The sequence below is a fragment of the Equus quagga genome, chromosome 11, assembly GCF_021613505.1.
Source record: "Equus quagga isolate Etosha38 chromosome 11, UCLA_HA_Equagga_1.0, whole genome shotgun sequence".
Classification (NCBI taxonomy): domain Eukaryota; kingdom Metazoa; phylum Chordata; class Mammalia; order Perissodactyla; family Equidae; genus Equus; species Equus quagga.
In genome coordinates, this window is record NC_060277.1 from 18,471,228 (window position 1) to 18,541,546 (window position 70,319).

At 36.3% G+C, this 70,319-nt stretch overlaps 2 protein-coding genes across 5 annotated transcripts in view; one reads left to right on the forward strand and one right to left on the reverse strand.

Moving 5' to 3' along the window:
- ZUP1 (zinc finger containing ubiquitin peptidase 1) overlaps positions 1–27,258 on the forward strand; it is a 28,226-nt gene extending 968 nt beyond the window's left edge. Inside the window, exons 2-10 of one of the 3 annotated variants that reach the window (XM_046675193.1) lie at positions 547–1,122; positions 9,714–9,824; positions 11,565–11,686; positions 13,412–13,580; positions 18,154–18,342; positions 18,641–18,806; positions 22,501–22,652; positions 23,722–23,942; positions 27,007–27,258. In XM_046675193.1, the coding sequence (XP_046531149.1) occupies positions 561–1,122; positions 9,714–9,824; positions 11,565–11,686; positions 13,412–13,580; positions 18,154–18,342; positions 18,641–18,806; positions 22,501–22,652; positions 23,722–23,942; positions 27,007–27,054 (1,740 nt within the window). In that variant the 5' untranslated portion in view covers positions 547–560 and the 3' untranslated portion in view covers positions 27,055–27,258. Of the gene's footprint in view, positions 1–546; positions 1,123–9,713; positions 9,825–11,564; positions 11,687–13,411; positions 13,581–18,153; positions 18,343–18,640; positions 18,807–22,112; positions 22,270–22,500; positions 22,653–23,721; positions 23,943–27,006 lie in introns of those variants that run through there. The other 2 variants (XM_046675194.1, XM_046675195.1) reach the window with 2 other exon arrangements.
- A 1,697-nt stretch (positions 27,259–28,955) lies between these two features.
- RSPH4A (radial spoke head component 4A) lies at positions 28,956–42,215 on the reverse strand. 2 transcript variants are annotated; one of them, XM_046676453.1, is made up of 6 exons: positions 41,303–42,215; positions 38,102–38,336; positions 33,644–34,276; positions 32,386–32,536; positions 31,752–31,869; positions 28,956–30,226 (listed from the first exon to the last, which is right to left on the reverse strand). In XM_046676453.1, exons 1-6 carry the CDS (start codon positions 41,977–41,979, stop codon positions 29,989–29,991), a joined length of 2,052 nt encoding a protein of 683 aa, XP_046532409.1. In that variant the 5' UTR covers positions 41,980–42,215; the 3' UTR covers positions 28,956–29,988. The 2 variants fall into 2 exon arrangements, with proteins under 2 accessions (XP_046532409.1, XP_046532408.1); XM_046676452.1 differs by having other exon boundaries at positions 33,644–34,384.
- Between the last annotated feature and the right edge of the window lie 28,104 nt (positions 42,216–70,319).

A 70,319-nucleotide genomic window follows, 5' to 3' on the forward strand; every position in this document is an offset into this window, starting at 1 on the left:
CGTTTTCTGGCTGTGGTGACATATCGGAGCCAGGGCTTCTGCTATATAGAATGATAGTAATGGTACTTAAGTTAGTTTGGTATATGTAAAGCTCTTTAACTGGTAACTGCTATTATTAAGATGTGTTTATTTACCCTCCCCATTCTTACCAACTTGAAAGTTCTGTACTTAGATACATCAGTTGATAAAGTTTTCTTTGTTTTCTCTTACCTGACTTACCTTACTTGGGCAATTTTGTAAATGTTATTTTATCTCTACTTCAAACCAGACACACTTTTTGAAATATTTTAAAAATTAGTTATTTTATTTTGCATTATTATTGCCTTTGTTTTGTTGAAACTATAAACTTGAAATATGGTAGTGAATGGTTGAGATTTCTAAATAGATTTGTATAATTGAGGAACAGTAAGTGCATTGAAAATATTTTCATCTAAATAATCCTGTTTTAAATAATAAGTATAATTGTTCTAAATCATTTTATAAAATGCGTTTTTTTATTCAACTCTTACTTTCCAACTTAAAATAAAATACTGTGTTTTTTTCTAGCTACCTGATGTACCATGCTTTCTTGTGATATTTGTGGTGAAACAGTAACCTCAGAACCAGACATGAAGACTCACCTCCTAATTGTTCACATGGAAAATGAAGTTATATGTCCATTTTGCAAGTTGTCAGGTGTGAATTATGATGAAATGTGTTTTCATATTGAAACTGCTCATTGTGAGCAAAATGAACTAGAAAGAAACTTTGAGAGGATCAATGCAATACAGTATGGAACTTCAGATAACAGGAAGGACAACACCCTACAGTGTAGAACGGAAGTTAATTCAGGTATTCTTTCAGCTTGTGCATCTAATCATCCGAAAATTTCAGCTCAAAGCCTGCCAAAGGATGGTACTTTAAAACATAAAGATTTTTATTCAGAGAACTTAACTGAATCTAGAAAATTCCTGAAAAGTAAGGAAGAACAGTGTGACCTATCCAAAATAAAAGGATCAATTTATGAAACAATGTATAGTCCTCCCGAATGTCCATTCTGTGGAAAAATAGAAGATTGTAGTCAAGATATGGAAGCTCACGTGAAAACAAAGCATGCCAATCTTTTAGACACTCCGTTAGAAGGTAAAGTGTTCATTTTGTATAAGTAACAGTAGTCTCAGTTTAGTATGTGTTCTTCTCAAAGTTGGTTTGTAAATCAGGTTACTAAAGTGTGTTTTTAAGTTCAGTTTATATCTATAATGTTGTTCATTTGCCATTATTATAATATGAAAATACAATAATGGAAAAGAATTTTGATGCAGATAATAAACGTTTCAGCTACATTCAGAGTAAGTTTAGAACCTTTCTGCAGAGAAATACACTCAGAGTCCAGTTTCAGTGGCATGTTCTTTTGTTTACCACCAGCCCAGTGGCACCTGGATTGTCTTGTACTCTGATTTTGTTAGTGAGTTCTGTGTTATTGAAGTCACACTCTGATTTCTGTTCTTTTTTTTTTTTTTGGAGTATTTTTTGTGTATGTGTGAGGAAGATTGGCCCTGAGCTAACATCTGTTGCCAATCTTTCTCTTTTTTTTCCTCCCTAAAGCCCCGGTATGTAGTTGTATATCCTAGTTGTAAGTCATTCCAACTCTTCTATGTGGGATGCTGCCATAGCATGGCTTGATGAGCAGTGGGTAGGTCTGCACCCAGGATTCAAACCGGTGAACCCCAGGCTGCTGAAGCAGAGTGCGAGAACTTAAATACTCAGTCACGGAGCTGGCCCCTGATTTCTCTTAAGTTCGTTAAAGTTAGTTTTATGGCCTAAGAAAAGATGTATGGTCTATCTTGGTATATGTTCATAGACACTTGGAAAAAAAGTGTATTCTCTTATCATTAGGTGGAGTGTTCTATATTTCCCAATTAGATTGCGTTTGAGTGTGTTCAGATCTTCTGTGTCCTTGCTGATTTCCTGTCTAGAAGTTCTACCAGTTTTTGAAAGGAGATTGTTGAAGTCCCCAATTGTAACTGTATATTTGTCTGTTTTTTCCTTCAGCTCTGTCGTGTTTTGTTTTGTGTATTTTGAGGCTCTGTTGTTGGTGCATACACATTTAGAATCATGTGTCTTGTTCTTACTGTTGAGTTTTAAGGTAATTTGTATATTTTGGGTACAAGTACTTTATTAAATATGTGTTTTGCAAGTGTTTTCTCCCTGTCTGGGGCTTGTCTTTTCCTTCTCTTAACAGTGTCTTTGCAGATCAGAAGTTTTTACTTTGTTGTTGTTGTTGTGTTACTTGAGGAAGATTGGTCTTGAGCTAACATCTGTTGCCAATCTTCCTCTTTTTTTTTTGCTTGCAGAAGATTTGCCCTGTGCTAACATCTGTGCCAGTCTTCTCTATTTTGTATGTGGGCTGCTGCCACAGCATGGCCACCATTGAGTGGTGTAGGTCCATGTCTGGGGAACTGAGCCTGGACCACCAAAGTGGGGCGGGCTGAACTTAACCAATGGGCCACAGAAGTTTTTACTTTTAATTAAGTGCAAATTATTTGATTTCTTCTTTCATGGATTGTGTTTTTGGTGTTATATCTAAAAACTCATTGCCAGATTCAAGGTCACTTTTCCTATGTTATCTTCTAAAAGTTGTATAGTTTCAAAGTTTACATTCAAGTCTGATTCATTTGAGTTAATGTTTCTAAAACGTGTAAGGAGAGTGTCTAAATTCTTTTTTTTTAAATTAATAAATGTTATTTTTTAGAGCAGTTTCAAGTTCACATCAAAATTAAGCAGAAAGTACAGAGAATACCCCCGTCTCTATATACATACAACCTCCTCCACTATGGGCATCCTATACCAAGGGATGCGTTTGTTACTATCAGTGAATCTACATTGGCACATCATTATCACCCAAAGTCCATAGTTTACATTAGGGTTCACTCTTGGTGTTGTGTATTCTACAGGTTTTGACAAATGGATAACGACATGTACCCACCATTGTAGTATCATACAGAATAGTTTCACTGTACTAAAAATCCTCTGTGCTGCAGCTATGCATCCCTTCCTCCCCTCAACCCCTGGCAACCACTATCTTTTTACTGTCCCCATAGTTTGCCTTTTCCAGAATGTCGTATAGTTGGAATTATAGAGTATATAGCTTTTACAGATTGGTTTGTTTCACTTAGTAATATGCATTTAAGTTTCCTCCATGTCTTTTTATGGCTTGCTAGCTTATTTCTTTTTAGTGCTGAGTAATACTCCACTGTCTTGATGTACCACAGTTTATCCATTCACCTACTTGATTGCTTCCAAGTTTTGACAGTTATGAGTAGAACTGCTATAAACATCTGTGTGCAGGTTTTTGTGTGGACGGAAGTTTTCAGTTCATTTGAGTAAATACCAAATTACCAGATCACTACCAGATCATATGGTAGCGGTGTGTTTAGTTTTATAATAAACTGCCAAACTCATCCAAATTAGCTGTACCATTTTGCATTCACACCAGCAATGAATGAAAGTTCCTGTTGCTCCACATCCTTGCCAGCAGTTGATGTTCCAGATTTTGGCCATTCTAATATGAGTATAGTGGTCTCTCATTTTAATCTGCAATTCCCTAGTAACTTAGGATGAACATCTTTTCATATACTTACCACCTTTACATCTTCTTTGGTGAGGTGTCTGTGAAGGTGTATAGCCCATATTTTAGTCAGGTTTTTGGTTTCTTACTGTTGATTTTTAAGTGTTCTTTGTATATGTTGGATAATCAATCTTTGTCACATGTGTCTTTTGCAAATATTTTCTCCCATTTTGTGGCTTCTCTTCTTATTCTGTTGACATTGTCTTTTGCAGAGCAGAAATTTTTTATTTTAATGAAGTTCACTTTATCAATCATTTCATACATTAATCATGCCTTTGGTGTTGTATCTTAAAACTCATTGCCATACCAAGGTCATCTAAGTTTTCTCCTATGCTATCTTTTAGGAACTTTATAAATTTGCAATTGTCCATCTAGGTCTGTGATCCATTTTCAAGTTAATTTTTGTGGAGGATGTAAGATCTGTTTCTAGATTCATTTTCTTTTCATGTTGATGTCTAGATGTTCCAGCACCGTTTGTTGAAAGACCGTCTTTGCTCCATTGTACTACCTTTACTTCTTTGTCGAAAGTCAGTTGACTATATTTATATCAGTCCATTTCTGGGCTCTCTATTCTGTTCCACCGATCCATTTAGCTCCTCTTTTTCCAGTACCACACTGCCTTGATGCCGTAGCTTTATAGTAAGTCTTGAAGTTAGATAGTGTCAGTCTTCCAACTTTGTTCTTTAATATTGTGTTGGCTATTGTGGATCTTTTGCTTCTCCATATAAACTTTAGAGTCACTTTGTTGATATCCACAAAATAGCTTGCTGGGGTTTTGGTTGGCATTGCCTTGGGTCTATAGATCAAGTTGGAAAGAACTAACATCTTGACAATATAGACACTTCCTACCCTGAACAAGAAATCTGTATTTATTTAGTTGTTCTTTGATTTCCTTCGTTAGAATTTTGTATTTTTTTCTCATGTTTTCTCATCATTAAGTATGATGTTAGCTGTAGGTTTTTGCAGATATTCTTTATCAAGTTGAGGAAGTTCCCCACCATTTCTAGTTTGCTGAAAGTTTTTATCATGAATATGTGTTGGGTTTTGTCAAGTGCTTTTTCTGCATCCATTGATGTGACCATGTGATTTTTCTTTTTTAGCCTGTTGATGTGATGAATTACATTTGTGACTTTTGAATGTTGGATTAGTCTTGCATACTTGGGATAAATCCCACTTGATCATTGTGTATAATTCTTTTTATGCATTATTGGATTCAATTTGCTGACATTTTATTGAGGATTTTGCATCTCTGTTAATGATAGAGATTGATCTGTAGTTTTCTTTTCTTGATTATCTTTGTCTGGTTTTGGTATTAAGATAATGCTGGCCTCATAGCATGAGTTAAGAAATCTCGTTGCTGCTATTTTCTGGAAGAGACTGTAGGAATTGGTATGATTTCCTCCTTAAATATTTGGTAGAATTCACCAGTTAACCCATCTGGACCTGGTGCCCAGGAATGTTATTAATTATTACTTCAATTTCTCTAATATATAACTTTATTCAGATTGTCTCTTTCTTGTGAGTTTTGCCTGATTGTGGCTTTCAAGAAATTAGTCCATTTCATCTAGGTTATTAAATGTGTGGGCATAGTTGTTGAAAATATTCCTTTATAATACTTTTAATGTTCATGGGACATGTAGTGATGCCCCTCTTTTATTTCTGGTATTAGTAATTTGTGTTCTCTCTTTTTCATAGCTTGGCTAGAGGCTTATTGATTTTATTGATCTTTTTATAGAAACAGCTTTTGTTCTCATTGGTATTCTCTATTGATTTTCTCTTTTTAATTTCATTGATATCTGCTCTGATTTTTATTATTTCTTTTATTCTGCTTACCTTGGATTCAATTGCTTCTTTTTGTAGTTTCCTGAAGTGGAAGCTTAGATGATTGATTTTGGATTTTGCTTCTTTTCCGATATATGCATTCAATGTTATCAGTTTCCTTCTAAGCAGTGCTTTTGCTGCATTGCACAAATTTTCAGTTGTATTTTAATTTTCATTTAGTTCAAAATATTTTTAATTTCCCTTGAGATTTCTTCTTTGATGCATTGTTATTTAGATGTGTGTTGTTTAATCTGCAAGTGTTTTGTAATTTTCCAGCTATCTTTTTGTTAATTGATTTCTAGTTTAATTCCATTGTGGTCTGAGAGCAGACATTGTATGATTTCTATTCTTTAAATTTCTTAAGGCTTTATGGCCTAGAATGTGTTTTATGGCCCAGAATGTGGTCTGTCTTGGTGAGTGTTTTATGTGAGCTTGAGCAGGATGTGTATTCTGTTGTTGGATGAAGTTGTGTAGAGGGGTTAACTATATCTGCCTGCTGGATCTTTCCACTTCTAATAGAGGAGTGTTACAAATCCTCTGTGTAATAGCTGATTCTTCTGTTTCTTTGCCATTCTGTCAGTTTTTACATCACATATTTTTACACTCTGTTGTTAAGCACTTACACGTTAAGGATTGATATGTCTTCTTGGAGTATTGAAGCCTTTATCATTATGTAATGCCACAATTTATCCCTGATAACATTCCTTATTCTGAAATCTACTCTCTCTGAAATTAATATAGCTATTCCTGCTTTTTTTTGATTAGTGTCATCATGGTGTATCTTTCTCCATCCCTTTCCTTTTTATCTATGTATGTATTTATATTTAAAGTAGGTATCTTCTAGATAACATATAAGTCAGTCTTGTTTTTTGATCCACTCTGACAATCTCTGTCTTTTAATTGGTGCATTTAGACTGTTGACATTTAAAGTGATTATTCCTGTAGTTGGATTAATAGCTACTATAGTTGTTACTGTTTTCTATTTGTTGCCCTTGTTCTATATTCCTTTTTTTTGTCTACCACTCTTTTTCTGCCTTTTATGGTTTTAATTGAGCATTTTATATGATTCCATTTTCTTCTGTTGGGAAAGACAGTTTGTGCATGCAGTCTTTAGACCCTACTTGGCCACATAAGAATAGGCCTTGGGCCTAGAACACTTCCTTTTCAAGATAGAAGGAGTTCTCATAGCCTGTGCTGGACTCATCCCTTTGTGTGGAAATGTCTTTCCCTGTTTCAGACAATGATGTGCACCTGCCCTACCTTACTGCTATATGTGTCTGTCTCCTGTGGGAAGGGGATGAAGTCCTTCATTCTGTGGCACAAGAGGGATGTGTGGAGACCAGTTGCTCTGCATTGGCTTCTGGGAGGGACCCACTGGGCATGGCAGACCAATGTTTAGTACTGAAGTTGATCTTGTTTTGTCTCTTCTCTATGTGTTTTTCTATCTTTATTATGAGTAAAGCATTGTTACATCCAGTGCTTGACTGCATTAGGTCTTCCTTGGCAATTCTGATACCAGGATGCAGTGTTTGTATTTCTACTCCAGATAATAGGTAACAGATGCCACTTGCTCAACACTCTCCTTTCTTAACATATCAATTATACTTCTATGCTTACTTTTTTTAATGGTTGACCTAGAGTTTGCAGTCTATGGTAACAATTAATCCAAGTCTCCTTTCAAATAACTTTATACTACAGCATGGGTTCTGCAAGTACCCTATCATAACAAAATATTCCTAATTCCTCCCCCTTCCCTTGTATCATTGCTGTCATTCATTTCACAGAAACATAACCATATATACACACATACATAATTGAGTACATTGTTGCTATGTTTATTTTGAATAAATTTATCTGTTACATCAGTTAAGAATAAATAAAAGTTTTTAATTTACCTTCCCTCATTTCTTCTCTGTTGCTCTTCTTTTATGTATATCCATGTTTCTGGCCTATATCATTTTCCTTCTCTCTAAAGAACTTCTTTTAACATCTCTTGTGAGGCAACAGATTCCCTTAATTTTTGTTTGTCTGAGAAATTCTTTATTTCTCCTTTACTTTTGAGGGGTAATTTTGAAGGGTACAGAATTCTAGGTTTGGTGGGGTCTTTTTCCTCTGGCCATTTTAACTATTTCACTCCTCTTACTGCTTACCTGGTTTCTAAGGAGAAGTCGGATGTAATTCTTTGTTCTTCTATAGGTAAGGTGTTTTTTTCCTTTGGCTTCTTTCAAGGCATTTTTATCTTTGATTTTCTGAAGTTCGAATATGATATGCCTAGGTATAGTTTTTTTTGACATTTATCCCTGGTGTTTTCTGAGCTTCCTAGAGCTGTGATTTGATGTCTGACATTAATTTTGGGACATTCTCAGTCATTGTTGCTTCAGGTATTACTTCATTATCTCTTTTTCTTCTCATGGTATTCCCATTATGTGTATGTTATACCTTTTGTAGTTCTCCCACAGTTTTTGGATATTTTGTTCATTTTTTTTTTTTCCCGGTGTTTTTCTCTTTATTCTTTAGTTTGAGAAGTATCTCTTGTCATACCCTTAAGCTGGGAGATTCTTTCCTCAGCCATATCCAACAAGCTAATGAGCACTAACTTCTGTTAGTGTTTTTTATCTCTAGCATTTCTATTTTTTTTATGATGTCACTTCTGTTAACTTTTGAAGGTTTGCAGCACTTAAAGTATTTTTGCTTATAAGTATGAAAGTTAAAAATCGTTTTTTTCATAAAATATAAGATCAACCAATTTCACCATCAAATAAAAGTAAAAACGGGATTTCTTTTTAAACTTAGTCCAAAGTGGCATTTAGGACCTTAGTTGTAGGCTGTTGTGCTGACACCATGACAAACCAAAGTATAGGGTTGGGTCTGGTGTTCTTTTCGGTATCTGATGCTCATGGATTAAGTTCTAGAAATGGTACAATTATAAGGCAGGGATTCCTCGACAGGTTTGCTCCTTGGGTTGAGTGCTCCAGGTTAAGGCACATTTTGAGGGACCCATGTCAACTACCTATTAGTCATCAAGGTCAAGAAATTTATTGTCTCCCCCTTGGTATTCCGTTCCCTGGAAATCGACTTAGTACTGAAAGACACCTCCAATTCCACCAAATCCTTTCACAAACTGGGATCCTTCTTGTGACTTATCCATGGCAGTTTCCAGTATAGCTCCAAATTTTTTATAATTGTTGGCAAACCATTTCAGCAGGGGTGTTTCTGAATCAGCTCATGTTCCTGTCTTGTCAGTGAAATGAGATTTATCCTTCTCTTGTTCTGCAGTTAGAGAATTTTTTCCTCTACTGTGCCTTGGCAATGAAGAACACATCTCAGTATGTTCAGATTTTCATCAACTATTGGAATCTCTATAGCTCCCATTTCCAAAGCCATTAGTGTATCTTCAGCTCCAAAACAGTACTTGTCTGTGTCCTAGCTGATTTCATCAAAGTATCATTGAGTTAATTTCTTCTTTTGAATGAATTTCATCTTAGAGAGGAAGCAGTAGGTAACTCAATAGCTTAGTTTTCAGTTTCACCACCACAGGATGTGTCAACTAAGTTTAAAACTTTTGATTTCAACCTCTGGTCAAACATATCAGATTGACTTAGTTCAGTTTTAAAGTCAGCTGATCCAGCTAAAATGAAACCAGTCTTACTTACTTTGCAGAAATAAACAGCTGCACAGAAGTCTCAGCTACTTTCTGAACATGGTTCTTTCACTTCCAAACCAGGCCTTACATGTATGACTTGCTCAGTACTTCACTCTGCACGTCTGGGTCCCTCTGCTGTGCCCAGTATGACCCAGGTCTTGGGCTTGCAGAGGTACTGCTGCTTCTGTCCTGGGCAAGCTACACCTATCTGCCTGCAGTGCCGGTTGATGGATGCAGCTCTTTGATCTGCTCCCAACTACACAGTATGATCCCAATTCCCAGCTTAATGCTGAATGCTTGAATTCTGTACCTAGTTTGGAGGGTGCTGAGAGTTTAGCTCCTAAAGTCCATGTCTAGACTGGCCCCTACTTACCATTGTCGTTTTCCTTTCTACTTTTCTTGTTTCGACTACAGATCTGAATATTTATTATTAATATTTTCTTTTATTGTAGTGGTAAGAGAGGTTTGTGTTTATGCTCAGTCTTCCGTCTTGACCCTATAAGTAGAAAAATAGCTTTAACTCCAACTACAAAAGAGCTTTTATTTATTTAATAGGGTTGGTGGATAGTAGGCAGTCTTTGACTTGGTATGAAATCTAATAGTTTTAAAGATAAAATCAATTGAATTATGTCTCTAATACAGACTGTGATCAACCACTGTATGACTGCCCTATGTGTGGGCTCATCTGTACAAATTACCATATTCTCCAAGAACATGTTGACTTGCATTTGGAAGAAAGTAACTTCGGACAAGGTACGTTTATATGTTTAAAAATAAGAATATTATGATTTAATTTCCACTTCCTAGGACACATGTCTAATTTTTACATCAATGACATAGAGAAAACAAAGCATATTGGTTAAAAATAAATCTGTTCCTTTAAAGAATTCTAATCTAGCTTCAACTTTGGTTTTAGAAGTTGTTTCACAGCAAAGTAATAAAGGATGAACTGTCGTGACCTACAGCTGAACGAGGGGTATACATCCAGGGTTTTGTCCCAGAGCACTGTTATTTAGAAGACAATGAAATATTGGTCAATTTAAAAAATCTGTTTGGTTTATAAGTTGAGGCTATTCTTTCAGCAGCAAGGAGTAACTGAATTTAGCATCTGGTCAGCAAAAATTGTTGATGAATAGGAAGCTGCCATATGGCACATATAATTTTAAAAAAGAATGTGAACTATGTGACTTAAAAGATGTTCAAGTGCATTTCCAGCTGCTTGCCCAGCGTCTTATATTACAACTTACTAGTTTTATAAGTGACTGTACAAAAGTTTTCCTCTGTCCCCTATCTTTTTAAAATAGTGGCATTGGTTAAGTAATCATTGTGGTGCCTTAGAAGTGGAAGGATCCTGTATGAGTTTCACAATCCCACTGAAACAAAATATAAAATAGACCCTAAGAGAAACCAGTTGTATTCTACTGGATTTCAGTTTCTTAAGGTACATAGGTATCACCTGTTAATGCAAGGGACTTTAATGTCTGGTATTAGTGATGCTAGTACCAGTCACTGATCTCTGTGGACAGCATTGCCCAATCACTCAGCCTAGTCCCAAGATGAGAATTCCTGGAGCAAAGATGGAGTAGTCCTCTACTCTGGTGGTTCTCTACTAACTACTGTGGAAGAATAACCCTCTGAAGCTGAATGTCAGATAATTCTTACTTTGTTTTTGATAAGCTTTGTGTGGGTACATAAATTATTCTGTAAGCCTATGGTGGGTAATGAGAGAAAGATATGGTCTGAGTAAATCACTGTAGATAGGCTCAGAAGTATGTGAAAAATCAGTTGTGGATTGCATATCTGCAACAAAGGAAGTGGGGACCAAATGGGGAGATGCAATAGAGGCTGAGAGATTTGTAAGGAAAGAAAGAATGTTCAAATACATAATTAAACCATCAAATTGGGAGATTAAGAGACAAGATGCTGACCAGGAGCCACTGACTAATGGATCTGCAGGACGCTGGGTAGAGAGGAAACAGGCCAAGATGTTGCAAAGTTGCACTGTTTGTTTGGGGCCAGACTGTAATTAAGTTATGATCTAATACCTGTACTTTGCAGACATATAATCTTATGCTCTTTATTATTTCCTTTCCCCCCCTTGGATTTCTTTGAGAAACCAATCTGCCTTATTTGTGTTAATAAGGAACACCAATGAAGGGTGCTATTTAATTTCTCTAAGTTCTGGTTTCCTCAGTAGATAATAATACCTAACTTACTAAGGTTGTTATGGAGGATCAAACGACATAATTAGTGAAAAGTGCTTGTCACAGCCTAAACACTCAGTGAATATTAGTGATTTAGGTGGAGGTTACACCCTTACAGAAGCAGTTCGAGTTCTGCTAGATTCGTACTCAGTGTTTCCATGACATCATAGTCATGAATAAATGACAAAATAATAGCATTTGCTCCATTTAGAAAATATGTATTAACATGAAATAAGTAAGCTTTTGTTTTAATAGTTATTTTGTTCTAAAGATTAAAAATATCTAACAGGCATGGATAGAATCCAGTGTTCTAGAGATCTAGAATTGGCTCACCAGCTTCAACAAGAAGAAGACAGAAAGAGAAGATCTGAAGAATCAAGACAAGAAATGGAAGAATTTCAGAAGCTGCGGGTACAAAGATGAATAACAATTATAGTATTTTGGTTTAGTAGCATTCTTATTTTTCATTGGTGTTGTCAAGACTTCAGCCTATTTTTGTCCTTGTTATTATACAAAATTTTTTTTACATATATATTTTATAGTTCATAAGAGCCACCATTTATAAGTACTTATTCCAGTCATGTCCTGGGGTAAGCACTTCCTATATAGCATCCTCAAAATCTTCACAACTCCATGAAGAAGCTATTTTAGACTTTTATTTTTTTACAGATGAAGAAATGGAGACAAAGAATGCATAAGTAGCTTACTTACTCAGAATCAGGCAGTGTTATATGGTAAAGCCTAGATTCAAACCTGTGTTATGTTGATGGGGCAAATTAGGAAACCGAGACTCAGAATTTGTGTTTGTATAGATACTGAAAAGAGAAACTTAGAATTATTGTCTCCTGTCTGAGTCTTAAATTCTTTTAATGATTGCAATTCATGCATTTAGAAAGAAACATTTTTAATGGAAAATGCTTTTTGATGATATTTGAGACTTCATTTATGTTAAGTAGGTGATGGTATCTGTTGAACTAAATTGGCAGTATCTATTATATTTTTAATGCCTTTATATATTTTTGTGTGTGTGAGGAAGATTGGCCCTGAGCTAACATCTATTGCCAATCTTCCTCTTTTTGCTTGAGGAAGATTGTCCTTGAGCTAACATCTATGCCAGTCTTCCTCTATTTTTATATGTAAGATGCCACCACAACATGGCTGGATGAGTCGTGTGTAGGTCTGCCCTGCGATCTGAACCTGTGAACCCTGGACCACTGAAGCGGAGTACATGAACTTAACCACTACGCCACCAGGCTGGCCCCAATGCATTTATATTTTTAATGGATTTTTCTACTTTTTCAGTCCTAATTTGCTGTGGACTATGATGTCATCTGTGCTGATAATGCTCATAGAGTTTTCAAATGTTCTTTTTCCATGTATTAATAGGATAATATGTGAATAAAAAGAGTTTATAATTGAATAGGTTTGAAAGTGTTCATACATGTGGCTGTGTGTGAGAATATCTAATTCTCTCTTTGGAATATCTAATTCAGGCTATTTTTGCAAAATATTTTCCCACCAGTATTCAGAGGAGAAAAGAAAGTTGGCTTTTCTTAAATCTTTTTTGCCTTATGTAATTTTGAACATTATCAATACAAAAAGTTTTCAGTATTTAAGGGAGTTTGTTGTATAACTTTGGAAGTTAGTTGTTTAGATCTCAGAAACTTTTTCCATAAAGTCTGTTTTATACATATTATTTGAGATTCTTTGTCCAGTGTGCAAAACCATAGTTCGTTTACTGTGTAGAGTGATCGCCCAAATGAATTATGAATTAAGTAGGCCTTTATAGGCTAACCCAGGAACCAAGTAACAAGTACTGACAAGTTTTCTTGAAAAAATCAGCAGTATGTTCAGAGTTCATCTGCTTAAGTACGTTTAGTAGGAGGACAGGATTCTCTACTTTCCCTTCGACAAGGAAAGCAAGTCTTTTGGTGGTGGTTTATAGAAAAGGCTATTATTAACTCAAAGTTTTTTTGCATGTGATTTATTTTTCATGAAAGTCTTTAAGTTGACTTGTATAAAAGTCTGTAATTCATAATGTTTCAAAATACATTTCCAAATAAATAAAATTGTGGTTAAGTTTCCATCATTGAGGTAAAGGGACATAAAAATTGTCATTTTTTTTATGTTCAATAGAGACAGTATGGTTTAGATAATTCTGGAGGGTACAAACAACAGCAACTACGAAATATGGAGATAGAAGTAAATAGAGGAAGAATGCATCCATCTGAATTTCATAGAAGAAAAGCTGATATGATGGAATCACTAGCTATTGGTATTGATGATGGAAAGACAAAAACTTCTGGTGAGTACATCAGAATCATGTTTTTGATGTCCATACATCACTGAAGTCGTAATCAGAATTATTTGAATTTTGCTTAATTTTCATGATCCACGGTTTATGTAGTTTTAGGTGAGACTGTATGTTCTAATAATTTTGAAAAATGTGTTTTTTTGAAACTTCTAAATCTCAATTTTTACAGTAAACAATTCACTTAAAAATTCACTTTTATATTGTGTTAATTTCCTTGAGATTTTAAAATGAACCTTTTAGAAAAGATGGGCACCCGAGCTAACATCTGTTCCCAACCTTCTTTTTTCTTCTTCTTCTCCCTAAAGCTCCCCAGTATATAGTTATATATTCTAGTTGTAGGTCCTTCTGGTTGTGCTATGTGGGATGCCACCTCAGCATGGCTTGATGAATGATACCATGTCTGTGCCCAGAATCTGAACTGGCAAAACCCTGGGCCACCAAAGTGAAATGAGCAAACTTAACCACTTGGCCATAGGGCTGGCCCCCTAGAAAAGTTTTTGTTGAGGGCTTATCATGTTCTAGACCAATGCTGTCAAACAGAAATATAAGTGATCCACATATATCATTTTAAATTTCTGATAGTCACATTAGCAAAAGTAAAACAGACCAGATGAAATTACTTTTAATATTTTAAACTCCGTGTGTCCATAACATTATTATTTCAACATGTAATCAATATTAAAACTAAATAATAATGAGATATTTTGCAATCTGTACATTCTTCAAAATCCAGTGTGTATTTTATACTTTACAGAACATCTCAATTGGGCGAGCCACATTTCAAGTGCTTAATAGCCACGTGTAGATAGTGGCTACCATATTGTTCGGTATAGTTTTAGACACTAAGACTTTTATACATAGTGTATCATTTAATTCTCAAAACAAACATTCTCTTGTGTACGGTTACATTTTTTCTGGATAAGGTAATTGTGACTTAGAGATGTTTAATTACTTTCCCAAGGTAAGGTTACATAGCTAGTTATTGGCCTAGCTAGTACTCACAATCAATCAGATGTGCCTTGCTCCAAAGAATACGTTTTTTCCTGTTTGTATATTTTTAAAAAATATATCTGTTCGTGTAGTAAAAAAAAAATTGTATGGAAACACCTTTGTTCTTACCCCCCAGCTTTTATGAATCTTAATGTTTTAAAGCTGTAAAACCTTTTATATGTATTTTAAATGGTTTTTTTTTTTAAAGATTTTATTTTTTTTTTCCTTTTTCTCCCCAAAGCCCCCCAGTACAAAGTTGTATATTTCTCGTTGTGGGTTCTTCTAGTTGTGGCATGTGGGACGCTGCCTCAGCGTGGTTTGATGAACAGTGCCATGTCCGCACCCAGGATTCGAACCAACAAAACCCTGGGCCGCCTGCAGCGGAGCGCGCGAACTTAACCACTCGGCCACGGGGCCAGCCCCTTTTTATATGTATTTTAAACCACGTGTATACCCCTTTCTGATTCTATTTCCTCCTCTTCACAAAGGGAACCATTATCCTGAATTTGGTATTTATCAGTCTTATATATGTTTTAATACTTTTGCCAAAAGTAATATATAATATTCTTTGTGTTTAAACTACATGTAAATTGGTATATACTATATATTCTCTAATTTGATTTGCTCAAATATGTTGATTCTTATAGCTGTAGTTCATTCATGTTGATTGCTGTATGTTGTTCCTTGTATGAATTGTGTACGTTATTTATTTGTTTTCATGTTTACAGACATTTAGGTTGTTTCTAGTTTTTTACTTTCACAAATTATGAACAGATCTCCTTCAAGAGTTTCTCTACTATTACATTCAGAACTGGAAATACTAGGTTAAAGAGCATTTGCCTCTTTAACTTTGTTAAGGTTTTTGCGGAATTGTTTTCCAAAATGGCCGTCATCTACATTTGCATCACTGTATTCTCACTCACACTTTGTGTGGTGACACTTTTTAATTTTTGCCATTTATTAGGGCATGATATAATATATATCTTAATTTACATTTCCCTGGCTACTCCTGAGTTAGTTTCTTGGAATCTATTCCCTTTCTTCATTCTCTGTTGGATATTTGTCTTTTTCTTATTGATTTGGGAGTCCTTTAAGTATTCAGGATACTAATTTTTTGTTGATTATATGAGATGCAAATATAGTTTCTTCAAGTCTATAATTTACTTTTAAATTTTGTATATGATATCTTTAATTAGAGTTTTAAGTTTGAATATAATCAAATTTCTTAATCTTTCCCTTTATTTGTAGCCTGTCTTGTTTAAGAAACTCCCCCATCTTTGAGATGATTAACATATTCCTTTATATTTTCTTTCAATGTTTATGTTTGCTTTTCGTTTTTTGACTTTTAATCCACTTGGAATTTATTTGTGCACATGTGTGTGTGAGAAAGAAAGGGAGAGAAAGATAAAGAAGGCATGGATCTATTTTTCCCCCTTAATTATAACAATGCTTCTTAAGTTCTTATTGCTTATTTATCTCAGTACCATTTAGTGAATCTATGCTTTTCTCATTTATTTGTAATACCATATGTTATATATTTTTATATATCCGTGGGTCTGTTTCTGAAGGCTGCCTTTATAATTCTTTTATGGTCTCCACATAAAACGGTTTCTATGTTGGGTAGGACATGTCAGCAGATGTGTACTATAATTTATTCAGTATACAGGAAGAAAGTAGAATGTCTATTTTTTTTAATTTATGTCATCCTTTAATTTCTATTTGTGCATATATTTTAGAGTTACTATAGAATACAGTAGTGTATATATAATTTAAAATAAATATATCTTAAAGAACTCTACCCTATAATATACTATGTCTTTTTTATGAGCTGCCTTGAAATTTAGAAGTGTTGGTTTGGTGGCAAAGATTTTTATTTTTGATAATTATGCAACTGTTAATTGAAGCAGCTGTTATTTAAAGAGTCACTTGTTATAATTTTAACAATAAAATTTAATTTAGCAAAAGATAAATTCATCTTGTAAAATATCTAAAGAGATTTAGATCTAAGGAATAAAAAACTTTATTATCAGTAATATATTGTATGTCAGTTACACCTCAGTTGAGGAAAAACCTGTAAACTTTATTATGAGGAACTTTCCCATTGAAGCAATTATATGATGTGGTTGCTAGGATAGTGTTACCTAGACAGTGCGGCACCCTTGTCTTAGTAATAAGTATGCCAAAGTATACTAGAATGTACATTACTTTCTTTTCTATTTTCTTGGAGGTTTTCCCCCTCATTCTTAAGAGTCTCTCTCAGATCTTGACATCGTCATGAAAATCTGTGATACTGAAGCCCACAGTTATTTTCTCTGAATTCCTAGAGTACCCATTCCATACTACAACATTTGGTACTCAGTCCTGTAAATTTAATTTTAATTGTTCTTTTTCTTTATTATAAGTCTTATCTTTGTAAGTTCCTTGGAAATAGTTATAAAGATCTATATTTCTGTCTATAATGGTGCTAGGCACAGCTCTAACTCTTGGTTTGTTTAGTTGTTTTGGTTTATTGACTCTACCTTGTTAAAGACAAAAACCCATTTTCCTATAGTATACCCGTCATTCAAGTGAAAAGCATTCAGTGATTGTCTTTTTGGTGCCACATGCTGTATGAGAAAGTATGTGCTATCCAAATAAGACATCTCTGCCTAAAAGCTTCACAGTCTGTAGAGTAAGTAAAGTATACACAAAGAACTGTAGTATTCGCCCATGAAGAATATGGCTAGTGCCTGGGAAGCACAACACATAAATGTAGTGAGTGTTCAGAGAAAGAGGACCTTTTTGTTTAGGGTTCTGGAATCAGGAAAAAGGTCTATGAAGACAGTAGCATTTGATGCTTGGAGTATCTGTAGGATGTGGAAACATAAGGAGAGTGTACTAGAAGGAGGAAAGGGACAGAGTCAGATGTACCCTGTCCTAACACCTTGTTTATCCATTTTATAGCATTTATTATAGTCTGGATCCCATAGATTTCAAGGAATATTGTCATATTCATCTTTTGTATCCTTAGTGTTAGCATAGCTGTAGGTATATAAAAAGTGCTTAGCAAATGAAATGAAAACTCCATGGGCAAATTAATGTGTCCAGTTAGGCCACAGCCAAAATTAAGGCAAGAAGAGTGGTTTGAAATACAGGTGAGTTAGAGGATATCTTGCTGTGGGCTTCATATGCCATAGATTAAAACTATTCCGTAGGTAATAGAAAGCTATTGAGGTTTTTTAATTGGGAGCAGATTAGGACCGAGCTTCAGAAGACAGTGATGTCCAGCAGTATGTATAATAAGATGGAGAGACAAGAGGAACTTTTATCCAACAGTACTTTTATGTGCTGGGCCCTGCAGATGCAGAGATGCAAGATGCAAACAATTTCAATTCAGTGTAGTAAGTAATATGCTAGTGTTGGGAAACTTGCATGGTAGTAACAAGAGGCCATAAATTAATGTTATACCAGTAAAAAGATAAAGAAGGATTCAGATGTGGCGCTCGAGGGAGAGAGTGATATTGAGAAATATATGAAACATCCATAGAAAGAGGATAACTAATCCTAAATCTTCTCTCTCTCTTTTCTGCTTTAGGAATTATTGAAGCACTTTGTAGGTACTATCAGAATGCTGCCACAGATGTGAAGCGTGTGTGGTTTTCTGCAGTGGTGGATCACTTTCATTCATCTTTTGGTGACAAAGGTTGGGGATGTGGTTACAGAAATTTCCAAATGCTACTTTCATCATTATTACAAAATGATGTTTATGATGATTGCTTGAAAGGTATGTGAAATATAATACTCAGAACTTATCATCTGATAAAGTGCATATGATATGGAATGAATTAATATATAGTAGGCACAATTAATAGCTTTAATGAAGAAGTATTTTAGTAGATATTTACATTAAAAATCTGAATTCTGGTTGAAGGAACAGAAAATGATACGATAGAAGATGTCAGGAATAACCGTCTTAAAAACTGTGTTGTAGGATCCTCCAGAATATATGGCATACTGCTAAATGATACCATTTAGTACTTTAGTAACTGTCCTGTGACATATATTTGCTTGTATAATTTTAGGTATGTCAGTTCCTTGCATTCCAAAAATTCAGTCTATGATTGAAGATGCGTGGAAGGAAGGTTTTGATCCTCAGGGTGCCTCTCAACTTAATAACAGGTTACAGGGAACAAAGGCCTGGATCGGAGCATGTGAAGTATATACACTTCTGACCTCCCTAAGGGTAAAGTATGTACCTAAAAACTCAAGTTCATGTTATTGTCATATCTGGAAGGTTTTGTTGTTTTTGTCAGAGACAGTTAAAAACTAAGATTTAAGTAGCACTGAAAGGATTATAATGAAAACCGGCAATTCATCCCCTATCTCATGCCCCTCTCTATTTTAAAGTCCTGTTTCTCAGACACAGCTGTCACTTCCATTGCTTTTAAATAATCTGCTTTCATAGCTTTTTCTTGGTTTATTAGTTTGAGACATCGTCTATTGCATTACCCTTATACCTCCTACCTGTTCACCCTCAATTCTTCTAATACAATTAAATCTCAGGTTTTATTAAGTTAAAGTCAGAGTTTACATCATGACTGTGTAAATGTTATTTATTGCTGATTTTATTTCCTCTCCTGAAAAGCTTTTTAGAATTTCCCTCGAGTTAAGAATTACCTTTCCTTTTCCTGTTTACTGTTTGACTGCATCATGGTCTCAAGTCTTTTTCAGATACTTCCTTGCCATGTAATCTGAGATATTCCATATCCCTGGACACCTCCTTCTTGAAGCCATCTGCCCTTTTTGCTCCAGTCTGGATTATTTCTAGGTCTCCTCCACAGCTGTAATCACATAGCATTTCTTCACTGTTTTTTTGAATTGGAGCCTGGAGGTTTCCTGCATTCTATGTTTTTACTCTTTTTTTGGATTACTCTATTTTGCTTCAAAAAACTTTCATTAGCTTCCTAAGAAAGGATGCCTAGTCCTTACTACTTAAATGATAGTTTAGGAGGCTATCTTATTCTAAATTCAAAATCATTTTCAGATCAAATTAAGTTTTTACTCTGTTGACTTGTAGCAATTAGTATTACTTCTGAGAAGGTTAAGATGCCATATGATTTTCATTCCTTTATGTGTAACTTGTTTATTTTCTCTGGAAGTTTTTTGTATCTTTTCTTAGCCCTGATATTATGAGGTTTCACTGTGGGATGTCGGGCTTTGATTCACTGTGTTTGGCATTTGTTTTTCCTTTCAAATTTGAAATTGTGAGTTGTCAGGTCTTGGTATAGTAGTTAAGAGCTTGGACTTTGGAGTCAGACTGCCTGCAGTTGGTCCTAGCTTTTCTGCTAGCTCTGCAACTTACCTTGTCTATGTCCTAGTTCCACCGTTGGTAACAGAACCTGTAGGTAGTAACTGCTTCAGAGAGTTATAGTGATAATTAAATGAGATAATAAAGTGCTTAGAACCATGACTGGCATGTAGTAAGAGCCCAGAGGTAAAACTGTTGTTGTCTGGTAGTCATGATCCCTCCATTTTCTTTATTTTTTCTTTCTGGAACTCCTGTTACTTGGCCATTGGACTTCTTTGACTTTATAAGTTTATTGGTCCTGTCTCATTTTTTATCTTTGCTTTTTGTTTGCCTTCCTAGATTTACTCAACTTTATCTCCCAACTACTCTATTGAAATTTTTATTTTAGCAGTTGTGTTTTTAATTTTAAGGTGTAATTTCATAACATCACAGTCTTTTATGGTTGCAAAGTTTTTTTCCAACGTTTTGTTTCTTTCTATTCTTGTGTTTTTCCGTTTCCTCCATGTTAATTTGTTCTCACGTCTATTTATTTTAGTCTTTTCCATTTTGAAGGCTTTCTTCTAAATTCTGTGCATCCTTAGTTGTCTTTTCCTAGAGTGAGGAATGAGCTACCAAAAAGCAGATCGGAGGTCCTGTAGGATTGGACCTCATGGAGCTTACGGGTTAGCACCCGTAGTAAGGAGTCTTAGGTGTAAGCTGGCTATTTGACTGGGGACTCTGAAATATCAGTATAGAGAGAGCTTTTCTCAGAGGCCATTCAGAGGAGTTCTCCACTCACCTGCCTACAGCTCCTGCATTGGTGGAGGGGGCATTGAAGGAGTGGTTTGCCTTCTTTATGCAAACTTTCCATTAATCTCATATTTTTAGCTCTACTGCTACTCCTGCCAGTACCTTGTACCTCTAAGCTTCCAACCTCTCTTGGGGTGCAAGACAGTTGTCTCCGTTTCTTTGCATTCGCTTTTGTTTCCTCTCTCTTGCTTTCCATTTTCAAAAAATGTGTGGCCATTTCTTGTCTGCCCTCGTTCTCTTTGTCCTTGGGTGTTTAAATCATTTTCATCTTTAGTATTTTACATCATTTCTACCATATTAATTGATTAGATTCAGAGGTAAAATGCTTCTTAAATTTTAAGTTGAAAAACTAAGGTGTATATAGTACATTTCTTGATTATTTAAATTGAAAGGACTGTTTTAATGCCCTCTAAATTTCTTTCTTCTTTTTGCAATCTGTTCACACCTTTAGATTATATGTACTATATCATGTTCTGAGCTTTTAAATAATTTTTAATTAAGGAAAATTTTCATCTAAAATACCTGATATATCCAGTTTTTTTCTTGATACTTGAAATTTAGTCTTTTAGTAAACCTTTTTTATTATTATACCCTGAATGTGTTTACTAGTTAAGTATCTTCCTTTCACTCTCTATGAATTATTCTCTGTAGGGTGCTATTCAGATTCTAAATCTAAACATGCAGTCAACTGCTAACCGAAAAACACTGTTCCTGCTTTTTAACAATTTATCCAGAAGTTCATTTCAACACTTAAAACTCATTAATAACTCATTAATAAGTTGAAAGTTATCAACATTAAACTTGCTGAGGCTAAAGATAGCAACCATTACAATTTGGGTGTATTTGGAGATTTTATTGCCAAGAGAGACAACGACAGGATATCTGTGGTATATTTTAAAGTGAAAATAAAGTTTTTAATTGCTTTGCTTATACTTGACCTTTTAAAAATAGTTGTTCAGAAGAGTAAAGAATGCTTCTGATTAAAAGAATTTTGTTTATTCCACATTGACTTCCTCTTGAGGAAAGAGTACCACCATGGTCTGGTGCCAAATAGGGGATAGGTGTATGTGTCGATAGAGGTACATACAGGTTTTTCTATGATCGTTACAGGCATTCTTTTCTTGTCTGTTAGTGGAATTTGAGACAGCTGACAGGGAAAATGTGCAGGATATTTTTGATAGACTTGAATGGCTGTTGAGAAATTAAAAATAGAAGCTGGCTTCTAATTGATCATCAGGTTTAGACAACTTAGAATAAAGGTGTGTCTCAGTTTATATGTAGATGACTTTTAAAAATCAAGTATGGTCTTCATTTACTATTGATGGAGATACTATTTTTATTTATTTCTTGATTTATTTTGTGAGGAAGATTTGCCCTGAGCTAACATCTGTTGCCAGTCTTCTTTTTGCTTGGGGAAGATTGTGACTGAGCTGACATCTGTGCCAACCTTCCTCTAGTTTATGTGGGATGCCCCCACAGCATGGCTTGACGAGCGGTGCTAGGTCTGTGCCAGGATCCAAGCCTGTGAACCCCAGGCCACTGAAGCGGAGCACACGAACTAAACCACTGTGCCACTGGGCCAGCCCCTTATGCAGATTTTATATGTCAGAAAATGTAAGTTTGAGATCAGTCATCAGCCATATTGTGAAGTTATTTAAATAATTATTTCCTCATAAAATGTCAATTTTCCAGATAAATAATAAAATTATTTTGTTTTCTTTCTTCTTAGGAAAATAATGATGAGATGACACGAGTTCTAAACTTAGAATTTTTTGTATTTAATAACTTCATTGATGAAAGTATTTTTAAAAATATTCTCTCATCTATTTTGTCAATTTTTTATAGGTGCCACATTGTTGATTTTCATAAGGCAACTGGTCCTTTGGGTACACACCCTCGCTTATTTGAATGGATATTGAACTATTATTCTTCAGAGAGGGAAGGGGGTCCAAAAGTCGTGTGTACATCTAAGCCTCCTATCTATCTTCAGCATCAAGGTTAGTGTGACTCATAGATGCTCGGTGTAACTTCGAAGACAGCTAATTGACTTTAGCTTTAGGACAGGTTAAGGTTCTGATAATGGGGAGCTGGGAAGTATTGTGACATTAGTTTGTCTGATGTTCAAACCTATATTGTCATTATAGCATGTTCTTGGGTAATGAAGGATGATAATCCCTGGCATCTTCAAGGCTGCCTGAGCCACTCTTCCTTTATTATTCATCCCTTACTTTTTTCAGGTCTTTACCCATATGTCACTTCAGCGAGGCCTTCCCTGACCACTTTATTTAAAATCTCATCTCATTATCCCACCCTCCACCACTGGCATTTTCTATCCCTCTTCCCTGCTTTATTTTTCTTTATCTAACATAATGTATACTTCGCTTACTTACCAGCAAGTATTTCTTCCCATTCAAATATAAGCTCTGTGAAGGCAGGAATGTTTGTTTATTTTGCTTCTGTATCACTAACAGCCTGTAATAGTGCCTGGCACATGGATATTTGATAAATTTTGTTGAAGGGGTGATTTGGATTGACAGGAATAAGGGCAAGTATATGTTAGGAATATCATTGTTTAGGAAGATAAACTATAAAGGTTAAGCACTCCCAATTGAAATTTTAGTATATGTAAATTTAATTTTGTTTACCTTTTGGAACCATGAGAGTTTTTGTTCTACAGTAGGTGAATTTCAAATCCTTTCATTTGAGATAATTTGTTTAAGAAGGATCAAGGTATTAGGAAAGAAAAACTAAAATATATGGCACACTAGAAGTAAAATTTTTTGTAATGAAGACTTTAGAAAACTAAAATTGAACAAAAGGGAACTGAAGGTTAGGAAGTAGAACTAAACTCCTGTGTCTTAGGGGTGAGAGAGCTCAGGTGCCTACATGTCAGAAGGACTGACTCTGTTTATATACTGAACACACATATGCACATACACTATATACAAAGAGAGAGTAGATAGTGTGTATATGTGTGTATATATATACTAACTTACATCTGTATGTATAGCTATAGATAGATGTATATGACACACATATATATATACAGCGTTATTTTTTTGATAGGTCATAGTCGAACAGTTGTTGGAATTGAAGAGAGGAAAAACCGAACATTATGTTTATTGATATTTGATCCTGGATGTCCTTCTCGAGAAATGCAGAAACTATTAAAGCAAGACATGGAGGCTAGCAGTCTCAAGCAACTTCGGAAATTTGTGGGCAATTTAAAACATAAGCAATACCAGATAGTGGCAGTAGAGGGTGTTCTTTCTTCAGAGGAGAAAGTTGTAAGTATCTAAATCTATCATGTGAAGCTTGAACAGGTTGAACTTCAGAGTTGAAAACTTTTAGTTAAAATTGATGTTATCCCTTTGTATCTCCTAATACCTCATTCAGTATCACTAAGTAGGCAAAGATACTTTGTTTTTGATGCCATTTAATTTCTGGAATAGACATCTTTGAATTTCAAATGGTACCTGATGACTTTCAACTACTTTACTCAGAGCTTCATAAAAATATTTAATTCCATGTAATTTAATTTTTAATATCAGGTGAGTGATGAAAAATGGTAACATAGAAGGTAAGAAAACTTAGCTTAATCCAAGGAGACCTAACTCATACTGGTCTTGTAATTATTGTTTATTAAATGTGATTCTTGTGATTCCTGAAACTCTATATTATGCGCTTGGGCTTATTGGATAAATACAGTTCTAGAATTCAACTTCAGTACAGTTGTCTCTTTATCCTTTGCAGTTAAGTGATGAGTGGTACATTATAGAAAAATTTCTAGGAGTTGAAAACCCTCACTTGGTATAAACTGAAGCTGTGTGGTGGCATATCAAGTCTAGAAAATGCACAGTTCTCAGAATATTAGAGAAAAAGTCGCTATTAGAGTACTTCACACTGATTTGTTTCTGTATAAAGAGAGAAGAGATGGAAGACTAGAGAGGAGCATTTGTGAAGAATAGCAGGATCATGGGAGAAAGGACTAAAATTGTTTGAAATGAGAAATTAGAGCAAGAGTAATCTTTTCAGCCTCACAACGTGAGATATAAAGGCAAACATTGTTTACAAGTTTCTTCAATTTATTATGATACCCTAAAAAATTTCTTTGGAATGACTTAAATACCAAAATTACATTCATCTTTTTTCACCCTATCATTAATTTAGTTGGATAAAGTTAGAGGTTAATTTTAATTATTATAAAATACCAAGATGCTTATTCATGAACATACAGATAACTTTTGAGAGCGTAAGTGGGGTTAAATATTGTCATGGAGTGTACCTGAAACATTTTAGTTAGCTCTGCTTTCTAGTTTTGGAAACTGAGACCTTGATGGTGTTAGAATACTGAAAATGTGCATTTACTACTGTTCTGGGTTTTTTTGAGTCATGGAGAGTAGTTGTGTCTTTAACCATAAGAATCGGAACTTGGCTGACAATGTACAATACTGCCAGATAGAGAAGGCATAATAATAATAATAAATGACTTGTAATTGTAATATTAATAAAAGTAACACTTGTATAATGCTTACTTTATCCTAGGTTCTATCCTAAGCACTTTACATATTGTTAACTAATTTAATCTATACAACTGCCCTGTGAGGTAGGCACTGTTATTCCCTTTTTACAGACAAAGATGCCTAGACTCAGAGAAGTTGTTGTATTCTTAAAGTCACACAGCTACTAAGTAACAGAGTTAGGATTCCGATTCAGGCAATTTATATCCAGAGCCCTGCCCTGTATTGCTTCTTTTGTGAAGATACAAAGTCTCATAGTTTCATGTTTGCTAAGCTTTTGTGTGAATAATATCACATTTATTGTTGAAAATATAGGATATTATTGTGAAAAATGAAGAAAATTAATCTTAACCAATTTAACATAGCATTGTTTTTGCATATTGCTTTCAAGCCTTTTGTTTTGCCTTTTTTTTATCATCTGTGTCTTATAGTTACTCTGTCCTTCTCAATAGTGCTTTGTTATACATTGTAGGAATTCAGCAAATATTGTTGTACTGATTGATCTGCATATGGTCGGATAGAAATCTGAAGCTTTAAACAAGGGCAAAATAATGATTTTACTTTTATTTCATGTTTGTTTTTATAGCTCATATTTAAAATGTCTTTTTCTTACTAAGTTATGACTACAATTTAATTGTAGGCATTTCGGAACAAGTTTGGTCTTTTCAAGTATCTCAAAATATAGATATTTATAACTGCAGTTTACATTTCATTCTTCATAATTTTTATTTATTTATTTATTTTTTTGGTGAGGAAGATTGGCCCTGAGCTAACATCTGTTGCCAGTCTTTCTCTTTTTGCTTCAGGAAGATTATTGCTGAGCTGACATCTGTGCCAGTCTTCGTCTGTTTTGTATGTGAGATGCCGCCACCACAGGGCTTGATGAGCAGTGTGTAGGTCCATGCCCAGGATCAGAACTGGCGAACCGTGGGCCGCCAAAGTGGAGCACATGAACTTAACCATTATGCTGCTAGGCTAGCTCTTGTTCTTCATATTTGAACTTAAAATTAATTATAATATTTTAATTATCGTGCTTCTGTTATTCAAGGAGAGCAATCAATTTTCAAAAAAAATTTTTTTATCCTTACAATTGTCTTATAATTACTCTAAGACGTTTCTGCCATAAATATATTTTGAGTGTCTACTAATTCCACACTCTGTTTTAGATGCTGGAACACTTGTTTAGGTGAAAGGATTTATTTTACAAAATATCTCCTAAATAATAAATATAAATCTATTTAATGGCCCTGTTCTTTAATTCTTTTCACATATTGATATGTGGCAGTTAAATTACATAACTGCATCCTTTGTTTTCCATTGGGTAATCCTTGTACTCTTAACTTTGTCTTAACTTAGCTTGGTATTATAATATGCCTTGATTTGTAACTCAAGTTGTGAAAATGGCACAACATTTAAAAGATTTTTAAAGTGATATTTTTAAGGCCATAATGAAGGAGATAATTCTCTTAAAGATTCTCTGCTCATAGCTCTAAGTCTGTCTGTCTCTGCTTCCCTCTGTTTTTAGCTAGCTATCTCTGACTTTGAGCCGGCATTTTTACTTTTGATTCTATTTCATAAAAAGTGACATTTTTCTTTTTACTTTTTTCTGTGTTGTCCTTATTTGGAATTTTCTTTTAATTTTATAGTGACTTGGCTTTAAAAATGTTTAATCCTAATTTCCTAAATTAGAAGTTGTAGTTTTCCTTAAGGAATGTTCATCATCATGAAAAAACTTCCAGATTTTAGTTAATAGAAGAATGATAATTAATACTTATTTTAATTAATTGACTTCTCACTTACAATTAACAGTTTTTTAAAATTCCTTTTAAAGGCCAGGAGACAAGCATCTCAAGTCTTTACAGCCGAGAAGATTCCTTGAAGAATTAAGCATTTCAGTGATTGTGGAATTTTACTGTATATTCTAAATTCAGATATTAAACTCCTTAATACAACTCATGAAGCCGTGGATTCTCTAAAATTCTCTAAATACTCAACTTGTAATTTAATTTCTAAAATGTCTAAATTATACTTTTACTACTCCATTGTTTAGTAATAATTTCAATAAAATATCTTGTTTACATTGTGAGTTCTCTTTTTCTTATCCACGTTTCAGAAACTGCTTTTGTATTATAGTCATATGTAATATTTATTGGGCCCTTGCTTGTGTTAGATATTCTTAGTGCTTTCCATGTATCAGTTAGTTTAATCTTCAAAATAGTTCTGTGAGACAAGTACTAAATTAGCCCTGTGAGAAAGCTGAAGCTCTGTGAGATTAGTAATTTGCCCAAGAAAATGGTCGTAACCCAGGGTATGAACCCAGGCTGTCTCACTTCTAAGCTCTTACTGTTATAGCATTCTGCTTTCTTCTGCTGTAAAACATGTAAAATTATCTCTTTACCACTTATAAATAACCTTGATATTTAACAGGCATAGCTCTAAAAAGAGAGATTTGTTTTTGTTGAATATTTACACACTCACCTATATTGTGATTCAGAGTCTTATGTTTAATGTGTCCTGTAGAAAAGAAACTTTCAGAGTCCTATTGGATGTGCCATGCAAGGTTGCAAGCAAGAATCCTACTCTAGCCAATTTAAGCAGAAGGGAATTCATTGAAAGATTATCAGAACCTCACAGAATCCACAGGTAAAAGGGAACTATGCTAGAACCAAGGCAAGTCTAGAGGTTAGAATATGGTCTAATTTATAGCAGGAACAGTCAGGTTAGGAGCTGAGGTAAAACGTCTGTTCAAAGTTCAGATGCCAGAGAAGGCACATCTGATTGGCATGAGACTGTATGCCATGGGACAGAGACAGTTTATCTCAAAAAGAAATCAGAGTAGATGAGGAGATGGATATTAAACAACAAAAAAGAAAGGCAACAAATGTTCACTGCACCATGAAAAAAATGAACAAGAATGTACTTGAATGAAGTTCTATAAATGTTAGAATACTGAAAGTACTGAAAATATCAAAATACTGAAAGTTGTACTCCAAGAATGAATAATATTGCCAATTGGAAAATTCTAGAAACCATCCTAATATTCTGTCTTTCAAACTGATAATCAGGTTTCTACTTTATATCCCCATGTAGTTAGCCTGTTTCATGCCACCATTATCTCTTACCTAGATAATGTGATAACCTCCTAATTTGTCTCCCTGTATTGATCCTCTGTCAGTCTGCTTTCCACACTGGAGCCAAGACATTCAATACAAATAAGATTTTGTGACTTCCTAGTTGAGTCCTCTTCATCACTCATGGATAAAATCCAAACATCCCACACAGTCTGGGCCCTCCTTGCCTCTCCAGGCTCATCTCTCACCATTCTTAAAGTTTCACTCCTTTCAGACTGAAGCCCTTTGCCAAAATAGAGCAGGGTTGCCTAGCACCCTGTTCCCTTTAGTTCTCCATTTCTTAGAAGGTCTTCCTCTCAGAAGTACTTCCTGAACTGCTCAAGCCTAGATTAAATGTACCTTCTAAGTGTTTGATAAGCAGTGTTTCTCAGAGTGTAGATTGGTGATCTGCAAACTGCCAGTCTGTGACAAGATAATTACAGAAAGTAGAATTGCTGAGACATTATTTTATTTTGCAAAAATAATAGCAATGGATTAGAAATTATTATTATTTTTTTGGTGAGGAAGATTGGCCCTGAACTAACATCTGTGCCAATTTTCCTCTATTTTGTATGTGGGATGCCACCACAGCATGGCTTGATGAGCAGTGTAGGTCTGTGGCCAGGATCCGAAAGGGCGAACCCTGGACAGCCAAAGTGGAGTGTGCAAACTCAACCACTATGCCAATGGGCCACCCCCTACTTTTTAAAATTGGTCCTTCACCACCTAGTTTGAAAAACACTGTTCTCTGGTACTCTAATATTTTTATCAAGATACCTGCTGAGTTGCAATCTATTCTAATTTTCTATTTACCTTTTTATATTCCCTCCTTTGATTGTAAGCTTGGAAATTTCAGAAACAATGACTAGTTTTTAATGGGAGCCTCAGAGTGCATGGCACATGTAGGCCTTAAAAATACTTTTTTAGTGAATGAAAACTAGTTTTAGAGAAGCAGTGGTAGAAAATATCAGTGTGAAGTCTCTGGATATTCCAGCTAGCCATCTCGGCGCAAATCATTTTTCCCCAGTCAGATCAAAACATTTCTACAGGATCAAAGAAGAGTCAGATTGAGGAAGTTCTTTAAGGAGTAAAAAGAAAAGTGTTAAAAATTCGAGTTGTTCCTACAGTCTTTGAACAGGTGATGGAATTATAAATCTCCTCAGCAAAACAAAAAAAGCACAGTATTTATACACAATATCACAGACTGGTTAAGAATCCATGCTCTAATTCAGTGATTTCAATACTTTTGGTCTCAGTACCCCTTGACACTCAAAAAATATTGGAAGTCCCCAAGAAACTTTTGTGGGTTATATATTTTCCATGTTTGGAAATGTCCATGTTTTATTAGAAATTAAACCTTTTTTAAGTCTAAAAAAAAAATACAGAGGCACATACTCCATTAGCTGTAGGCATCAGAACAATGATGTAAGAACATGTCATTTAGCCTCTGGAAAATCTGTTGAGAATCTTTCTATAAGTACATGGTAATAGTTCCACATGTGAAATTCCAAATTTGAAATTTTCAAGGAATGACATTTTGCACATGAATGGTTGCCAATTTATATATATATATATATATATATATACAATTTAAACATATATTTTATATATATAAAAATTTATATATATATATTTATAAAATCAGTCCCACATAAGGAGTATGTATATATCACTCACATAAGACTGGGCTAATTTTATTTTTATTAGTCATACTCATCTTCCTCATCTTCATCTTCCTCAGTTTCTTCATTTTCCTCAGCTGCAAGTACAGCTGCTGCTTGTGCAGCCCTGAAAGCCTGCTCCTCTTCCACACTAGGGTCATCCATTTCTGTAATTTCTGGTCCGCTGGGATATTCTTGATAAACTGGTGGTGGAACTGGAGGTGTGTAGCTGTCTGGACTATATTTATGACCCCAGCCTATGTAGAAATTTTCAAACTTTCTGTAGGTTAAAAAAAAATGTAGATGATCATTATATAATTTTTCAGTAAGAAAAGTTGATCCTCCTTTTCTGTAACGATAGAGTAGTTAAGAATATCGTAGTCCCATAATTTTAAAACAGTATATTTAAAATGTGTTAGAGATGAAACATCCCTAAATGATCCTTCTCCCACAGGGGATTACTACGATCCAAACTGCTTAAGCGGATTAAGAAAACCGTGGGGCCAGACCCTGACAAAATGTACCATATACCTAGACTGTAGCCTTTCATCATTTAATTATTTTCAGCAAAACAAAATAACTAAGTTAAAAAGTTACTACCTTCCTTAGAGTTAGAATTAAAAAGTTGCCAGCCTAGCAAATCCTTGGTCAGGTGAAGTCTTGCTTGTGGTTAAAAAGCTATGTATGATTTTTCAGGTCCAACCATGGGCGATTACAAAGGCTTTACCTGGCAGGCCTCACCGGAAAATGCCCTCCCTCCACCCCAGACTTGGTGCCCAGCCAATGCACTGCAGTCTTCAAGGGCCGTTGCAGTCAAGGACTCGGGCGTCTTTGGCCTGTCATGCTCTTCACGTGTTTGTGTTCCTAACCGTAGTGCCTTCGTTCCTAGATCTCTTGATCTGAGGCCTTCCCCAGAGGTCTTCAGGCACCTCTGCCAAGCCCTCCTTATGGGGGCTGGGAGACAGAAACGAGAAACCTTAAAGAGACTTTTTCCCACTCTGACTCAGTACCCACTACTTTTCCCTAGCCCTCCCTGCCTTCCTCTCACCCCCAGGTCCATAAAACTGCAAGAGCCTTAAGTCTGGGACTCCCTCGTCAGTGAGATGACCCCCACGTCTTCACCAATCCACCTGACCTTCCATGGGTGTGTCATTCCATGGGGAAAATGGAATGGAGGAATCAGTGCTTTCTCTTCCTTATACCATCAAGTGAGTGATTAAAAGCCTAATGCTTTCATATTTGGCTTGTTACATTAATGGCTACTCTGTCATTTGGCAGCTCACTTCCTCTTCAGCTCAGCTGAGCTTCTGATACTGAGCTATTAGATAAGAAATGGAAGCATAAGACAAATGGAACTGTATGCTCTGGGTGAGTGATAAAAGGATATTTAGTATCCTCTTGATCCTAGTTCTGTTGAAAGTTATAGCCTAAATAATACATATTTTTAATTATCTTTTATCAAGATGTCCAACAAAAATGATGTGACATTTAAGCTAATTTAAACACTGCTTAGAATTACCTCCATTAAATGAATAAGTCAATTACTCAAGTAATCATAGAGGAAAAACCATATTTTACCTCCATTAATTGGATAATTCAGATGAACAGGCAAAAGTCCGAATTAATCTTCTAAATTTGATGCTTTACTGTGTAATACAGATGTTGTTTGAGTAAATTTTATGCCACACACACTTGGCATGCCAAAGATGAGTTAAAACAATAGTAGTGTAACATTCCAATAATAACTTAAAATTTCCAGAACTTAGTGATCACAATAATAGCTTCGTAAGTTGTCAGATACTTACTTGCCATTGGAAAAGGCATATGCTCCAGGCCAAAGATTGGATCTAAGGACAGCAATAGCATATTGAGGAATGAGGTTGGAGGATAGCCGTGTTGTCCAAGGCGGTATATTCTGGATCTCTGTCAACCAAAGAGAAATCCAAAAGCTTACCTCCTAAAAAGGCACGGATATACTGTGTAACAGAGAAGTTATTTTTATAAATCTTAAAACACACACTTGACATAGAAAAGTTAAAACATCAACAGCTTAACATAAAATGAGGACATATTTTATGAACATTGTGGAACAATGCAATTTGAATATTTGTATACTATAACTATGTCATGTGTTTATGGTCTGAAGACTGACACGACAAGAATGATACACACGATAACTGTCAGCATTTCCAGTAATAGCTGCAGCCAACTTACGTTTCCCCCCTGCATCACACTCCAACCTGTCAGAGAAAGTTGGTGGTGTGGCCAGCTATGTTCTTTACTCCCCACCATATACTACAATGTGTGTGTGTGTGTGTGTATGTATATCACATACATATATGTATGTATATAATGTGTATATAATATACTACATATAATATAGTGTACATTACATATAACATGCCTATATGTGTATAGTATATAGTTGTGTAAAATTACCTAAATCTTCAGAGATTGGTGTCAAGAGAGGAGGCCCTACTTCCTGTCCTAGGTAGTCAGGCTCTTCTTTTTCTTCTTCTTCTTTTTCTTCGTCTTCTTCTTCTTCTTCCTCTTCATTTTTTTGTACGGGGTTGAACCAATTACAGCGACCCTGGGTAGGAATATTGCAAGATTTTGTAGTTTAATGAGTACCTTAAAGTATCAGGATATTCATTTGGATTGACGCAATTTTCTGCACTAGGTCCGAGTGCATGGGAATTCAATCATTCATTCAACATACATTTGCCAAGTGCTATTGATCTATGTTATTTCAAGCAAAAAACTGTACTATTTATTTCAAGAATTTTCCCACTTCTTGAAGTTATAGAACATTTATATTTTACAATGAACAGAAGCTTAGTGAAAAAGGTGATAATGCATTTTACTAACTTGTGGTAAGATACAAAAGAGGTAAGATGCTATTATTATTAATAACAAAAAATGTATTAAGATTAGGTATGGAATTTGGGGTTATAATTTCTCATTTAATTAACTCTGATCTAGCATTATGTAAGAATATCTCTTAAGTAGATCAAAGTGTAATGAAGATTTTCTACCTGCAGATGAGGCAGTATAGCAGAATGATTCAGAGGATGGACTCCGGATCCATTCTGCCCACTCAGATCTGACCCTGTTGCTTATTAGCTATATCCCCTTTGTCACATTTCCTAAACTCTCTGCCTCAATTTCCTCATCTGTAAAATAAGGAGAATATTAGCCTTTCATACAGTTGTGAGGATTAAATGAGATAGTACATATAAAGTGCTATTAAGAACCTGGCAGAATAGGTGCTATATAACTGCTACATAGCACCATTTGCTTGTTTTTGTTTTTGTTGTAATCTTGTATTGTTCTTGGCGTATAAGCTCTACGTATTGTAGAAACAGAATAAGAAAATGTTCCAAAATTAATGCGCCCATCTATAGTCAACATATAAAAAATAATTTCACAACACACATAAATCTAAATGCTTACATAACTTGTCAAATACTCCATGGAAATATTTTGTTTCTGTTTGGAAATAAAAATCTGTTTGAAGATCTCAGGTCTATACTACTTGCAATTATATAGTACTCTGTGTTTTTACTTGATTTTTTAATGGTCTCTTTCTCTGTCTAGAGTCTGAAGGCCTTCATTTCGTATACATGTGTGCATTGTAAACAGAATTCAATAAATATTTGCTGATTGACTGATAGATTGAGAATTGCAAAGCCCCTACCTGAGGGAGAATATGTTGTACATGATGAACCCAATTGGATAGGGATTCCACTAGATCAGTCACTTGAATGCCTTCAAAGTCAGGGTTTTCTTCAAAGCTCTCTCTCCCGCCTTCCACCTCTTCCTCCTCCTCTCCTTCCTCTTCACCGAACTGATAGAAGCCTAGAGGGCTGACATGGGTCCCTGCTGAAATTCTGGCAATTTGTGCTCGCAGGTAATTGCTCTCATTTCCTGGGAAAGGTGGGTAGCTTATGATGGGAGTATCCAATCGCCCTGTGAAAAATTTCTTGATTTTTCTTGCAATAACAATTTGTGCAGGTGTAACCGATGGCAACTTCACCCACGGCCCTCCTGGTTCATTGCAAACAAAATAGACATATTTGTTGGCACCCGTTCTACTTTCTTCTTTTGGAATAGCCTGTGGGGCCTTGTATAAGGACTTTGGTAATTCATCTTCATCATCTTCATCAGCTTCACTGTCTCCATTGTCTCTCTCTTCGGTTACATCTTCCTCTTCCATCTCCTCTTCATCTTCTCCCTCACGGAATTCCACTTCAGCTACAATATAATTCATTTCCAGACCCAAGATCTTGCCCCAGAAACGGCATCTTTGGATTGGGTGGGCGTCAGTAAGCTGCTTGAGGGCAAGAAATATGCGATAAGTCTCATCTGTGCCCAAACCAACTCCAGCTTGTTCAAAATAAAAAGCTGACTCCATTACATTTGGGAGAGAGTTTTCTGCCTGGGAATACAAATGCTGTGGTTAACATTTTATCTATAAGAGAACTGCTTGCTTCCCTTTTCCTTTGTAAGCATCTTATTAGCTCTACTTTCTCCATCACTTCTTTGACATTTCTTTCAAGATTTAGATCAAAACTCTGATAATAACTAAATTTCAATTCTTCTCTCATTACTTATAAATGTAGCTTCTAGTATTGTCTTGTACTCATCAATATATTATAATAGTTATCTTGTTGTATGTGTGCATGTTAGGCACAAATAATTTAATACTCACTGTGAATAATAAAAATTCAGCATCCCCTTTTTATAAATATTTAAATGGCCCCTTTACTATCCTGAAATAATAAAATATACATAACCTACAGACACATATATAGTTAGAAAAATGTTTATATATATTACTATATTTTTTCTAAATAATATTTCTTATATACATATGGTAGTTTGTAGGGTGAATAAAAATCAATATGGTACCCTATATATAGGGTAATATATAGGACAAATAAAAGGAATATATAATAAAATAGTGCTCAGGCATGACTATATGTGAAGACATAATTTAGTCAGATATTTGCCTTGACTTATAATAACTTTGGATTTAAAATAAGGAAGAAAATCAGAAATAATTCCATAAAAAATACAGAAAAATGAAAAAGCAGAGTCTTAAATGGACTCTAGAAAAACATTTGTGAGAAAGTAGAAAATAACCTTATCTGAGGTGGGGATCACTTGCAAATTTTAGACCTTCAAGATGGAGAAATTGAAAGCACTTTGCTATTCTTACAAATGATCTGCTCTTATTTATATTGTAATTTTAGTGTCAAATAGGGATAGTGACTTTTTTCAATCCTCATCTCTTTGATGTAGGACTGTAAGACTCTTTCCATGGCATCTGTTACGCCACTCCCTCTTGATCCTACTCTGTAACAATTTCTTCTTGGTTTCTAATTGGTTCCTTTTTCTTAACTGAGCCCTAAATATTGGTGTCCTCAAAATTTCCATCATCTCATCACTCAGCACTTCAGAAGCTTTCTTCCACACCACCTCAAGTGATAAAGTGGTTGTTTCAAATCCACCTCTCACTCTGATTTTTCTCCCATGTTCCACATCCATATTTCTAGCCACCTATGAGAAGTTTCAGTCTGAATAGTCTACATATACGTCAAGTTAAGATTGAATTCATATTTCTCTCATAGTCTTCTCTTTTTTTCTACATACCCTATCTTCACCAATGACATCACCATCCACTCAGTTTCTCGGACTGGAAAATTCAGTTATCCTTGCTTCTTCTGACTCTCTTGACTTTCATATTTAATTAGAGTCCTATTGATTCTACCACCTAAAAAGCTGTTGGCATTATCCCTTCCTCTTTAACTCATTTCCACCATACTCGTCTCCACTCTGACTACTTGTCCTGTCACAGGAATCTTCTAATGCTCTCCTCCTTGCCTCTGATCTAACCTTTCTTCTTTCATTCTCCTCAATTCCACTACCAGAGTTATCTTTCTAAACCAAAAGTCAGACCATGCTATTCTCTATTAAAAGCTTCTACTGACTTTCCATGGTATACAAGGAGGAAATTTCTTGTCAGTGCACAAAGAGCAGGCTGCCTTTAAGCACCTTATTTGCTTCATTTCCATTACTCAATCCCTCAAACCCATACTTTCCCAAACATTAAATAATGTTTCTCGACTTTTTATTGTTCTTTTTGCCCAGAATTTTATTCCTTATAATCTTTACCTGGTGAACTTCTACTTATTTTTCATGACGCAAATGAAACACCTCCACTACAAAGCCTTACCCAATTCCCAATAGCAGAGGTAGTTGCTCCATTCTGTCTCATAGGTTGTCAAAACAATATAATAAGAATTGCTACTATTCATTAAGTTCCTAGTATGTATCAGACCCTTGATATATAGTACTTCCATGCCTTAAGTTGTTGCCATGTGATTATCTCTGAGGCTGGGAAAGGTTTACTCACTTAAAGTCACACAGCGAGTAAGTGATTGAGCTAGGATTCTGGTTTTTCACCAAGGGAGGCTATCTATTATTGTGCTAATCAAATAACTTTACAGTCTTTTTTGCCTCTTTCACTAGACTGTGAGCAACGTAAAGTCAGAAAAGTCTGCTTCATGTGTATATCTCAGTACCTGGCATGCAGTAAGTAGTCACAATGTTTGTGAATTAATGAGTGAATGAATAAATGAATGCTAAGACAAAGAACAGGAATTCTGGTGTGGCCAAAGACAGGAATACAAACATGAACATTCTATATATACATATGAGTCTGAGACAGAGTCAGTTACATAGGTCATATTTCAATGCTTCCACCACCTGCCTGTCTTCCTGTTCCTGCATCTTTCTACTCTCTGAAGTGTAGCTTTTGATCTTCATCTGATAATTCAGCTCTTCCTGGCTCTAAAATCAATCCTAGGAAGAATTTATGGAATTTGGTTAAGGGGCCCAGATTCCAGGATCAAAACACCTCATTTATTTATTTGTGTTCTCACCCCACACCCTAGTTTTAGGATGCAGATCCCTACCTTATAATAGTATGCCTATAGATAGTCCAATGCCCCATTCTTATACTGGAGTCTGGCTTTTCTATGAAAACTCCTCCATGAGAGTGTCTGCTTGACCCCCACATGCTGATTGTCCCGGATTCGTCATCACTGTATGTGGCTATATAACCAAATGTTTGGAGAAAGATATTTTCAGAAAAGGGCAGTTGGTGTTGACCCCTTGACATTTACCACCTGTTCCTTCTGAGTACTCTGGATCCCACTGCGCTAGCTTGGGTCTCCCCACAAAGGCGCCCAAGCCCTACAAGATGTACCGACTGTCTAGATTCCTATGCCTTCTATCTTTTCCCTGACTGAACTCTCCTCCTTTTGCTGAAAATATCTTATTCCAAATATCCAATATGCAAGTATATGGACAGATTTTAAATAGTTTAGTGTTAGCAGAACATGGCAGCTCAGTAGATGTATGGTATAAATTTCTCAGTAGTATAAATTACAAGCAACAGGCATTTAGGAAACAATACTGCATACTATTTTGAAATATTTGGGGCTAAAATTTCTGTGATACAACTAATTTTATTCTTCTAATGATATCTTTTGATCTCTGTCACCAAATTTCTCTGTAAATATTTTAAACAATTTGTCTATAAGTTTAAACAATTTAATCTATAGAGATTAAAAGAAATATTTTATCCCTCTCTTCTTATATTATTTCCTATTGACATATTATGCATAATTTTGATAGAGGAAGTTGCCTTGGAAGAGAATGCAAATGACATTAGAGGTCTTCTAATTTTTCTAGTAAATTAAAGGGGAAAATATGCAACTTGTTTTAAAGCCTAATTTTTAATTACCTGACATTAATTCATTCATTCAACAAATATTTAATAAGAAATGGCCATGGGCCAGATCTGTACCTGGCACTTTGGAGAATATAAAAGATGAGGAAGTCATTCTCTCTGATATCAAGAAGCTCAACCTCACACACATATAACAAACAGCTAAGTCTGTGAAATATTAAAGCACAGTGTGAAAAAATAAGAAATTCTAAACAAGGAAATGTGTGGTATGAAATGAGGTTGTAAATACTATTTAGGAAGCTATAAAGGACAGTTGGTATGAATTTAAAGCCATACCTCATTCACCCCAAATAAAAACCTAAGACTGAACTATTCAAATTTATAGCAGGGACTTACTATTTCATCTTCTAGTTCTTGGTCGGCTCCTTCCAAATTTCCTTGAAGAAAAAGAGCCTTTTGCTTCTCTGCTGTTTCGTATATTGGAAGCATCTCATATTCATTTTGGAGTGTATCTAATTTTTTACTAAAATGTGCCATCTTCACGTCTTGGCTAATATTTTCAATGATGTCCACAGCATTTTCAGGATGCTCATCTAAGATCTTGGTCAGCATATTAGAAAGATGATCATATCTACCCAAAAAGAGAAAATTCCAGATAATATCCATGTCAAAAGCATTTAAAGAAACATTTCATGCAAACTCAGTGAGTTGGCTTTTAGGAAACTTTAACAACTCAAAGCCTTCAGAAATTTTAAGTGGATAAACATGGGTACTTCCACTACTACCAGAAAGAATCTATCCTAGAGTTTTCCTTAGGAAATGCCTCCAATATAAATATTTAACTTACTAAAGAAAAACATATTACAGCAAGATACATATTCCACATCAGGTACACTTTCCCATTTTATTTGAGATTGAAATCTCTTGGTTACATATTTAAAAGTGATTAACCTTTTTATTCTTTTGCCCTAACTTCTATTCCACCCCCCTTCCCCTCCCCTCACCAAATCCAATTTTATTGCTAAATCCTGTTGACTCTTTTAAGATATGTTCTTTTCCTTTTCATTTCCTAGGCCAGTTATCTACTTCAGAGTTTTTTAGACCCATAAGAAATACATTTCATGTTGCAACCCCACCCGCACACAACTGAAAGAAAAGTGTCATCAAATATTACTCACCTTGATTAAAATGTGATGCCCTCTAATAGTTTTGTTCTATTCTATTTAAAACACTGCCCCTTGCTTTTTATTTCGTAACTGAATTAGTGAAACTGCTTCTGACTTCTCGTTAATTCATTACATTTTATACATAATTGCTAGGGTGTGCTTTTTCAAATACTAGATTTACAGCATGAACTTACTATTTTAGAGCCAAAAGTGTCTATCAAAGTGCTCTTAGGTTAAATAGAAGCTCCTCTGTCCAGTGTGGAAACTTGCAACAATTTCCTCTCTGGTGGGTAAACATTGTTTCTCTCCAATTTCATCTCTAATAGTCAGTTCAGTCTGAACTTCTGCCCCAGTGAGATAAATCTATTAAAAATCACTGTCATATAGTTGCTAAGTCCTACCTGAGAGCCTTTGCTTGCTGTGTCCCATGTACATCATTTCTCTCAAGAAATAATTTAAAATGCGCTTGGTCCTCAAAGCCTTTCACTCAAGTCATTCCTGCATTCTTCCTCCGTTTAGAGAGGGCTTTTCTGAGATCAATGAGACAATGCTATGTAATTGTGTGCGTTATATATTTCCCATTCAGCAGCTGCGGTACATTCTTATATGGCCCAAATTAGGTTTTTGTTTTTGTTTGTTTGTTGTTATTATAATATATCTCTTCCCATTATTATAGTGAAACAAAAAAGATGCTCAATAATTGCCTACTTTTTGTTAATTAACCCTAGCCATTATTTTTTGTTTTTTTCTTTAATATCTGGATTTATCTAATGGATCTTAAGAATGTCATAGAAAAATATCTAGATTACATGGGCAACCAATGTGAAAGGCAGTTTAAAAATATTATAGACAAAGAATATTTCCTTATTTCCCAAAATACTGCTATTCCTGTAAATGAGAAGAAATGTTAGGACTAGGAGTTTGTTTAAAACTTCATAAAGCTTCCTTAATATTCGTTCAGTATTGAAACTCGTGGAGAAGTCTTCAGACTAAAAATATTCTTTCTTACTAGGCACCAGCTGGGGTTGTAACTGGAGTCTTTGATTTGCTCCAATAGGGGCAGTGTATGCCATGAAATCAAGAACTCTAAGTCCAAATTTTTATTTTATTTTTCAGGTTTTAATATAATGTCTATACATGCTTTCTTCATGTTTGTTCAAGCAAGATATTGCATCAGTGTTTTTCAGACATCCACACCTGAAAATGCCTTTGTGTCCAATTATGAAATATGTTTATTAGATTTTAATTCACAATGATAGCTTTTTCAATTTGGAGTATTAATAACTTGTTTTAATAGCATGGCAGAAAAGGAGGAAGTGTTTCTTTTCTCTAGGCTATTTATTCAACAGTGTAAAAACCAATATCAGATCCTGTATTTTAATCAAAGATTGTTTTAATTGCAACAACAAAAAAGTAGCTTTCATGGCTGTCAAATAAGATCTGCACATAAGAGATGGAGCTAAAGTTATTCTTTACAAAGCAGTTTTTAACTGCAGGCTCTAAAGTACTTAGAAGATAATAATGAATATGACAGTAGATATTCATTATTACCTCAGAGACTCAGCATTTGGAAATAAAATTTAGATATTTAAGTAATATCAGTTATAAAATAATTCAGTAAAGAACATTTTCCCATTTTTATGTTTTTGTATTCAGTTTTAAATTGTTAGTGAACTTTCACATATTTATAATGAGCTCTTTTGGAATTTTAACAAAGTTTGTGAGTTCATGCTTGTCATTTAACACAGGGCATTATGACAAGAAGTTTATATCAGAATTCAAGTAGAAGCCACTACTGAGTAGCAGATCACGTCCTCGAAGCTTAAGTTGTAGTTTAAAACAGTAACTTAGAAATAATATTTTAAATTGTCAATCTCAGGTTTTGTGAAAGATTTCTCATATTAAATGTTGTTTTCAGTCTTCAAGCCTTAAAATTATAGGGACCAATTCTCCTGGTTTGCCCAGGACTGAGGGGTGTCTCAGCATACAGAACGTTCAGTGTCCAAATCCAGACAGGGAAATTACTGTAATAGTTTGTCTTGCCAGCACTGGCCTGGGTGGGACCTCAAAGCCAAGCCATACAAGGTCTGGAATGCTGGATGAGAGCTGTGTGCTCCCGTCACTGGTAGGCAATTGTTTTTTACAAGCATCTTAAAGAAATACTTAGACTTCACTATCTTTATGGTCTCTTTCAAAACCAAGATTCCATAATTCCTAGCTCTTATTTCTGTGTGCTAAGGGTCTTTAAAGAAGCTAGTAGAATCCCCACCAGTGATCTAGTTTGAGTCCTGTGATGAAAAGTTATTAAATCACAGACTTTTCATATATATTTCCATTCACCCAAAGAAACACACTCTCACACAGATACTCACACCCTCTTTTCTTTGCCAAACTTTTCTCCCTCTCTCTTTTTTTTTCCTTCAAAACTTACAGATTCAAGCCCGACTTGCTACTGGTCTTTAGTAGGTAAGCCTTAGCATTCTGAATGGCAATCTCAAGCATGTTGGGGGTCACTTCAGAGGTCCCAGGTTCAGGGTGATCCAGATCATAGTTGCTGTTTGAGTCTTCCTCCTGAAAAATGTCAAGTCTCAGCTCTTTTAGTTTAGAGTTGTTATGGCTTGCATCTTTTGGTTCATGAAGGTGATGTTTGGTTTGCTGAGACTGTTGGAAGGTGTTTCCCTCTGATTGACACTTTTGATGAGGAGCTGATTCTCCTTTATCAGATGATTGTTCCAAATGGTTGGAATGAGCTGTCCGAGCTTCAGGAATCACACTAGTGGTCTTGTCTGACTTCCATGGGGACCAAAGGTCCTGTCTGGCCAGAGCCAGGGTAGAAGGAGTGGAAGTGGGTTCCTGAGGAAAGGAAGGTGGAGATGATGCACCTAGTCCTGTGAGGTCATTCAGAGGCGTGCTGGTTCGAGACTGGGAGCTCTGAGGAGGGCTGCTCTCGGGCTGGAGTCCAGTTTCTGGCCCCTGCTCTGACTCCAGGGGCTCAGGTAGCCCAGGCACAGGATCTTGGGAAGAAGCTGCTGTTATTTCTTCCCATGGCTGCTCTGCTTCCTCAGGTTCTTGATTGCCTTCCTGCTTCAAGGAGGTCAAGTCTTCCATGGAAGTAATCAAGAAAAAAACAAAGTTCTGGATGAAGGGGGAGTGCCGAAATGGAAGGAGGCAACGCAGTGCAGTTGCTTTGCTGAGAGCTGCTAAGGGATTTCTGCGTCTTAGTTGCTCTGCAAGTTGCAGCGTCCTATCTCCATAGCAACCCCAGGCAAGTTTCCTCTGAGAGAAACTAGGCACAACGGTTACCAGGATTCTAGGGAGGAGACAAGAAAGATGAAAATCCTAGATTTGTGATTTGGTGGAGGCTCTGCTCCTCTTCCTGGCTCAGCCAATCTGACCTGCAGTTGATCAGTCCTTGTTGGAAACCTGAGAACTTGTCAGTGCGCGAGCACAAAGGAGGAGGAGCTGCGACTCTGCACCGGAGGATCTGATAGTTTGATTCAGATTACACTGTGAGGGGCGAATTGTGCATGAGTGGAGAGACAAAGCATTTACAGAATGTGTGTGTGACTGAGTGAAAGGGACAGGGAGAGGGAGGGAGGGAGAGAGGGAGGGAAAGACCTGAGGAATCTTGAGGTGCAGATGACAATGAGACTCCAGTGTACAGACCAGGAGAGTCCAAGACTCACATTTAGAGGGCAAAGATGTCTTATCTGCATCAACCAAACTCGGGAGACTTTTGGAGAATAAACAAGGAAGTCCTGATTTTCGCTTTTTCCTCTCATATAGAATCTGCTGGATGAGTAGGCAGAATATTACCTTCAAGGAGAAGGCAGTGCAAAAGGTTACCCAATATTGACAGTTCGTGTGTTACCTGTTTTCTAATAATTGAAATTCAAATTAATGCTAAAACTACATTGGCATAATATAACCTTTTTTGATAATGTAAATGTGAATTCATAATTTTCCAGTATTTAAGGTCATGGCTATGACTATTAACTCATAGTATTCAGTCTCCACAATGAAGAAGATACAGAGGATGGGACCATATCTGACCTTGACTATAAACTATAAATTAGTGGGGATCTTTAATGTTAATTTGTTCTGTATCTTTCTTTTTTTAAATAAACCAACTAATACGTGGTATTTGGCACTTTACATTGATACAACTTCCAATTAGCAAGACGTTGGTCATATATTCTAACTTCATGGAAGAACATAACACATACCTCCCCTCACCCCCAATTTGGTAGGAGAATCACAAGAGCCCTTAAATAATTTGACAAAAGCTGTGAACCTTTACCCTTCCCAAAATGCACATGTGTGTACACACAAAATGTTGCATACAGTTTCTGCTGGTTCAGGGGCTCCTTGAAGTCAGATTCCCCAGATTAGAACTCTTGGAATAGATTCAAAAACTAAATGAAAGTTGAACTAGAATTATCAATTGGGTTTTGTTGTAGTTGGTGCAAGGGTTGAAGGGGTTAGCATATTTTCCCCTATATAGTTCTTTTCCTCCCTCCCTTGCAGCTGGCATGATATGATGGAGGGTTTTTCTTGGACAGACAAGCCAAAGAAGGGTGGTAGGGCCAGGAGAAAAGAAGAATGAAGGAACAGCCTTAGTGCTTGCTTATCTCTCCTCTTTAGGAGAGAAGCGCAACTGAAAGGAACAACGTAAGAAAATGTCCATTATTATTCCTGCTTCATTTCCAGCCCAAAGCTCTATCTAGAATTTGACTTAGTAATCTTAAAGTTGCTTCTCATTGTTTGTAGAATAACAACCGGAGCTCTTAGCCTACTTACCTTCCCAACTTCACCTTCAGCCATTCTCCCCTGTCTTTCTGCAATCTAGTCATCCTGATTTTTCTGTCATTTACTGGAATATTCCATGTTTCTTCCTACCTTAGACCAATTGCACATTTCCTCTGCCTTAAATGTTTCTTCCCATTCTTTCACTTAGTTCTTTTCCTTAGGAAAACCTTCCCTGGTCCCACAGACAATCTCAGTTTCCCTTATTATGTACTGTCATAATACTCTGCACTTTTCATTCTTAGTGTTGATCACAATTTGTCATTATAGCGGACTCTGAGTTTTACCTCCAGAAGCCCCACTAGACTCTCACTATGAAGATCAGAGAAAAAACATCTCCTGCTTCTGGCAGGGGGAGGAGTAAAAGTAACCATTTAAAACAACTCCCAGAGCTCTCTGTTCTCCGTAACAGGGCCTGCCCTTAAGGGAAACTATTTTACCAGAGCCCAACCAAGTTTTACTAAAGTTGGTTTATGGTTTTACTGAAGCCTAACTGACCTGAGGAGAGATACCAAAATGTCGCCCCCTTTAACCTTCCTGTATCACCTAAGGCTGGGGAAGGCAAAGGAAGCTGAGAAGCCCTTGTGAAGGTTACACCCCAGGAACACAGACAAAAGACTGAGATCTAATGACAGGACTATGGAATGTTCTCCCCCCCACCACACCTTACCACAACATCAACAGGACTCCTGTATAGTAACAGGGGATTATGGGGACTGGCCGTGTGGCCTAGTGGTTGAGTTCCGCGTGCTCTGCTTCATTGGTCTGGGTTCGGTTCCCGGGTGTGGACCTACACCACTCATCAGTGGCCATACTATGACAGTGATCCACACACAAAATAGAGGAAGATTGACAGCAGATGTTAGCTCAGAGTGAATCTTCTGTAAGCAAAAACAGGAAGATTGGCAACAGATGTTAGCTCAGGGCAAATCTTCCTCAGCAGAAAAACCCAAAAACCAAAAAACAAAAACCCACAACACCCCATGCCCTCCCCCCAAAACCCCAGGAGGTTACATCTGGAAGAACTGCAAACCTGAGACCCTATTTAATAAAGAGTCTCTAGGGAATCTGAAAGACAACAGAGGACACAAAAATGAGACTAGGGGAAATTTTAGCCCCTAAAACAACAGCTGCAACAAACATTAAACACAGCCTAACTCTTAGCAAGATAAACACCAGATAAATATAATAAATAAATATAATACCTCACACTAAGGCTCTATCTTCCTCAGTTCCTTCTACTTGATACATCATTCCAGCTTTCAATAAAAAATTACAATGCATGCTAAAAGACAAGGAACACAGTCTGAAGAGACAAACAAGCATCAGAACCAGATTCAGATGTGTCAGAGATGTTGGAATTATCAGACCCAGAAATTAAAATAACTATAATTAATAAGTTAAAGTCTCTAATGGAAAAAGTGGACAACATGGAAGAACAAATGAGTACTCTAAGCAGAGGGATGAAAATCCTGAGAATCAAAAGGAAATGCGGGAAATTAAAAACACTGTGAAAGAAACGAAGAATGTATTTCGCGGGTTCATCAGTACAGGGGACATGACTGAGGAAAGAACCAATGAGCTTGAAGATATGTCAATAGAAACTTCTCAAACTGAAAAGCAAAGAGAAAAAAGAATGAAAAAAAGGAACAGAATATTCAAAACCTGTGAGATAGTAACAAAAGGTGTGAAATACACTTAATGGACTATCAGAGGGAGAAGAAAGAGAGAAAGGAACAGAAGAAATATTTGAAGTAATAATGACTCAGAATTTTCCAAAATTAATGGCAGACACCAAATCACAGATCCAGGAAGCTAAGAGAACACACAGGATAAATACCAAAAAATCTTTATTTAGGCATATCATATTCAAATTTCAGAAAACCAAAACAAAGAGAATATCTTGAAAGAGGCCAGAGAAAAAGAAAGACTTTAGTTTTTTCTACAGGAACAAGGATAAGAATTACATCAAATTTCTTTTTGGAAACCATACGAGCAAGAAGAGAGTGGAGTGAAATATTTAAAATGTTGAAAGATAAAACCCTGACCACTTTAGAATTCTTTATCTAATGAAATTATCCTTCATAAATTCAGGAGATATAAGGACTCTCTTAGACAAAGATTTGTTGCCAATAGACCCGCCTTGCAAGAAATGTTATAAGAAGTTCTTCAGAGAGAAGGAAATGATATAGGTCAGAAAGATTTACACAAAGAAAGGAAAAGCACTATAGAAGGAATACATGAAAATATTTTATTACTTAAAGTTTTATTACTTTTAGTTTTATCACTTTTAATTGATCTAAGATAACAGTTTGTTCAAAATAATAATAGCAATAATGGATGAATGTAGCTTTTGGATAAATGAAATGAATGACAGTAATCTAATAAGGAACAAGAGAGGAATTGAAAATACCCTTTTAAAGATTCTTGCACTACTTGTGAAGTGCTATAGTTTTATTTGAAAGTGGACTTATGTTAGTTGTAAATGTTTATGGCAGAATCTAGGGCAACTCCTAAAATTTTTTTTAAGTATCGTTGATATACCCAAGAGAGGAAAGAAAATGGAATCATATAAAATGCTCAATTAAAAATAGGAGAAGACAGGGCTGGCCAGGTGTTGTAGTGGTTAGGTTTGCCTTAGCCACTTCATTGGCCTGGGGCTCATGGGTTCAGATCCCGAGCACAGACCTCTACACTGCTCATCAGGCAATGCTGTGGCAGTGTCCCCACATAAAAAGTAGAGGAAGGTTGGCACAGATCTTAGCTCAGTGACAATTTTCATCACCAAAAAAAAAAAAAAAAGAGAGAAGGGAGAAAAAGAGAGGAAGGGAAAAAAAGAAACACAAAGGCAATGAATAGAAAATGATTACTAATATGGTGTATATTAATCCAACTATGTCAAATAAATCTGCCATGAATGTTCTTGCACAGGTTTTGTGTGAAAAAAGGTTTTCCTTTCTCTAGGGTAAATATTAGAAGTAGGATTCCTGGGTCATATGGTAACTGTATATTTAGCTTTATAAGAAACTTCCAAATTATTTTTCAGAGAAACTATCATTTTACACTCCCACCAACAATGTATGAGAGATTCATCTTTGCTTTTTTTTTTTTTTTAAAGATTTTATTATTTCCTTTTTCTCCCCAAAGCCCCCCGGTACATAGTTGTATATTCTTCGTTGTGGGTCCTTCTAGTTGTGGCGTGTGGGACGCTGCCTCAGCGTGGTTTGATGAGCAGTGCCATGTCCGCGCCCAGGATTCAAACCAACGAAACACTGGGCTGCCTGCAGCGGAGCGCGCGAACTTAACCACTCGGCCACGGGGCAAGCCCCTCATCTTTGCTTTTTAAGATTTTTTTAATAAGTTTGAGGAAGTTCTTTTCTATTTCTTGTCTGCTGAGATGCAAATGCCACACCTGGTCCAGAGAGGATAGAATGGGGTGCCACCTCTGCTTGTGTTCATGCAGAGAAGGAATGGTCAGCAGGCTGTGACCCACTGACTGTGCAGTGCCCAGTGTGGACGAGGCAATATGGGGCTTTTTCCTTGGTGTTTGCCCAGAGCAGATTGAGTATAGTCCAAAAGATTATATTCTGCAAGATGTCTCTATACCAATCCTTTGTCTAGGGAGAACAGATCTTTCTTAGGGGTTTAAAAAGCCTATGCCCATTGGAATTTCTGGGTGGGGACTGCTCCAGCACCCAGTCTTGGATATATAGGAGGGGCAAAAAACCCCAGAGAACTCACCACTGGGTCATCCCTTCAGTTCCGTGATCTCTAGCTAGTCGACCTTCTTTTCTCCAACTTTCAGAATCTTCTGAAAGTTGCTTTATATATTTTATTCAGGGTTTTTAGTTGTAATTAGTGGGAATAATAGGGTGGAATGTGATTACTCTTTCAGTGATCAAGGAGCTAAAATCTTAAAAGAATAAGAGGATTGACCCAGGTGTTGGTAGCTTGTTACCGAACACAAACACATGTTGGTTTACCCACCTCACAGGAGAGCCAATAACTGGAGCTCCAAGCTTGTGGCAAGGAAAGAGGTTTGTGACTGAAAGGCAGCCAGATGAGGAGATGGGAGTTAAAACTCAGATCCACCTCCTTGAAGAGAAAAAGGTAGGGGTTTTTTATCTGGAGTTTTAGGTACGGGAAGGGGAGCATGTGGCCTTGCTGGTTGGTGCCTTCTCGTCAGCCAGCGTTTTGCCTTGAAGACTGAATTTATTTTCCCTTGACTGTCTGGACTTTTCTGGTTAGTTTTCATTTCAGCCTGCCGTTGGCCTTGTAAGCCTGAATCATGACATCTGAACCTTGACTTCCTGTGGAAGATAGCTCACTCATAGACTAAGGAGGGATAGAAAGACCTGCTTAGTTTTGAACAACAGTTGATTATGCTGAGTATGCACAGTTGCAGTTCGCAAAGCTTATCTTAAAGCTTTTTCCTCTCGGGAAGATTTTAATTTCATTCTTGGCTTTAACCTGACTATACTGAAGATGGGTAATGCGTGATATGGGTAGATGACATGAAATTCAAAGCTGTATATTTTTATGGACAAAGGTGAGCTAATAGTCTGAAAGCAGCAATAAGAAATAAGGAAGACAAACCACCTGCTAGGAGAGAGAAAACAGCCACTAACTGAGAGAGTTGCAAGGAAAGCACAGGGGAGAGACAAGTTTCAGCACAGCAAGAAGATGAAGGACATCTTCCCCAAAAGTCAGTTTCCTCAAAGAAGTTGAAATTACAGAGTATTTGTTGATAATTGACCATGAATTTCAAAGGCACAAGAGATAGGTTTCATGAGATGGAGAAGGTTAGAATATGTGCTCAGAGCAAGAAGGTGAAGGACAGGTTCCTAGAAGAGACTGAAATTTTAGAGGATTTGATTAATAATTGACCATGAATTTCAAGGAAAACAGAGAGAGAGTTTCATGATATGGGGAAGGGTGGAGTATGTGCTCAACAACAACAATAATATCCAGAGCTTTGGGGGAGGGGATGAGTTAGAATGACTTGGAATCCTGGGTCTTTTGTGGTTACCAACAGGGATGGGATCAAGGGGATGACGAGGTTAGCCCTACATACTTCAAGGCAGAGGGAAGTGGGGCTGCTGTGAGAGCTGAGAGGAACATGGGAATCTTGCCAGGAGGACATAGCATTCTGAGGCTCCCACTGGGATCTTGCTCATGGGTGCATGTTTACCTGAAGAAGGTGGTTTTTCTGAGTGTAGAGAAACGCACTCTTGAACTCAGCTGGCAGAAGATTGGTTTTATCTGACTGTGCTAGGCTTAATTTGAAGGGGGCCTGCTGACGAAAAGGAAATTTCCATAAGTGAAAATTTTATCAATGAAAATTCATAACTTTAAGTGCTTTTATTGTAAAACATAGGAATGAAAGCAGTAAACTAAGCATTTTACTCAAGAAGCTAGAAAATGGAGAAGAAAAGCATTAAGAAAGGTAAGAATTGACCCTAATCTTTTGAAAATAGACTAAAAGTGGGATTGATAAATACAAATATTCATACAGATATTCATCTTCTTTCTGTTTTCCTGCAGAGATTATTGTCAAAACCTGGCTGACTAGTTAAAAGGGAAAACACAAACAAGAAAGAGTAAGTTATGTGACCACAGTTGAAGAGTTCATTAAACGAGACTGCTCTTTCCAACGCCTGGCTAATAAAGTGTACAATATTGGTGGCATTAACACTCTTTCTGAGAAAATATGAATGACCCAAATTGAATTAAGGATGATAGAATCAGGAAGTAATTCAAAAACTGCGGAGGATGTTAGAAATACGTTATTAAATGTATTCATTTCCTAGGGCTGCCATAACAAAGTATCATAAAATGGATGGCTTACAACAACAGAAATTTGTTCTCTACATTTTTGGAGGCTAGAAGTCTGAAATCAAGGTGTTGGCAGGCAGGGCCATGCTCTCTCTGAAACCTTAAAGAGAAAATCTTCCTTGCCCCTCTGGTTTCTGGGAGCCCCAGGCGTTCCTTGGCTTGCAGCTCCATCACTCCAATCTCTGCATCCTCCCTATGTGTCTATGTCCTCCCATGCCCTTCTCCCCTGTGTATGTGTCTATGTTTGTCCTTTTCTTCTTATAAGGACACTAGTTCATATTGGATTAAGGGTCCAGCCTACTCATATTTACGAAGTACATCTGCAACAACCCTATTTCCAAATAAGATCATGCTCTGAGGTTCCAGAAAGGACATAAACTTTTGGGAAATAGAATTCAACCCAGTACATCAAAGAACTACCTGCGAAATACCCTGGATCTAGAGTGTCTTTCAAACTTTTGAAGGTCCGATAATCTCTTCTATTTAAACTTTCTGGAGCATAGTAAGTGATTCGAAGTCCCTCAGTTCTTTAAAAAATATAGTATTATTACCCCAGACCTGACAAATCATAAAATAATTACAGATTACATTTACAAAGAGAGAAATACAAAATCCTAAATAAAATATTGGCAAGGGATATTTATCAGAATTATTTAAAACAAGATATCTTGGAGAGTTTGGGTTAATTCTCAAAATTCACATAGGGTTTTGATTTTCACAAAAATAATAATAAAATATATTAAGAGATGAAACTTGCCAAGGTTTATGACCATCTACAAGAACTTTGTCAATCCCAGTAATGAGCAACCATCCTCTATGCGTGTGTGTCTGTTTGTTTGTGTACTTGGAGGAGTTTGATTACGACTTAACAAGTTTTTTCCATCACTTTTGCCTTCAGGGTGGTTTTCAGTGTTTGAGAATAAAGATGAAAAAAAGTAAATTTGTTTTAAGTTTCAGGGAGGGATTAGTTTAGCACTTAACCATGTGAGGGAATTTGATCACAGTTGAGCGAAAACTTGTTTTAATAGATCAGTTACAATATACAGGTACAATTAGGATAATCTGAAAGTAAAAAATTATATATATGAGAAAACACCTAGTACTATGCCTGGCACATAATTCAAACTTAATAAATGAGAAATGGAGAGGAGAAGAAAATCATACAATACAGTGTGTGTGTATGTGTGAAAAGAATTGCAATATAACTGAGAAAATGTTGAAAAAATGACTGAGAAACTGAAAGGCAAACAGCATTATGTCCTAAGGAGAAATAATAAAAGCTATGGGAAAATCTATCAGTCAAAATTATTTTAGCAAATAGAAATGTGGTAACTATGTTTCCTTGCAAGTCTACTGATAACTAATGAGTCACATTTTAGGCATGAAAATAGTTTTTTCTCCTTTCTAAAACAGTGTTTCTGAATAGTAGCTCTTCATAAAAACTGATGCAAAATTAGACTTTTATTTCAGGATAATCATGTGCAATTTAAATGATTTAGTATCTTGCTGAATAACTGCTGTTGGAACATTAAAGTAAGAAGCCAAAAGGAGTAGCAAATCTGAATGGCTGAGGGCATGGGACGGGGCAGTGTTATTAAAATATATGAAGAATTGACATTCACTTATATGTGCATTTTAAGGATTTCTGCCTCTTTTCACCTATCATTAATAATTTAATTCATCCTCATCGTTTATGTTCATGTCATTAAAATATATACACAGCCAAATTCTGTTATAGTGTAGATATTGAACATATGATTAAACATTAATTTGATTATTCAGAGTATTTAAAAATAGCTCCAAAACATAAAAATAATATACGCTCATAATAAACATTTAAATAGTACAAGTATAATGTGAAAAAGTTCAGGCACAAACAATTTGGAATCCGTTAATCTAACAGGAGGGTTATAATAGTGCACATTTCTAAACCAATTGATAGAAATGCAAGAACTTATTCAGCCTAGAAAAAGTATTTTCCTCTTGTCTAGCTCATCTTTTTGATTGATTTAGGAGGGAATATATGTATTTATAAATATATTTTTAAAAAAAAAAATGGGATAATATTAGGTACTGCTCTACAACTTACTTTTTTATACTTAATTATTCAACATCTTTCTAAACTTTGTACATATATGTATATATATAACAAGTATAACATATTTGATATTAAATACATTCCATAATTTAATTAATCCTAAAGGCTATTGATGGAGACTTAGTTTTTTTAATTTCTTACTTTTAAAACAATGTAACACTAAATATCCTACCATAGTTATATTTGTTTAGTTCTTAAGGTATATGTTATAATATGTATATATGTGTGTTTATATATATGTGATATAATCCTAGATGTGAAATTTCTGGGTCAATAGTTATGTACATTTAAAATTTTGATTTATATTATCAAATAGTAGTTAATAGGATTGATAATCTGCCATAATATTTTTAAGATGCCTGAAAAATCTGGGCCAGTATTATAATTGATGAATTATTTCAGTTGTATAGATATGAAAGGCTTATGATAATACTTAGAAATTTATCTAAGTAAGGTAGTTGGTTCAATAATATCTTACTTGAAATATTCTGATTCTGTGTAAAGAATTTTCTGGTAAATTATATTTATAAATGCATCATTTTCCAGTTAAATTTCATATAGAGAAGGAGCAAACTAACAACTTTAAAACATATTAGAAATGGCGTTTAGGAGTTACATATAAATTACCTTGATATGTCAAAGAAAATGTGATGAAAATACAAACAAATACTATGTTCCAATATTTTGGAGATTCAGCACGATTTTGCATTTATGCATGTGCCATGTGATACCCTCTTTACGGCTTAGCACTTGGATAAACACATAAGCATCTAATGAACCATTTAAAATTGGAAGCTAAATGTAGCCACGTGAGAACATCAGGCTTTAAGCATGTTATTGGCTGACAGCAGTACTAAGACTCCAAACTATCTTGTTCTCATTCCCCATGAGCTGCTATGTTACACAGTGACTAGGTAGAGAAATTAAGCTTCTCACTTTTTCTAAAGTATTACTATGCTTTGGTAGCAGATCACTGAAAAATGGCAGAACAGACCATATCAAAGGAAGTTGATAATCAGCGCTACACTGTAAAGGCTATAGCTTTTCATGCCTACTTGTTGATCCAAATTTTCTAAATGTGCTGAAAGACTTTGAAATCCAAGATAGTGACATCCTTGTTTCTTATCCCAAACCTGGTAAGTCATATAATTATTTTGATTTTTAAAACGTATGTTAATGTACATATCAATAATCACTAGAAAATATTATTAGAAATTTGGGGGGGGGGAAGTAGTTATTTCCCCAAAAATGTCACAAGAGAGGAAACATGTAAGAATGCATGTATCCTGATCAGTTTTAATGGAATATATTACTTCATTTTTAAAAGCACAAACCATTCTTTCTCAGCTTTAAGGGAGTCCAAAAATTCCCAAACACTACTTATTGACTTGAAAGAGCAGCAGTGTGAGCTAGATTTACTCTAGGATGGAAACATTTTCTTCTACTTCCCACGCTCTTCTCCTGAATCCAGCTCTGCATGGTCCTTTTTCCTTCTCCATGTCTCTAGTTTGTGGATTTCATCATAGATCTCAACCTACATGGCTCACATAGAGGATATAATCCTAGTTGTAATATTTTTGGATCCAAAATAAAAGCTTTTGAAAAATCATTTCCCTCTGTTAAAAACCTCATTTTACACAAATACACCCTTTCCATGAGTGTCGCTCTTTAGACTTATACGGTTTTGTCAGCGGTTTAATGGGTACATAAGGAACATTGTATTTATATCAAACTTTGTACTCAGGTTCTGCTGCAATTACAAAGGATCTTGTATTAGATAGGATTTGGGATGGTTACCTGTGTTAGAATTATTTCACTCAGTGGCCATATCTGTTTTTCCCAGCTGTCCTCCTGGTCACAGCTGATGGTCACACCTCAGGAACAGAGAGTCTGAAGCTAGCAAGGCCTCAAAGTTTAAAGTTTTAGCAGAGAGAATGAGGCTGAAGTTTGTTAAATTCATCCTAGAGGACTTTAGATCTGCTCTGTTTCTTTCATTTTTTTCTTCCAGTCCTTGAGCTTTCCCAGGATTCTTGCAATGCATTGCTTTCCTAAAGTTGGTCACCAGAGTTCATTTCTGTTACTTGAAATGAAACTTCACCTGTATAGGTCTTGAAGAGAGAGGCAGTATTTAACTCTTCATTCTTATTTTTAAAATCAGAGCAATAGTACCAAGTTCAGGAGATCTTTTTTCTTTTTTTCTTTGACAGGTACTGTCTGGACTCAGCAGGTAGTGAACTTAATTTTATATGATGACCATCGGAATGGAAAACAAAATTTGGAAAACATTGAGAGAGCTCCTGGGTTGAATACAATACGTGCAATGCTGATTGTTACTATCGGCCATCACCTTGCCTCCTTATGAGCCGCCTGCCTTATTACTTGGTTCCCAAAGGTTTGAGAGCCAAAAAAGGAAAAGTAGGCTGTAGTTTTATAATATTTGGTTCAAAGAAATAACTTTTTCTTAGCTGATTGAGCCATACTCTATTTCTGGAGTAAAAAAAAAAAGAGTTCTGATAGCTATTTACATATAGATTGCAATTAATTCAAATTTTCTTTAGTATAGCAAAGAGTTTGTCAGTAATTCTGGACAAATGGCAAGCTGTCCATCTTGTGGGTTTTCCCTTTGTTTTTCTTCTCATTTATTCCATCTTCTGGTTTTTTATTTGACAGTTTGCTTATTCTCATAGCAGAGAGTGGTAGTGAAAGGGAGGAGATCTGAAATACATATCAGTCATGAAGGAATATGTATATACTGGATATTTCACTCTTTCCCAGGAAGGCACGCTGGCCTTTAACACTATCTGTATGTGTCCTCTACGATAGGGCATAACCTCCTTGTAAATGCTTGTCTTTGGCACTTCACACACTCCCTTGGGTCCTGGGAAGCACTGGGTTCCCCTCAGGCCTGTGCACTGGGTCAGAGAAGTCTGCAACCTTCTGAAAGTGCTGGGTTGTCACAGCAAGAATGAAAGGTCAGCTCTCTAGAAATCAGATTACTATGGCTGCTCCCCTATTTCCTTCTCCTTCCCAGAGTGTGCAGGATGCTCAGATGTCTGGAAGAGTGTCTTCCACCTATGAGGACCTGGTATCTCCATTAAAGAACTGGAGAATTTTTCTCAACATTCTATTTGAAAAGTTAAAATCTCTTAATAGTTTTCGTAAAAAGTACTATGCTTAATAAAAATTAGGATAATTGTATATCTATTTAAAACACTTAAAACCACTTCTTTTAATTTTCAGATTGTGTATGTATTTAGAAAACTTAAAGATGTGTTGACATCTTTTTATCACTTTTCAAAGTTAGTGGTAAAATTTATGACATCAGATAAAAAGGAAGAATTCATGGAAAGATTTTTCACTGATAAAGGTAACATTTACTTTATTAAATAAAATTCACCCTGCTTTGCGACTTGGATGTTTTAGGTAATATGTTTCTCAGGAAGAGAGTTACATGCTCAGTACAGAAAACGTAAAATGTGATGTTTACGACAATGTTCAGGACTCTATACCGCGAAGGAGACCCTTGAAGGAAATAGTGACCAGGATAAAAGGTTGCAATGTGGAAATAAAAAATAATTTAGTGACTTTACAAAAGTCTCACCGTGCTTAGAATTAGGGCAAGTATCATAACAAGCTATTTATAGTTATTTCAAGAACAAGCACAGGAAATTAGTATGTTTTGAATTCTGTCTTGGTGTGACATGCAGGATGTTTTCGCGTATGTGATCTTTTTATCCCCTCTGCTCCCTGGAAAGCAGACATTCTTACTACCTCTTTATGCAAGAGGAAATGAGTCTTGACACCGTTCAGTGCCTTGACCGTGGCTCCCATGGCCAAACTGTGACTGTGGTAGGCCTATGTGACTCTTGGCTCACTTCCCTGCCTCTATTGTATTTCTGACAATTGAGAGCTGCTTGTATTTGGTTTTATCTGTCGAGTAGAAAAAATATTAGTTGGTTGAATGCCATCCAGAAAGGTAAAAGAACCTGGATATTGTACATGGAGTTTTACTTTCCTTTAGGTCTTATTAGATTTTTGAATTTCTATTTATTTGTTTTATGTTTGTTTTCGCCAGTGGTTGGCACTTCCTGATTTGATCAGATTAGAGGATGGCACACTCATAGGATGACTTCAATATTCTCTTTGTTACCGATGAGGAAATGAAGAAGGTTTGTTATCTATTTGAATGTGGACTGTACCAAAATTTGTCAAACCAGCTCATAACATAGACATAAAAATATATATATTCAAACACATATTATTATAGCAAATTAATCTTAACATTTTTAATCTTTACTATTTTTTAACTTTTCATTTTGAAATAATTATAAATTCACACAAAGTTGCAAAAAAAAAAAATAATTCCAGAAGGTCCCATGCACCCTTTACCCAGCCTGTCCCCATGATAGCATCTTGTATAACTATAGTACATGATCAATACCAGGAAATTGACATTGGTACAGTCCCTGGAGCTTATCAGATTTCACCAATTTTACAAGCACCTGTGTGTGTGTATAGTTCTATGTAATTCTGTCACATGTGTAGCTTCATGTAACCACCACCACAACTCCTGGCAACCAATAATCTGTTCTCATCTCTTCAAGTTTATTTCAAGAATGTTATATAAATGCAATCACATAATATGCATCCCTTTGAGCCTAAGCACATACTTTTAAAGTACAGTATACTTGCCTATGGCCTTTTTAGATAAAAACTTTTTTAGGTTCTCAGTGAATGAAGCTTGACTAAAAGTTTCAAAAATGCATGGGTCTAACTTATTCTTAGGTGTTCCTGTTTCCTTTTATTTATGTTAGACAATAGTAATTTATTCATTTTTTCATCTAACACATTTATCTAGTACCTAGCATATTCTGGGAACCATTCTAAGCACTAAACAAAACAGACAAAAATCCCTATTTTTCTATTTAGTATGTTAGTATGTTTCTATTTAGTATGTTAGCAGTTAACATACTAGTAGGGAAATAAAGACAACAAACAATAAATATAATAAATAAGAAAAGTGTTTAGTATATTGGAAGGAGAGACGTGCTCTGGAAAATGACAAAACAGAGTAGGAATCTGGTGATCAGAAATGCAGAAGGGGGGTGGGCATGTCACATTATTAAATAGGATAGTCAGGGATGGCCTCATACCACCAAGGTAAGCAGAAATGAATGGAATATATAGTAAAAAGAGTTTCTTCTCACATTTCTACTTGATTCCTGAACATTTTCCTCAAATTGTTTAAACTACAAATAGAAACACTCATGTGTCTTTGAGTGGTTCCTGCTCCACAGAATCCTTATTCACACATCTGGTTCTATCGTGGGCCTTTTCTCTGATATGTATGTTGTCTCTTCGTCTAGGGCTTCATATATGATCAACTTCACCCTCTTCATGACCTCACAAGCACTGTGTTAAAAATCAGCCAATTTCTTAAAAAGAAGTTGACTAATGAGGATGTGGAATCCATAGTGAAATGGGCTACTTTCCAAAACATGAAAGAAGACCCAAGAGCAGATAAGGACGTTGTGGTCCCCACTCTTGACAGGACAGAGAAACAAGACTTTCTTCAGCAAGGGAATAACAAAGTGCTCTGCTTTGTTTCAAAATCAGGGATAAGGTCCTATTATCAGAATGTTCTTTGAAATATTTTTCTGTCTGTAGATGGGTTTTACTGAAGTCTTCTCACTCTCCCAGAATCTCTTGGGCCTAATGACTTGCTTTGGTGACCCAATTACCTGTGATTTGACACCTGTCAGGCACTGGTTGGAAATCTAATTGTTTCAAAAAGATGTTGTTCTAGTAAATTGGCCTAAACTTTGAAAAACAAAAGGAAATCCAAATAGATATAATTTATAATTCAACAAGAGTTGTTGGATATGTGACTTGGTTAACTAAAATTTTAAAGTTGCCATATACACTCTGCATGCCATGTCTAGAATTAAGATCATGCTTGGATTTCTGATATCATCTTCTATAGTATAATCATGCTCTAACACTCCTCTTGTCTTTATTTGCCTAACTGTTCTCCTTGTGATCAGGTTCATCTCTGGACTAAAGTTTACGCTATTGACCTTATTTGGATCTTTAATTCCTAAGTTGATGTTCTTTAACTAACATTGCACTGATTAACTGTGCAATATATAATGGATTGTATATATTCAAGAGGCACTTCCTTTACATCACTGAGTCCCTTATAATACTAGTTATTCATATTGAAGTTGTGGTGGACTTTTTACTGGTTACTTTTCCCATGGACTTTTCTGTATATTCTGTGGTTTCTAGTAAGAGGGAGGATTGTGATGATGCTCTCAGAGCCCAAACAGCTCATATCATCCCTGTTCATTTAGCAAAATTTGATAGCTCACAAACTAATATTTAGAAATATATCATTTTTTCCCATTCATTATGTCTCTGGGCACATAATAGAGTACCCATGGAAGATCACCAAACTCTTTTTTCACCTTTGATATGTCTTGTTTATCCTAAGAGTAAGACACTTGACAGTATCTTTCTTCCCCTTGATCAATTGCCGGTATTCTTTGCTCAATAAATACACTCTTTTCTTTATCTCTCACAACTCTAAGCCTACATCTTTTATCTACAACACTTCAGAAACCGTTTCTTTTTATAGGATGATAAACTTTACCTTAGAAATCACGACTGCTTTCTCAGTTATTACCCTAAATTGGGAGCCACAGCCTTAACTGCAGACGTATCCCCAACTCAGTCCTTTTCTCTAGATCCTCTCTTCACCGTCTCTAGCAGAGCCACATTGACCATGAAGCTAATGGGGCTTAGGCTTCAGGGCCCCACACTTGCATAGGCCCCTTGCCATGCCCTACACTTAATTTTAAATTCATAATTTTGTATTCTTTTTCTTAAGAGACCTCTCCAAATTATATAAGCTTCAGCCCCACAAATCCCAGATCTGTCCTATTCCTATAGAGGCATAACTCATTTTAATGTGCTTCTCTTTATTGTGCTTTGCAGATACTGTATTTTTTAAAAGACTCTCCTCAGCAAAAAGATTATGATTTGCTAAAGGCTCAAATGATAGTCAGCATTTTTTAGCAATAAAATATTTTAAAATTAAGGTATGTACATTGATTTTTAGACATAATGCTATTGCACACTTAATAGACTACAGTATAGTGTAAACATGACTTTTGTATGCACTGGGAAACCAAAAGATTTGTGTGACTTGCTTTATTGCAATATTCACTTTATTGCTGTGGTCTGGAAGTGAACCTGCAATATTTCTGAGGTCTGCCTGTATAGGACTCCAGAGGAGAAGGCTCACACAAATAGAAAACAACCCAGTGTCTTGATTTAAACTGAGATTATAACTTTACAGATTAGCAGTCTAAATCTCTTCCGTGGCTAACTTTCCTAGGTTGGCTTGAAGTGAATGGAAGCAATTCACTTGTGGCTTTAGTTAACTTTATGTGAAGTCTTCATGTAACCCTACTTTACAGTGAAGAATTCACACTTTGGGGAACATCTATGTGCCATATTATTGATAAAAAATACTTTATATGACCGTTGCTGACACCCAAAATAGTAGGAATTATGTTCCTAAACTCTCAGAGTACTAAAATAATCTATTCAAGGTTATACAGCTAGAAAATTTGCATATGGGATTTAAAACAAGTTCTGTCTGACTCTAAAGCTCATGGGGCCTCCACCCAATGCAATTGTAGTAGTCTTTTCATTTTTCCTAAATTGATATTTAATTTTACCAAGATCATCCATAGAATACAAAATTAGGGATAAGAGTGGGGGATAAGATACTCAAATTTTCAAAATAAATTATTTAGTAATATGAAATTAGACCTACTGCATTTTTCCATTTGCCACAAGATAAAATTATAATGAAGACTGTTTTTATTTTTATTGAGTTCATAATAATTTACATCAATGTGAGATTTCAGCTGTATATTATTTCTTGACTGTCACCACATAAGTGCTCCCCTTCACCCCCTGTGCTCCCCCCACCCCCCTTCTCCTGGTAACCACTGAACTGTTTTCTTTGTCCCACTACTTGTTTATATTCCACATATGAATGAAATCATCTGGTGTTTGTCTTTCTCAGACTGGCTTATTTCGCTTAGGATAATTCCTGCTAGGTCCTTCCATGTTAATGCAAATGGGATGAATTTGTCTTTTTTTCTGGCTGAGTAGTATTCCATTGAATGTATATACCACATCTTCTTTATCCAGTCATCAGTCGATGGGCACTTGGGTTGCTTCCATGTCTTGGCTATTGTGAATAGTGCTGCAATGAACACAGGGGTGCATATGTCACTTTGGATTGTTGATTTCAAATTGTTTGGGTAGATACCCAACAGTGGGATAGCTAGGTCATATAGTAGTTTTATTTTTAGGTTTTTGAGGAATCTCAATACTGTTTTCCATAGTGGTTGCACCAGTTTGCATTCCCACCAGCACTGTGTGAGGGTTCCCTTCTCTCCACACCCTCTCCAACATTTCTTATTTTTAGTCTTAGTGATTATAGCCATTTAACAGGCATAAGGTGGTATCTTAGTGTAGTTTTGATTTGCATTTCCCTGATGATTAGTGATGTTGAACATCTTTTCATGTATTTATTGGACATCTGTATATCTTATTTGGAAAAATGTCTGTTATCTCCTCTGCCCACTTTTTGATTGGGTTGTTTGCTTTCTTATTGTTCATTTGTGTGAGTTCCTTATATGTTATGGAGATTAACCCCTTGTCAGATAGATGATTTGCAAATGTTTTCTCCCAATTGGTGGATTGTCTGTTTGTTTTGATCCTAGTTTCTTCTGCATTGCAGAAGCTCTTTAGTCTGATGAATTCTCACTTGTTTATTTTTTCTTTTGTTTCTCTTGTCTGAGAGGACATGGTATTTGAAAAGATCCTTTTTGGTTTGATGTCAGAGTGTACTACCAATATTATCTTCCAGAAGTTTTATAGTTTCAGGATGTATCTTCAAGTCTTTGATACATTTGGAGTTTATTTTTGGGTATGGTGTGAGATACTGGTCTACCTTCATTCTTTTGCTTGTGGCTGTCCAGTTTTCCCAACACCATTTATTGAAGAGACTATCTTTTCTCCATTGCACGTTCTTGGCACCTTTGTCAAAGATTAGCTGTCTGTAGATGTGTGGTTTTATTTCTGGGCTTTCAGTTCTGTTCCATTGACCTGTGTGCCTGTTTTTGTACAAGTACCATACCGTTTTAGTCACTATGGCTTTGTAGTACATTTTGAAGTCAGGGATTGTGATACCTCCAGCTTTGTTCTTTTTTCTCAGGGTTGCCTGAGCAATTTGGGGTCTCTGATTGCCCCACATGAATTTTAGTATTCTTTGCTCTATTTCTGTGAAGAATGTCATTGGGATTCTGATAGGACTTGCACTGAAAAAAAAAAAAGTAGATTACTTTGGGTAGCATGGACATTTTAACTATGTTTATTCTTCCAATCCATGAGCAAGGAATCTTTTTCCACCTCTTTAAGTCATTATCAATTTCTCTCAGTAATGTCTTATAGTTTTCATTGTATAAGCCCTTCACCTCCATGGTCAATTTTATCCCTAGGCACTTTATTTTTTTAGTTGTGATTACAAATGGAATTATATTCTTGACTTCTCTTTCTGTAAGTTCCTTATGGGAGTATAGAAAAGCAACTGATTTTTGTAAGTTGACTCTGTACCCTGCAACTTTACTGTAGTTGTTAATTTTTTTCTATTAGTTTTCCAATGGACTTTTTTTGGGGGTTCTAAATATAAGATCATGTCATCTGCAAACAGTGAGAGTTTCACTTCTTCACTCCCTATTTGGATTCCTTTTATTCCTTTCTCTTGCCTAATTGCTCTGGCCAAAAACTCCAGTACTATGTTGAATAAGAGTGGTGATAGTGGGCATTCTTGTTTCATTCCTGTTCTCAGGGGGATGGTGCTCAGTTTTTGCCCAGTGAGTATGATGTTGGCTGTGGATTTGTCATATAAGGCCTTTATTATGTTGAGATAATTTCTTTCTATCTCCATTTTGTTCAGTTTTTATCATAAATGCCTGTTGGATCTTGTCAAATGCTTTCTCTGCATCTATTGAGATGATCATGTGGTTTTTATTCCTCAATTTGTTGATGTGGTATATCACATTGATTGATTTGCAGATGTTGAACCATCCCTGTGTCCCTGGTATGAATCCCATTTGATCGTGATGTATGATCCTTTTGATGAATTTCTGAATTTGGTTGTCAAAATTTTGTTGAGAATTTTTGCATCTATGTTCATCAGCGATATTGGCTGGTAGTTCTCCTTTTTTGTGCTGTCCTTGTTAGGCTTTGGTGTCAGAGTAATGTTGGCCTCATAGAATGTGTTAGGAAGTGTTCCATCCTCCCTAATTTTTTGGAATAGCTTGAAAAGGATAGATATTAAATCCTCTCTGAAAGTTTGGTGGAATTCCCCAGGAAAGTCATCTGGTCCTGGGGTTTTATTCTTTGGGATGCTTTTGATTGCTGTTTCAATCTCTTTCCTTGTGACTGGTCTGTTCAAATTGTCTGCTTCTTCTTGACACAGCTTTGGGAGGTTGTAAGAGTCTAAGAATTTATCCATTTCCTCTAGGTTATCCCTTTTGTTGGCATGTAGTTTTCCATAGTATTCTCCTATAATCTGTTTTATTTCTGTGGATCTGTTGTTATTTCTCCTCTTTCATTTCTGATTTTGTTTGCTTGAGCTTTCTCTCTTTTTTTTCTTTATAAGTTTGGCTAGGGGTTTGCCAATTTTATTTATCTTCTCAAAGAAACAGCTCTTTGTTTCATTGATCCTTTCTACTGCCTTTTTTTGTTTCAATAGCATTTATTTCCGCTCTGATTTTTATTATTTCTCTCCTTCTGCTGACTTTGGGCTTTGTTTGTTCTTCTCTTTCTAATTGAGTTAGGTGTAATTTGAGATTGCTTATTTGGGATTTTTCTTGTTTGTTAAGTTGTGCCTCTATTGCAATGAATTTTCCTCTTAATACAGCTTTTAATACATAATACATCCCATATGAGTTGGTATGGCATGTTATCATTTTCATTTGTCTCCAGATATTTTTTGATTCCTTCTTTAATTTCTTCATGATCCATTGCTTGTTCAATAGCATATTGTTTAGTCTCCATGTCTTTGTCCCTTTCTCAGCTTTTTTCTTGTAATTAATTTCTAGCTTTATAGTATTATGATTGGAAAAGATGCTTGTTATTATTTCAATGTTTTTAAATTTATAGAGGCTTGCCTTGTTTCCCAACATATGGTCTATCCTTGAGAATGTTCTGTGTGCACTTGAGAAGAATGTTTATTGTGCTGTTTTTGGATGGAGTGTTCTATATATGTCTACTAAGTCCAACTGTTTTAGCTTTTCATTTAATTCCACTGTTTCCTTGTTGATTTTCTGTCTGGATGAACTGTCCAATGATGTGAGTGGGGTGTTGAGGTCCTCTACTATTATTGTGTTATTTTTAATATCCTCTTTTAGGTTTGTTAATAGTTGCTTTATGAACTTTAGTGCTCCTGTGTTGGGTGCATAGATATTTATAAGTGTTATTTCTTCTTGATGGAGTGTCCCTTTGATCATTATATATTGCCCCTCTTTGTCTCTCTTTACCTGCCTTATCTTGAAGTCTACTTTGTCTGATATAAGTATTGTGACACCTGCTTTCTTTTCTTTGCTATTAGCTTGGAGTATTGTCTTCCACCCCTTCACTCTGTGCCTGTATTTGTCCTTGGGGCTGAGGTGTGTTTCCAGTAGGCAACAAATTGTTGGATCTTGTTCTTCAATCCATCTTGCCACTCTGTGTCTTTTTATTGGAGACTTCAATCCGTTTACATTGAGGGTGATTATTCATGTGTGAGGGCATAGTGCTGTCATTATAACATACACTCGTTTTCTGTTTTTCCTACATTTCTTTTGTTTCTCATCCTGTGTGTTTTGGTCTACCCACTGAATTATGCAATTTTTTATGATGTGTTTCTCTCTTTTTTTCCTTATTTATTTTTTGTGTCTCTGTTCTGCTTTTTAGTTTAGTGGCTACCCTGAAGTTTGTATTCAGAATCTTGTGTATAATATAGTCCATTTTCTGATGGCCTCTTATTTCCTTAGTCTAAACTGATTCAGTACCTTTCCTCCTCCCCTCCTAAGTTATTATTCTCATATCTTATTCCAACTTGTGTTGTGAGTTTGTGGTTAAAGTGATAAGATTGTCTTTTTTTTGGTGTTTTCCTTCCCTTTAGCCTAATGCTATAGTTGAATATTTGCTATCCTATTCTGATTCTATTTGTCTCTTTACTCTGTGTTTTGTGACCCTTTCTCCCTTTTTATTCTTTTTTCAAATATGAGGGCCTTCTTGAGAATTTCTTGTAGGGGGGTGTCTTGTGGCTACAAAGTCCCTTAGCTTTTGTTTGTCTGGGAAAGCTTTAATTTCTCCTTCATATCTGAAGGGTATTTTTGCTGGATAGAGTATTCTTGGCTGAAGATTTTTATCTTTTAAAGTTTTGAATATGTCATTTCATTCTCTCCCAGCTTTTAAGGTTTCTGCAGAGAAATCTGCTGAAAGTCTGATCAGGGTTCCTTTGTAGGTTATTTTCTTCTCACTTGCTGCCCTGAGTATTCTTTCTTTGTCATTCACTTTTGCCAGTTTCACTACTATATGCCTTGCAGTAGGTCTTTTTACGTTGACAAATCTAGGAGATCTGAAAGCTTCCTCCACACATATTTCACTCTCATTCCCTAGATTTGGGAAGTTCTCTGCTATTATTTCTTTGAGCACACTTTCTGCTCCATTCTCTTTCTCTTCACCTTCTTGAATACCTATAATTCTTATGTTGCATTTCCTCATTGAGTCAGATATTTCTTGGACACTTTCTTCATTTCTTTTTAGTCTCAGTTCTCTCTCCTCCTCTGTCTGGAGCATTTCAACATGTCTATCTTTGATTATGCTGTTTCGCTCCTTTATGGTGTCCACATGAGCATTCAGGGAATCTGTATTTTGTTTTATCTCTTCCATTGTCTTTCATCTCTAATATTTCTGATTGACTTTTCTTTATAGTTTCAATCTCTTTTGTGAAGTAGCTCCTGAACTCGTTGAATTGTTTCTCTATATTCTCTTTTACCTCATTGAGTTTTTTGATGATAGCTATTTTGAATTCATTGTCATTTAGTTTACTTATTTCTACATCCTCAGGACTGAGTTCCAGGTGTTTATCATTTTCTCTCTGGTATGGAGATTTGATGAAGTGCCTCATGTTGGAAGGATGGGGCTTTCCCATTGTGATATTATTGGTTGCAGTTAAAGCCTACCACCACTGGATGGGGGTCGAGAGCTGCGTATTCTGAGCCCTCCTCCTTCAGCCAAGATGGCACACTGCAGGTCAGGGAGAGGCGTTTTCTCCTGCGTCCAGTTCTGGGTTTCCCATTCAGCTCTTGCTATCTGGTTCCTGGGGTCTTGGTTTGATGAGGTCACCTGCACAAAAGCTTTCCCCCTGCTAGAGGGCTTCCTTCTAGGCTGCAAGGGCCCTAGGGAGTCCTGGGTGATCCCACAGACACAAGACCCCTTCCCTGCTCCTTCCCTTACAGATCCTCCCGAGGGAGCAACCACAGTCTTTAGGGGAGGGGGCGAACTTCTCTCTTACCCTGTTCCAGCTCCTCCAAGGTGGGCTTGAGCCTCTCCACCCTCCATCGTGCAGCTGCCATGACTCTCCAAGGAGTTTTGTGCTTTTGGGGTATTTTCTGTTAGAATATGGTTGCTCCTTTTTGTTGTACATTGGAGGGGAGAGAGTCCCAGGCAAGTTCACTCTGCCATGAGGCTCAGGACAATTTTTTAAAAGAAATTTTCAGCTCTAAGTAGGGTAGTAGCAGCAATAGTTTGCTCTACAGAATAACTTTTTACTTCTGCAATAATTAACATTGCTATTCCTTCACTATACATATCCATTTGGAACTATTTGTCAGCGGTTTTTTCCAGGACCAGGAAAATAAAAATACAGCATGCCCCAGCTTCCCACTTGACTAATTGTAAACTCAGTTAACATTTTGGGGATAGAATGACCATAGTTTGCTGAGCATCTCCAAAGCTGCAGAATTCCTTAATCCTTAGGCACAGATTTCCACAGCTTCTGCCAAATGCCTTAGAGCTCTGCTTAGCTCCATCTTGACTCTTCTGGCTGAGGTGGGAGCTAGTCATCACAGTCCTGAAGGTCGTGGTAGGAGTAGCCCTGGCAGCCTTCGTATGCTCTGTGGGCAATGAGCAGGTGGCAAAACCCAGGTAGGAATCCCAGGATGCCAACAATCAGAACGAGAATTGCCTGGTTGGCACCCACTTTGCTGAGGGAGCCCACCAGGAGGAGGATGCCCACAATAAAGAGAAAGGCACCAATCAAAAATGGCAGTGGTGCAGGCAATGGCCTGATTAGGAATCGCAGTAGATATTTTCTTTTTACTTAAAATTTAACAAGTGAATTCTCATGACACCTGGACATCTTTTCAATTTAAAGCCTGCTTCAGCTGGTAAACTTCCCTTCTGAAGGTTAACATGTCTGCCGACAGTGCCAGAGAACTTTGAGTATTTCACTTTGCGGCTGGGAATCCCCAAAGCCACATTGGTGCAAGTGGGCACCATAACCAGCACAGTGGGTGGCCAGCTCACCCACTGCCACATTGTGGGCAGAGTCGCCAAGGCAGCGAGGGCACCCACTCAAAGGCTGCCTTGACATGGGTGGGTGGAGGGTTACCTCAGCATCTCCCATGCTCATGAGCCTCCTCCTAATCTACTGTCTCTGAGAGACTGCCCTGTTTTTGATGGAATCCGTCTTTTTTCATGCAAAGCTGCAATTATTTAGTCTGATGGTATATTGGTCTATTTGTTATTTACCTGGACCATTCTAGCAAACTCCTAGATTCCTTTATCACTGAAACTATTTTGATTGAGTAGTTCAGATTACATTTAATAGACTTCATTGATTAATTTCACTGAATTTCCATTTTAAGTCAGTTTTCATAATCATATCCCATTTTGCCTCTCTTCTATTCCGTTGGTCTAACATGCAGCACACATAGCTAATCTGATCAGCTTCAAATGGCCAATCAAGAGGAGAGGAGAGATGTGAGTGTTGGGATCAAACCTGGGTGAAGTCCTGGCTCTGCCTCTTATTCGCTGTGTAAGCTTTGTCATAGCGCACATCCAGGAGCCTAGTTCCTTCTGTCAATGGTCATTGTAACATGCTCTGTGTAGGATTACTGTGGCAACTTACTGAATGAAGTATGCAAACTGTCTTGTTTATAGCAGGTGTCCTCCATGGAGCTTCAATTCTGCCATGATCAAGGGCATGTCATGCCCAAATACTTGAAGGCCTTTCACTGCTAAATTTTGGTTCATTGTATAGGTAACAGCTTTCCTGTGAGTTTTGTTGCCTGAATGTTGAATTGGCTGCCTTGTGGGAGTGAGATGCCCTTTGGAATGCGAGGATCTAATCAGAATTAGTGTAGTCTTCTGTCAGGCTATTGCAGAAGGTGTTCTTATTTCATAGGAGGTGATATTGGAGACCTCTAAGTTCTCTCTCAACTCCTAGAGTTTAAATCTGAGCTGCATCACCTGCTTCAAGGTTCTTTATCAACTGAGTGTATGATTTCTCCTTCTTCTGTGATTTATGTGTATGTGTTACTAACCTATGGCTTCTTGGTAGCTTACAATTTATCTTAAAAGTTATCACCTACTACATTCATTATCTGATTTAAATCAGTGTAACCTCATTTGGAATGTGCATTTCAAATTCCACCAGTGAGTTTTATTTTTTAAAATTGTATTCTTTTCTATTTGAGATTACTTCATTATCCAAACTAGAATATAAACTTCTCTATGGAAGTCATGGTATTGCTTCAAAATTCTCTCCCACAGAGAGCCTAGCAGTGAGCTCTGTGACTTTTGTAAACCCAGGGTTTGTTGGTTAACTTCACTACACAATGTAAATATATAACAAGATAATTGTCCCTATTACTATGTAAATTTAAAGTAGAATCTTACATTTATTTATATAGCATTTTTTAGCGTACCATTGCTTCTTCCTAACATATCTCAGAAATATAAAGTTGGATTTGCTTATTTGACCCCAAGGTCCAACAGCTAGTCAATATTCAAGCTGCGAGTGAGTGATATGTAGAGGACCTCTCATCCATTAAGAGCTAGAGGCAAGTCGTTTGTAACAGAGTTGAACTCTGACTTCATTACAACTTATTGTGTTATGTGCATATAATCACATTCCATATGAACTAGATGATAGAAATAGTGTCTCAGCCCTCTCAGCTATGGGTTGTTGAGTCTGGTCCTTTGCATTATGAAAGAAAAGGGCAGTCAGGAGAGATGTGTTTGAAAAAAGAGAGTTGAACTGAGGCAGGGGAGTGCATTCTTATTCCCAATGGGCCAATCTCAGAGATACTGCTCACTTTCAGTGAGATCCTACTGGCACATAGGAGACCTGTGCCTGAGGCTGTAGTTGTGGTTCTGGAAAACAAGAGGAAAAGGTATGAAAAACAGGGCATAGACTGTGCAACAATATTGATGTGGTGTAGAACAGAGGAGTTTGATAATTCATTATAGAAATGAATTTCAAATAGTTTAACATTAATATATTACTTTATTATGTTACTTATATCAACTGGAGTGGTCCATACCATATTGTTGCTTCCTTAAATAATGCAGTTAGTTCATTTTATTTATATGGAAGTAAATAATCAATGTGTAAGTTTAAAAACATAAATAGAAGTAATCTCAATCCTCATTTAAAATAGCTTAGGGTCCAGGCTTAAACTGAGATTATGTGACTATTAAGCCAGTTGTTGTTTGGGATCATTAATAGAAGTGTTGAGCTTTGTAGACCTGACCAGGAACTACCTCTCACTTCCCTCAATTCAAAGTGGCAGAGATGCAGTCAAATGATCCAGAGATCTGAAGGCTCTCAGCAAAATATACCTTATTTGAGCAAAACTCACTTGCAACTAACTTATTGTCTGTTTTTCTGCCATCAGTACTAATCACTGTCATACGTAATTTTTGGCAACTGAAAGAAACAAAATCATGTTTTACTATATGTCTATCTTCCCTAAGCATGTATAGCAGATACATTATGATTAATAAAAATATTTTTAAAGAACTGTCTCTACCCTGCTGTCAACAGTGTGTGTGCGTGTTCACTCTAATGTACGTGATAATACATTGATAAGTGTAACTTATGTTCTCTTTCCAGGCACAACTGGAGATTTGAAAAATCATATGAGTGTGTCACAAAAGAGAGATTTGCCAGATTTTTCAGAAAAGATGAAAGATCTTCCTATTAAATTTATCTGGAATATTAACGAAAAACTTTAAATTCAAGGCAGAAGAAAATTGCCTACAACATTTGTGCATTAGAATTACACAAATGTGGGAGAGTCTGTGGAGCAAAATGGTGGGGTGAGCTGACCCCAGACACTCTCCACTCCAAACTACAACAAAGTATTGGAAAAAAACTGAATTTCAGCTAATAACCTAATGCCAGACTGTAAGAGACCTACAGCACCAAAAAGACGGAGGGTGGAGTCGCTGCAATAGGCCTCGGAGGAGCTGGAATGGGGTAGGAGAGAACTTCGCTCCATCCCCTAGCGACTGGGATCTCTGCTGTGGGTTCGGGAAGAAGCTGGGGAGGGGCCGCACGACCTGGGTATCGTCCAGGACTCCAGCTGCCGGTACAGTGGAAACCCGCTGACGAGAGAAAGCTTCCATGCACGGGGACCCCCATATAGCCAGGGCCACAGGACCCCAGAGAACAGAGCTGATCTGAATCCAGATCGGTGCGCGAGAGAATCCATCCCTGCCCCCCTCCCGCCCTCGCAAACCAAGCTGGGCGCTGCCATCTTGCCTGTAGGCAGAGAGCTCAGAATGTTCGGCTCTCGACCCCCCATCTAGTGGCGACAGGCTGTAACTGCAACCGAATTCTACCATCATGTGAAAAACCGCTCCTCTACCATCCAGCAATTTATAAAAGCTCCAGACAAGAAGGAAAACAATAAAAACACTGAATTAAGTCCTGAGGACTTGGAAATAGGTAAACTAAGTGAAAATGAGTTCAGAGTAGCTATAATCAAAAAACTCAGTGAGGTAGAGAGAAAGATAGAGAAACAAGCCAATGAGCTCTGGAGTTACTTCACAAAAGAGATTGAAATTATAACGAAGAATCAAACAGAATTACTAGAGATGAAAAACACAATGGACCAGAGAAAACAGAATACAGATTCCCTGAATGCCTGTGTAGACACCATAGAGGAGCAAATTAGCATAATCGAAGATAGACAGGCTGAATGGCTCCAGACAGTGGAAGAAAGAGAACTAAGAATTAAAAAATAGGAGGAAAACCTCCAAGAGATAGCAGATTCAATGAGGAGAAAGAATTTAAGGATCATAGGAATTCCTGAGAACATGGAAAAGGAAAAGGAAGCATAAAGTGTGCTTAATGAAATTATAGAAGAGAACTTCCCAAATCTAGGGATTAAGGGAGAAATGTGTGTAGAGGAAGCTTTCAAATCTCCTAGATTTGTCAATGTAAAAAGACCTTCTGCAAGGCATATAGTAGTACAAATGGCAAAAATGAAAGGCAAAGAAAGAATACTCAGGGAAGCAAGACAGAAGAAAATAACCTACAAAGGAACTCCTATCAGACTTT

Bases quoted from the DNA above. Each gene is read 5' to 3' on its own strand.
- RSPH4A (XM_046676452.1), bottom strand. From the start codon at position 41,979: ATGGAAGACTTGACCTCCTTGAAGCAGGAAGGCAATCAAGAACCTGAG. The intron at 31,870-32,385 runs GTAATTTTACAC...TTTGGTTGACAG, and splicing joins ACCAATCTCTGAAGATTTAG to AGATCCAGAATATACCGCCT. The intron at 30,227-31,751 runs GTAAGTATCTGA...TTTAACCTACAG, and splicing joins TATGCCTTTTCCAATGGCAA to AAAGTTTGAAAATTTCTACA.